The 72,089-nt window shown below is 38.7% G+C and overlaps 1 protein-coding gene across 2 annotated transcripts; it reads left to right on the top strand.

The window, feature by feature from the left end:
* The first annotated feature begins 30,961 nt into the window (after positions 1-30,961).
* Positions 30,962-53,600, top strand: GORAB (golgin, RAB6 interacting). 2 transcript variants are annotated; one of them, XM_027564774.1, is made up of 5 exons: positions 30,962-31,123; positions 38,922-39,261; positions 41,453-41,554; positions 44,093-44,233; positions 51,841-53,600. In XM_027564774.1, exons 1-5 carry the CDS (start codon positions 30,988-30,990, stop codon positions 52,298-52,300), a joined length of 1,179 nt encoding a protein of 392 aa, XP_027420575.1. In that variant the 5' UTR covers positions 30,962-30,987; the 3' UTR covers positions 52,301-53,600. The 2 variants fall into 2 exon arrangements, with proteins under 2 accessions (XP_027420575.1, XP_027420574.1); XM_027564773.1 differs by having other exon boundaries at positions 30,968-31,123; positions 38,922-39,269.
* Positions 53,601-72,089: the final 18,489 nt, after the last annotated feature.

Genomic DNA, 72,089 nt, shown 5'->3' on the forward strand with positions numbered 1-72,089 from the left:
GCCGTCTCCACAGGACATTCACAGAGCACATAAAAGTGACAGCCTCTCTCTCATTTTGGAAGTGGCTGAATTTCAGTGGGTTTATTTTGTAAAATTAAACTAGCTTCTTGTTGGCACTGTCAGGGAAAGAATGGTCCAAATTGCCATACTTGATTTTATATCTCAGCTCTAGAGAATAGCAATGTTAGTTATCGTCACCATCAGAAGGTTCTAGGACCAAATTTTACCAGGTGAAACAGTGTTGCTGCTAAGGGAATAAGATATCTAAGAGAAATAAAGTTGATCCTCAAAGTTGGTTTCCCCCACTAAGAGATTTCCAGAGGGTGTATTTTAACTTACAGAGCCTTCGTTGCCATCAAGACCCTCTTGGGATCTTAACTTTTTGTCAACGAACATCTAAAGTGCTCCCAGAGACAAGGGCATCATCCTCATATCTTGTGATAGCAAAGCCATGGGAAATCCCTACACATTTTGGTGTTTCAAAATGTACTCTTGGGTGTAATTTGCTAACTCACAATATATTTTAATGTCCATTCACAACTTCCTGAATCTTTAAGTTTAGGAAAAACTTATCCCTATTTCACTTACAGGAGAAGTTCTACAAGGGAAAAAAAACTACTTTATAGGATAAAATAAGATATACATACAATTTGAAGCAAACTAAAATAACTTGGACTTAATTAGAAGCAGTCGCTAGATCAGAGTGATGAGGAAACCAGAAAAAAAAAAAAAAAGGAGCATCAACATATGAACTCTATATTGTGCAAGGTGGTATACGGTGGTATTGCCCAAGGAGTGAACTTTTTTTTATCAAAAGTCCAGACAAGACAGCTCAAGTAAAATAACTTCAGAAGGAGTTTGGTGAAGATCCACAGAATGCTGTCAGGGACAAGTATTACCTGTGAAGGCTATATGGGGTCACACTGCAGACCATAGGCTTTAGCGTTAGACAGATTTGAGTTTGAATTCTAGCTTCACCACTTACTAGCTGACTGACTTTCAAAAACCACTTGATCTCTTCAAACCTCAATCTCTTCATCTGGAAAGTGGAGATAAAGCTGACTGCCTCCATGGGCTGCTATGAAGTTAGGTGGGACCTGAGTGTGAAGCTTTACACAGTACCTGGCATATAGCAAGAGACTTTTAAAAAATGGCTACTCCAGGGGATTGGAGATGTTACCCAAAGGTTATGAGGACTAAGCAGAGAGGAGCAGTGGCTTATCATTGCAAGTGAGAAAGCATGACAAGTCCAGAAATCCCATTTAAATCTTCTGATTTTCTAAGTGAAATGGTTGATTATTAGTAGTCATATAAAACAAAGCTGGCTTAAAGCTCAACATTCAAAAAACTAAGATCATGGCATCTGGTCCCATCAGTTCAGTTCAGTCCAATCAGTCATGTCCAACTCTTTGCAACCCCATGGACTGCAGCACACCAGGCCTCCCTGTCCATCACCAACTCCCAGAGTTTACCCAAACTCATGTCCATTGAGTTGGTGATGCCATCCATCCATCTCATCCTCTGTTGTCCCCTTCTCCTCCTTCCCTCAATCTTTCCCAGCATCAGTCTTTTCAAATAAATCAGTTCTTCACATCAGGTGGCCAAAGTATTGGAGTATCAGCTTCAACATCAGTCTTTCCAATAACACCCAGGACTGATCTCCTTTAGGATGGACTGGTTAGATCTCCTTGCAGTCCAGGGGAATCTCAAAAGTCTTCTCCAACACCATAGTTAAAAAGCATCAATTCTTCGGTGCTCAGCTTTCTTTATAGTCCAACTCTCACATGCATGCATGACTACTGGAAAAACCATAGCCTTGACTAGATGGACCTGTGTTGACAAGGTAATGTCTCTGCTTTTTAATATGCTGTCTAGATTGGTCATAACTTTCCTTCCAAGGAGTAAGCGTCTTTTGATTTCATCACTTCATGGCAAATAGATGGGGAAATGATAGAAACAGTGACAGAATTTATTTTCTTGGGCTCCAAAATCACTGCAGATGGTGACTGCAGCCATGAAATTAAAAGACACTTGCTCCTTGGAGGAAAAGCTATGACCAACCTAGACAGCCTATTAAAAAGCAAGAGACATTACTTTGCCGACAAAGGTCCATCTAGTCAAAGCTATGGTTCCAGTAGTTGCATACGGATGTGAGAGTTGGACCATAAAGAAAGCTGAGCTGTCTTTTCACCTTGCTTACAGTTTCCTTCATTGTGCAAAAGCTTTTAAATTTAATTGGGTCCCATTTGTTTATTTTTGCTTTTATTTCCATTACTCTGGGAGGGGGGTCACAGAGAATCTTGCTTGATATGTCAGAGAGTGTTCTGCCTATGTTTTCTTCTAAGAGTTTTATAGTTTCTGGTCTTACATTTATATCTTTAATCCATTTTAAGTTTATTTTTGTGTGTGGTGTTAGAAAGTGTTCTAGTTTCATTCTTTCACAGGTGGTTGACCAGTTTTCCCAGCACCACTTGTTAAAGAAACTGTCTTTTCTCAATTGTATATTTTTGCCTCCTTTGTCAAAGATAAGGTATTTATATGTGCATAAATTTATCTCTGTGCTTTCTATTTTGTTCTATTGATCTATATTTCTGTCTTTGTGCCAGTACCATACTGTCTTGATGACTGTAGCTTTGTAGTATAGGCTGAGGTCAGGAAGGTTGATTCCTCCAGTTCCATTCTTCTTTCTCAAGATTACTTTGGCTATTCGAGGTTTTATTGTGTTTACACACAAATTGTGAAATTATTTGTTCCAGTTCTGTGGTGAAAAATACCACTGGTAGCTTGATAGGGATTGCATTGAATCCATAGATGGGTTTTGGGAGGATGTTCATTTTCACTTAAAAGCTTTTGCACAAGGAAGGTGCAAAAGCAAGGTGAAAAGGCAGCCTTCAGAATGGGAGAAAATTATAGCAGATGAAACGACTGACAAAGAATTAATCTATAAAATATACAAGCAGCTCATGCAGCTCAGAAAAATAAACGACCCAATACAAAAATGAGCCAAAGAACTAAACAGACATTTCTCCAAAGACATACAGGTGGCTAATAAACATGTGAAAAGATGCTCAACATTACTCATTACCAGAGAAATGCAAATCAAAACCACAAATGAGGTACCATCTCATGCTGGTCAGAACGGCTATCATCAAAAAGTCTACAAACAATAATTGCTGGAGAGGGTATGGAGAAAAGGGAACCCTCCTACACTGTTGATGGGAATGCAGTCTAGGTCACTATGGAGAACAGTGTGGAGAACCCTTAAAAAACTGGAAATAGAACTGCCATAAAACCTAGTAATCCCACTGCTGGGCATACATACCAAGGAAACCAGAGTTGAAAGAGACACGTGTACCCCAGTGTTCATTGCAGCCCTGTTTACAATAGCTAGGACATGGAAGCAACCTAGATGTCCACCAGCAGACAAATGGATAAGGAAGCTGTGGTACATATACATGATGGAATATTACTCAGCTGTAAAAAAGAACACATTTGAGTCAGTTCTAATGAGGTGGATGAAACTGGAACCTGTTACACAGAGTGAAGTAAGCCAGAAAGAGAAACACCTATACAGTATATTAGTGAATATATATGGAATTTAGACAGACAGTAATGATGACCCTATATGTAAGACAGCAAAAGAGATACAGATGTGAGGAACAGACTTTTGGACTATGTAGGAGAAGGCAAGGGTGGGATGATATGAGAGAATAGCACTGAAACATATATATTATCATATGTAAAATAGATGACCAGTGCAAATTTGATGTATGAGGCAGGACACTCAAAGCTGGTGCTCTGAGACAACCCAGAGGGATGGGGTGGGGAGGGAGGTGGGTGAGAGTTTCAGGACAGGGGGACACCTGTACCCCCTCAGCTTATTCATGTTGATATATGGCAAAAACCACGACAATATTGTAATTAGCCTCCAATTAAAATAAATAAATTAATTAAAAAAAAACAACAATAACAAGAAAGCTGAGCACCAAAGAATTGATGCTCTTGAATGTGATGTTGGAGAAGATGCTTAAGAGTCCCTTGGACTGCAAGATCAAACCAGTCAATCCTAAAGGAAATCAACCCTGAATATTCATTGGAAGGACTGATGCTGAAGCTAAAACTCCAATACTTTGGCCACCTGATGCAAAGAGCCGACTCATTGGAAAAGACCCTTATGCTGGAAAAGATTCAAAGGCAAGAGGAGAAGGGGATAACAGATGATGAGACGGTTGGATGGCATCATTAACTCAATGGACATGAGTTTGAGCAAGCTTTGGGAGATAGTGAAAGACAGGGAAGCCTGGCATGCTACAGTCCATGGGGGGTCACAAAGAGTTGGACACGACTTACCGACTGAACTGAACTGATATAAAACACATATGCAACTAGAAAGAAAAGATTTCACTAATAATTAGAGATAATTTGAAGGACTATAAAGGTTCAACAGAAGCTGAACCTTGAACTTAACGGATGTTCAAGCTGGTTTTAGGAAAGGCAAAGAAACCAGAGATCAAATTGCCAACATCTCCTGGATCACTGAAAAAGCAAAAGAGTTCCAGAAAAACATCTATTTCTGCTTTATTGACTACACCAAAGAGTTTGAGTGTGGATCACCACAAACTGTGAAAAATTCTTCAAGAGATAGGAATACCAGGCCACCTGACCTGCCTCTTGAGAAATCACTATGCAGGTCAGGAAGCAACAGTTAGAACTGGACATGGAACAACAGACTGGTTCCAAATAGGGAAAGAAGTACAACAAGGCTGTATATTGTCACTCTGCTTATTTAACTTATACGCAAAGCGCATCATGAGAAACGCTGGGCTGGATGAAGCACAAGCTGGAATCAAGATTGCTGGGAGAAATGTCAATAATCTCAGATATGCAGATGACACCACACTTACGGCAGAAAGTGAAGAAGAATTAAAGAGCCTCTCAATGAAAGTGAAAGATGAGAGTAAAAAAGTTGGCTTAAAACTCAACATTCAGAAAACTAAGATCATGGCATCCTGTCCCATCACTTCATGGCAAATAGATGGGAAAAGAGTAGAAACAGTAACAGACTTTATTTTGGGGGGCTCCAAAATCGCTGCAGATGGTGACTGCAGCCATGAAGTTAAAAGACACTTGCTCCTTGGAAGAAAAGTTATGACCAACCTAGATAGCATATTAAAAAGCAGAGACATTACTTTGCCGACAAAGGTCTGTCTAGTCAAGGCTATGGTTTTTCCAGTACTCATGTATGGATGTGAGAGTTGGACTAGTAAGAAAGTTGAGCCCCGAAGAATTGATGCTTTTGAACTGTGGTGTTGAAGAAGACTCTTGAGAGTCCCTTGGACAGCAAAGAGATCCAACCAGTCCATCCTAAAGGAAATCAGCCCTGAATATGCATTGGAAGGACTTATGTTGAAGCTGAAACTCCAATACTTTGGCCACCTGATGCAAAGAACTGACTCATTTGAAAAGACCCTGATGCTGGGAAAGATTGAAGGCAGGAGGAGAAGGGGACGACAGAGGATGAGATGGTTGGATGGCATCACCGACTCAATGGATATGAATTTGGGTAAACTTCGGGAATTGGTGATGGACAGGGAAGCCTGGTGTGCTGCAGTCCATGGGGTCACAAAGAGTTGGACACAACTGAGCAACTGAACTGAACTGATACGGGTAAAGGATATTCTAGACATAGTATCATCAGACAATAGAAAAGGACATTCTAGATATAGTATCATCAGACAATAGAAAAGTACAACAACTAAAGAAAACAAATAGAGCTGAAAGCACAATGGTCTTCAGAATATTACTTGCTGGTGATCACTCATAGTTTCAAGATAACCCCTAGGGATTCCTTCATTTGGCTGGATAAGTGGAAAATGATACAGTAGAGTTTTCATTTACTCTAAATGAAATAGACATTGTTGCCCATCTTGACTTCAAATCATTTGTTTCACTGTTTAAAAGCTAGTTTTAATTTTGGGGTATACATAAGCCAAATTCATATTTTTTATCCCTAAAGAGGTTAGAAACATATCTTTTGCTCTGAAATTTAGTTTATTTTTAACATTTGAGAAACAGTGTTGTTTCCATTTGTCAGAACAAGTTGCTCTTGTCTTCCCTATCAAGAAGTGGGTAAAAGAACCAAATAGTGGAAGGTACATAGCTTGAATCAAACATGTTCAATATAATATTTTTAATATAAAAACAAGTAAACAATAAAAGATTTTTCAAAAACTACAGAAAAAAAAAGCTTGATATAATCTTCTTGGCTCATGAAGCAACTCAAAAAAAAAAAAAAACAAAACAGAAAATAAATGGAGCAATTGTCCCTCCCCTTCTCCTCACTCAACTTGGTCTTCCCCCTTTTGCAGGTGGGGGGTAACATAATTTGCAGAGAAACATGAGATTTTTCTTTATCAAAGAGGGGCAGAGGTTATATAAAGGTTGAGAAACACCTTCAGAAACCCACCAGCTGGAGAACTATTTAAACATCACTAGGGACAACATATTTCCCCCATGAGGCATGCTGCAGGAAAGAGAGGAACTGAAGCCTTTAATCTCTTCTGTGGTAAATGGAGTTTCCCCAAATCAGATTATAAACATTGGAATACTAGCTGGAGTGATCCCACCAAAGATTTTATTGCAGTGACTGTGTCAGACCTTTGCTGTTATCAGTTCTCTTAGGAATAGTCAAAGGAACAAGATCCCTGAGTAAGGATTCCCTTCTTTACACAATGCTAATCCTATACTCATCTTAAAAGAAAAATGAAAAAATAAATATTAATCTTATAAATGCCAGCATTTAATGCAAATTACTCTTTTAAAAATGACCTTTCAATAAAATGAGGTTTGCACTGATATACACAAGTTTTCTATAAGAGCTATGAATTTTTTGCTTCTCCTGAGAGTCTGCCTTCTGCTGTGAAGTGTTGATATATGACTTTAGTACCTTCCATTAGATTTTTATTTCTTTGCCTCATTGAGATTTCTGCTCAAAGTGTTTTCATCCCCCCTTTTTAAAATGTGTTTTCTCACAAAGATTAGATTTTTGAGTTGAAATAATATTTCACACACACACAAAATTGGTCTCTTTGGGCAATAATGACCAATTTAAGATGATCTGTACAACGCTTAAGATCTATGGATATAACAAGTTCTGACTTTTCACCTGCTGCTGAATTTCTGAATGTTTTGGGAAAGTTTGTGTTATTGATAGCAGTTCATGGTTGTAAGCACAGATTTATATGCCAGAATCACCAGCTGACACTCAAGCTTACATTGATAGAATCACTGCAATGTTTACCTTATAAAGGGAATAGACATGCTAGAAACAATTGAATTGCATCAGTGCTAGGCTGTACATGATGGTTAAGTGGGTTGTGACAACCTCAAGTCTTGCTCAAGGCTTGGTTGATAATGCAGTTAGAAAAGGAATGGGCTCAAGGCCAAAAGGATGTTAGGAGCTCAGAATAGCAAACAATAGTAGAGGTTGTTTCTAGAGTTGTTTCTAGAGCTGCCTACACTGCTCAGAGAACATGTTATATCTCCTTCCATGAAGGATACTTTAAAACACTGTTTGGGGATTCCCTGGTGGTTCAGTGGCAAAGAATCTGCCTGCCAATGCAGGAGACACAAGTTCTATCCCTGATCCTGGAAGGTCCCACATGCCTCGGAGCAACTAGGCCCGTGTGCCACAACTACTGAGCCCATGTGCTCTAGAGCCCAGGAGCTGCTGCTACTGAGGCCACATGCTCTAGAGCCTGTACACTGCAACTGGAGAGTAGCCCCAGCTTGCCACAACTGGAGAAAAGCCTGAGCAGCAACAAAGATCCAGCACAGCCAAAAATAAATAAAATGAATAAAATTATATATATATATGCATATGTATAAACCACTGCTTACTTCCATTGATAAAGCCTCATTGTATATGTGGCAAGGCTGGGACTGGCTAAAACCACAGAGCAGAACTGCTATGCAAAGTACTGGACAAGAGAGTTGAGCTCACCAAGAGATGGATTCAAGTAGGCAATAAAATCAGTCATTGGAAACAGAGAGCTTTGGGACCCCATGCTACAGCTGAGTCAATCTTCCCTTCATGTCCAGATAGGTAACTCCAAAATTTTTTGCTCTATGCAGATGGTTTATTCTAGTGGACACCTTGGGCGTGTTTGCTCAGCTGCGTTTGACTCTTTTGTTATTCCATGGACTGTAACCCACCAGGCTCCTCTGTCCATGGAATTTTTCAGGTAAAAATACAGGAGTGGGTTGCCATTACCTCTTTCAGGGTATCTTCCCAACCCAGGGATCCAACTTGTGTCTCCTGCATGGGCAAGCAGGTTTTAACCACTGAGCCAGCTAGGAAGCCGGAATATTTTGACTAGGTAACAATTGCAGGAGGTGGATTCTCCTGAGATGCTTCAGTGGCAGAGGGCCCCTGACATCAAATTCAGAAGACGTCTTTGAAAACTGTCTGTGGATAATTTCTATCAGTCATTGCATTTGCAATACTGACTGCTGGATATTTTCGTGATTTCATTGCCTTGCAAACTAAGGTAGGTTTACGTGAGCCAATTTTTTAGTTGATAAAGAAAACAGACATCAAATATAAGATGGCATTGGTGACTGGATACAGATTAAGGAAAAAATTATGACATAAACTACCACTAGGACTACTTGTAAATGGAGGATTAATTTCAAAGGACTCACTGTATATAGCTTGGTGAAGAAAGTAAGAGTAGAATCTCCTAAGGCTTTGTGTGCTAAAAGTTGCTTCAGTCGTGTTTGACTCATTGTGACCCTATGGACTGTAGTCTGACAGGCTCCTCTGTCCGTGGGATTCTCCAGGCAAGAATACTGGAGTGGGTTGCCATGCCCTCCTCCAGGGATCTTCCCAACCCAGGGATGGAAACTACGTCTTTTACATCTCCTTCATTGGCTGGCAGGTTCTTTACCACTAGCACCACATGGGAAGCCCAGACTAATTCACTCAGGAGAGTGAATTCAGAGAATTACTCTCACACTTAATGATAAGTTCTAGATTTTCTTTGAAACTTAATGAATCACTTCTCCACATGACCTGACAGGGACCGACCCAACAATTTGGAGATGACACAAACATTCTACACATTGATTAGCTCTCAATCAGTATGGGCTGGATAAACTTGAGGGTATTTTCACAACTTTGATGTCAACTTCTAAATCACAGATATAACTAGGACTAAAATTCCATTTTCTCAATCCTTATGATGCTTTAATTTTGAGACTCTAAGTTCTACTTCATATTTGAGTATCTACTATACCCAAAGCACTGATACTCAGGTAAATCTGAAATGTTTTCTGTCTAAGAGGCCGGAATTGCATAAAAATGTAAGTTAACCTCAAAAGGAAATGAAGTTGGGGTACAGTTTCTTACTAACAGATACACAGCTGTGAAAGGATGGAGTCAAAATTTGTTGTTAATATACATTTTATTTTCTGTAAAAGGGAACCATAGTTTTCATCAGACTAAAAATTGATCAAGATTGTTGTTTTGTAGTTTCAATTGTTTTGTTTCCACATAGCACCAGTCTGTTATTTCCAAGATAAGGGTGCTGACAGTTTATTATAATTATACTTTAGAAAGACAGAACACCAGACAAGATCTGAAGTAATCTCTAGTGATTTTAGTTTTAAAAACTGTTTTTCCTGGTGTAACTGGCCATGAATCTGCATTTAGATGGACCTGGTTTATTGTTTTGGAAAGGGAGAGGAAGAAAAGGTAAAAGCCTTAGAAACAAAAGTAAAAAAGATAAAAAAAAGTCTTAAGATATTAAAAAAAAAATCAATTAGAAATGTGAGAACATGAACAGCAAAATATAATCCTTAACAAGCAACTGAAGTAAACTCAAAGTTTAAACAAATTTAGGAATAACAGTTGTTTTAAAGTTACTTTTTGCCAAAGCCAAACTTCTGAAACTAACTGGCCTATTTTTAGGCTAAGAATAGATATAGATAGATGGATAATAGAGATAGACAGATAGATGCAAATAGATCAATCATGGATACCAGATCACCTAAAATTCAAAGCCATGATATAGCCTTATTTTATTAGCAGTTTTTGAACAGCAGAACAGGTAATCTTAGTAATATTAAATATTGTAAATGATCTGAAATAGCTAGAGCCAATATAGAATAAAAGTTATCAAAACAAAAAAGGGAATTAAATGAAGTAAAGTTTGCCTATTTCCAAGCAAACTAGAATCCATTATTTGAAATATTATCAGTGGGACTTCTCAGTTTGTGAAGAAAGGGACTATCTTGTTGAATAGTGTAACCTGAGAGCCTGTTACACAACAGACATTTGATAAATATCTGTTAAATGAGTGGGATCTGAGGTTTCAGAAACTCCCCTACCATCACAAAATCTGTAGCACTTTCAAGTGCTAATGTCTGTGCTCTGAAATGAATCCACCAGCAAGAGAGCACTGAGTAAGATTAAAAATATGGGACTCGTTTTTCAGAGCTGAGTCAGAGGGTGTCAGTGACCTGGGGAGCAAAGGAAAGAGGAGAGCAAGGACTTTGTAAATAAAGTATATGCGTCACATTTATTGTAATACCTAGACCAGCTTATAACTATGACAACTATCTGATTGGTAAAGGAGGGTAGTAGTGTATTCTTTCTTTTAAAGAACCGTAGTGGTTCCTATCATAGATCAGCAAGTCATGCTTGCTGACTTAATAAATGCCTAAATGCGGGTTTTTCTTGCATATATGTGCATACTGGTTAAGGTGCAGCGTACATAAATCAGAATACAAAATTCTACTCATATATGACAGATTTTCACATCTGACCTTAACTTTCAGTTAATATAAAGTGCTTTTGTGTTTGAAATATACCCATTCACAACATATACCTCATTTTATCTTGTTTCCTTATGGATGGGACTGGCAATAGGGGAAACAATGACAAATCTGTCTCAACTTAAAGTGTTCCACCAATCTTCCCTCCTCTCCAATCCATCTCCAGTTCCTTGTCCACCATGACCCACCCCTCAAAAAAAAGTGGCTCCAAGAGAGGAGGAGGATCCTTATGTTACTGGCGGTGATTGCTGTTGACTGCATCTTCAAACTGAGGGACGTGCCTGTCTAGCACTGGAAACAAAGGTCTCTGCAGCTCCACTAGCCGGTGCCCTGCTGCTTGTATCTTCAGCACTTATTACTGAGGAAACATGAAGGCAAAACCTTCTGCTCCTGTCCTCAATCCCCTCCCCCAGCCGAGCATGGGATAGGCATTAAGTAAAGCCTCCTTCTTGGAGAGCCTTTTCCCCACTTGCGCGTTCTCTCACAAGCCCCCTTTGTTCCCTGCCCTCCACCCCATCTATATGCTGCAACAGCAGTCGCCCAGATGTTCTCTATCAAAGCCTGAGCCATGGCAGCAAACTTTGGCACGCATGAAAGTGCACTGAGTACTGGCCCTCCAGAAATACCTCCCCCCTCCCCCTCTGATTTCTGCAAATATTTTTAAATGTTAATGGGTTCCACTCACCCACAACCTAGGGGGAGGTTACAGAACAGGGCTCTGTGTGTCCAGCAAATTAGCAGCCGGAGGATACTGCTTGGCGCCTGGGTTCTGTCCCACCCTCGGGCGTTGGCTGGGGTTCTCCAACCTTGAATTGTTGAGGCCAGTTTGCCAGCACATAGCTTTCTAGTGACAGAGGTTAGATGGATGGTTGACAGGAAAGTTGCTCCAAGCTACAAAACAGAAAGGGCCCTATCTTGCTCTGAACTTTCCAAGAGCAAGAGAACTCCTTTGAGCATCACAGAAATAAGATTCTGAAATGTTTATTTTGCCTCTTACCCATCCTGTCTCTTTTCTTTCTTTTTTGTTAATTTTTCTTTTTTTCCTCCTAGTTCAATACACAGGCATAGAACAATGAGATGTGAGCTCTGGGACTCTGGGTATCATGTCCAATTTGAAGCACTTTAAACACAGAAAATGGCATATTAACAGAAGCTGTGATGCAAATTTTAACAAAATGGAAACTTTATATGGATCATTCATATGTAGGCAGGAAAGTGACATGTATTTGGAGGGAGAAGGATGCACAGGAGAGACTTATTCATCTTTCTTGCACTAAGACAGTATGACAGCTGTTTGAAGGCCCAGCTAGAGGCCTCTAAAAAGCCCAGTTTCAAAAGCTAACTGAAAGCCACCTTTGAAGATTCTTTGTTTCTAATCCTGTCCTGAGAATCTCACCAGTCACTCTGGAAAAAAAAAAAATGCTTCATGTCATCACCTCTAGGCCCTTGTTTTCTGTGGCTAAGGCTCCCTTGATGCACTTGAAGTCACAATGTTTGAGGCAGGTGGCCCATATGCTGTGCCTCTCCCCACGCTAGGGAGCGGAGGACATGGCTCTCATCTTAGGCTTTCTACATTCATGCTTCAAATAATCACACCATGATCCAAAGACTTCGGAACATGCCAGTTACACCATCAGTATTCTGGCTTCCAGGTGAAATTTTATTCTCCTAATGCCGAAGAATTGATGCCTTTGAGCTGTGGTGCTGGAGAAGACTCTTGAGAGTACATTGGACTGCAAGATTAAACCAGTCAATCCTAAAGGAAATCAACCCTGAATATTCACTAGAAGGACTGATGCTGAAGCTGAAGCTCCAATACTTTGGCCAACTGATGTGAAGAACTAACTCATTAGAAAAGACCCTGATGCTGGGAAAGATTGAAGGCAGAAGGAGAAGGGGACGACAGAGGACAAGATGGTTGGATGGCATCACTGACTCAATGGACATGAGTTTGAACAAGCTCTGGGAGATGGTAAAGGACAGGGAAGCCTGGCGTACTGCAGTCCATGGGGTCGCAAAGAGTTGGACACAACTGAGTGACTGAACAACAACTTTTTAGTGAGAAGTAGTTGAAGAATTAGGAAAACTTCAGTGAGATTTGACTGCAAATCTCAAATAAAAGGGTATTCAATCTGGATTCAGCAGAATCTTGAGAAGAAAAACCATCTACCCACACTCTCACTCAGCCTGGGGCACAGAAAAAGAAAACCATACTTGACAGCTTAGATTCAGGTGAATTTGCTATTCCCCTGTCTTCATTAGCATTTAAAGTATCTACCTATCTATCTGGGCTTCCCTGGTGGCTCAGACAGTAAAGAATCCGTCTGCAATGTGAAAGACTTGGGTTCGATCCTTGGGTTGGGAAGATCCCCTGGAGAAGGGCATGGCAACCCACTCCAGTGTTCTCGCCTGGAGAATCCCCATGGACAGAGGAGCCTGGCAGGCTACAGTCCATGGGGGCAAAGAGTCAGACATGACTGAGCGACTAAGCACAAGCACATATCTATTATTAACACTTCCAAGCTGTTCTACCCAAGCAAATGCTTCAATTGTTCACTATGGAAATTTCCCCAAAAACTCAACAACTCTTCAACAGAAAACATTAATAAACAAATGCCCAGATTCTTTGTAATCCATTGCATCAAGACCTTTCCCTTGCACTTTCTACCAATCCTGAAATTCTTACCCAATCCTAATCTAGTCTCCACATTAAGAGAGCAGATTTAAACCAATCCTCAATAAGTTCTGACCTTCCATTTCCCCCCTCCCCCTACCATACACTGCCAAAGCTTTGTGAAGTGGTACTTACTACCTTACCACAGTAAGCAATAAATTCAGCTCTGTCTTACTCACAGATTGTGTTGATATTTAGGGAGCCAACTGTTGATACCCTTTTGTTTATAATCTGAGATGGGATTACATTTTTTAGATTTTGAATTTTATGCTTAAAATTGGGGAGGGGGCAGTTTGTTTTTTTTTTTTTAATTCTGTATCTTCTTTCTCTCAAAATTCTTCTCTATCATTTAAAAAGCTCTGAGATGATTAAAAGATTGGAATTAAGAAGACTTTCCAATGAGTTAATTCGAAAATGAAATTTAAATAATGTTAAGAAGAAAAACCTTAATAAGCTAAAAATATAAGCAGGGGCCATGTCTTTAATCTCCAATTTTAGGTGATCACAAATTAATTAATTTGGTGCAAACCAAAATATCTCTAAATATTTACGTCAGTGTTAAATCACTGGGACTTTTTAGATGTGGGAAAACCGAAGTACAGAATACTACTGTTAGTAGTCTCTGCAAGTATGACTCAGCCAGGGTTCATATTGATAAGGCTCCAACATAGGCACTATCTTGATATCAGGCAAAAGAGTGTAACCAGACAGATAAAGCACACAAGGAATTTCACTAATTTTTTACTTTAATCAGCAACCAAACAAAGCACAATAATAAATGTCAGACACAAGATAGGTGTCTCACCAAAGAATATGATGATAATTAATAGACCACTAAAAACTCTGGAGAGGTGTGCTGAATCCAAGGAAAGAACTGTAAGATAATCACTGCTCTGTTTACAAAGGCCTTAGTTTAAAAAACAGCAGAAGTAGCAACAGAAGAAGAGAAGAAGAAATCCAATAAAGGTTTTACACATAACAGTATTTCTCAAGTTAGTACACTTTAGGAACCTGCAAAAATTTTGGCTTTTCTTTAAAAGAGATCCGCAAGTTTGAGGACCACTGTTTTAACATTCTAAATCCTTACTTAAACCAATATAAAGGAGCTAAGACTTCTGGTTTAAGCTAAACATAATTGCTCATCTGTTTCACCTCTTAAAAATCAGAGAAAGCATAAATAAATAAAATTTTTAAAAGGTGTTAACTAAAAAAATTGCACCCACCAGAACAGGATGCCATGAAAAAGCAGCAGAGTTTTCAGAGATCATCATGATTAATAAAATATGGGCTGAATTGTAGACTGAGTGAGCCTCAAGATCAGTGAGAGGAAGGGTAAACTGAAAGATTCCATCAGAATTCAGTTGAAAAAGACAAGGAGATTAAATAGATGAGAGAAAATGTAAAACCCGTAGAATATATCTAAAAATTCTCCCATGCATTTAGTAGGTGTTGAAGAAAGAGAAGTTAAAAATACAGAAGGAACAATAATCTAACAAATAAAGAAAACACCAGAGAACAACAAGGAGATTTCCCTTGGATGAAGAAAGATTTTTCATAGTGAAAGAATCCATTGGTAACAGGGAAAGACAAACACTTAGGCACATTTTATTAAACTATATGTACTCTCCAACAATAAGTAATGAAAGAAACCAAGAGTATAACTAAATAGAAAGGAAAATTGAAACAGCAATAGCCCTCTTATCTGCAGCAAAGTAAGCTAGAAGATCACAGTACAATACTTTAAATAAGGGACAATTAGAATTTACATACGAAGTATACTATCATTTAAAATCCAAGGCACATAATATGAAAAATCTAAGAGCTGACTACCAATAATCTTCCTGAAAAAATACAAATATGTAATATAACCAAAAATAGAATTTAAGGAAGAAACTAATACAAGGAAAAACTGAGAGCAACTAAAAGATAAAGCTTGTAGTTAAGTTCTTGTAGCAATTGACAACTGACTCTAATGTTAATTCAACTGCCAGGAAATTATTCATCAGCAATCAGAAACACAATGATGGAAAAGGATGCAAATACACTCAAATCAATCGAAAGGTTTCCAAAAAATCTTCAAATGTTAATTGATGATGACTGCAGCCTGTTCTTATGCTAAAGGATTTGTCTGCTCTGGGAGATAAAGGAGACTCAAAGTCTGATTAATTCTAGATGCTGATAAAAGTCAACATCAGTATGCTATTATTAAATGCATAAATAAAAGTATTTATTTTCAAATTAGCATAACATGGACACTGCATATTATTTCTCCCCTCTGCTTTGGCCCTAAAAATGTTCAGAGCCATAACTGTGATGTAGCTCAAGAAAGTATATGAGATCTTGAAACATGGCTTTTGTAAACTACTCTCATTTCTGACTCTATTTTACTTTTTCTGCCCTTTTTCCTTAATTTGGACTTCCAAATAAAGAAAATCAGAAAAAATACATTGGCGAATGTGTGTATTTATGCACCTATTCACTATATACATGTGTTTGTATGTGTGTGCATATCACCTTAAATTCTTTCTGGCCTAGGTAGGGATACAAAAAGCACAAATGTATCATTTTGTGATATATGATTTCCATTGACTAAAGGCAAGGGTACAGTTTAGCCACATGACTATTTAAATTCCATCTTATTAATATAATCCAAAGATTATCTGGCCCAGAAATGTCTTAACTTTAAAACGGTTTACAAACTCTAATCCTCTGAATATCAATAGCAGTTTCATAATCTCTCTCATCCACATATATTGAATCTTATGTAAATTCAAGTATCTAAAAGAAAAACTTTTAATATTCAAATATATTGGCTAACTGTAGTAATCTTTTAAGAAAACAAAAAATCAAACAAAAACAATACTTGAAGCAAAAGAATGTATTAATAGCACAAACTCTTGAGTCAGACTGCCTGGGTTAACCTCAATTACTAGATGTGGCAACTTGGAAGTTATTTAAATTCTTTCTTCCTCAGTTTCCTTATCTGCAAAATGGGGTGGGGGGTGCTGATAAGAATGCTGTTGTAAGGATTCAATAAGATAATCATGAGAAACTCTTAGAGAACGCCAAAATAAATGTTAGCTACAATTATTTTAATAAAATATCTTCATGGAAAACATCTTTCCCAGAAACATTTTAGCATTCTATCACACAAGTGATGATAAGTTTTGAGGGATCCAGAACAAAGTTCATTCAGAACAGAATGAAGATTCTTTAGGAATAACAAGTAACATAAACAAAAAATGACCACTTCAACTTTTTCTATTGCCATTCGTTTTCTAAGCCGCTTATTCAATAGCTACCTAAAGGTTATAAATAAGCATTTGGTCAAAATTCTCCATCTGATAAGGTGACTAAATTTTGTCAAAAATTTCCCGGGAATTATATGCTTAAAGAAACAGTACTAGTACATCTTATCCAGTTAAATCAAAATTTCCCTTTAAACTTAGGCTTTTACAACTGATGGCTTCCAAGCTGTATGTTTTGTTGCTGTCATTCAGTTGCTAAGTCGTGTCTGCAGCCCTGTGGATTACAACACACCAGGCTTCTCTGTTCTCCACTATCTAATTCCTCTTCAGTGGTTTGCTGAAGCAGTCTCCTATCAACTGGTAAGAGGTGACTGTATGCAACTCTTCTTAATTCCACATCTCATATTTACCCTGTGGGAATCAAGAAAGCATGGTGGTGGTATTTTTTTTTTTCTTTTTTCTTTTTTTCATGGAGAGACTTTTGTTAAACCTTACCAGCAAATCATAACTTCTAGTTTCAAAGAACCAGTCTTTGTGAAATCCCAGTTAACAGTGTCCACATGATGTTTTGCAATGCAACTTATTTTAAAAGTAGGTATCAGAAGACACCCTGATTTGAATATACAAAAGAAATACCGTGCAAAAAGAAAGTGTGTATCTATCTGTAATATTCCTACTTATAAACCTAGCTTTCTACTCTGGTTTAAAATTTTGAGCTTAAATATGTTCAGATGAAACAGTAACTTCTGCAGTTATGTGGTTTGATGATTCCACATACTCAGTTAACTTGGAAATATTGATACATGATGTAAGTCCTCTTAGAGGTTCAGTCTGTTTTATTCAAAAAAGTTTAAATGCAGAATATTTTATTCTGCTCTGGAAATTTTATAAAGGTGTTTTGCCAAAAGCATTAAATACTTGATTTTACTTGTTAAGATTTGCAGGAACCGCTTTAAATTTATTATAAAAAATAACAGCAACAGCAACAGATTTTCCCCTTTCATTAAGGTAGTGAAAAAAAAGAACTTTAAGAGCTTTTCCATAAAAATGCTCTAAAATATTCCATTAAAATTAAAAGGCAACTGCCATTTCACACGTGGTCAGATTTAACTATTCAAAGTTATTTTCGGTATATCAGTCCCCAAAGACCAAACTACCTGAGAGTCCAGCTGTGTTCAAAGATCTCTAGAACCTAGCCTCCAGAGTTGGATATGGCTGATACAAAGGGTTATTAGACCAGAGAAGGGAAGAAGAATTTCAGGTGCAATATTAGTAACTTATTCCCTCCAATGTCTCACTTCATTATAGGTTTCTTAATGAAATAATCATCCTGCAATGACAGGGAGAAATCCACAACAGAGAAAGGAGCTTGGAACAAAAGCCCAATTCCAATATTGATAGCATGTGACCCACATGTCGGCAGCGGTGAATTTAGAATCTTAACAGCAAACAATACTTTAAAGGGGTGGAAAATAGTAACATTTCAGTTGTAATTTTATGCTTTCATGATTATCTATTTTTTAAATGCTACAATAACATGCATACTCGTCCTTAAATATTATACTCTTTCTGGTATGGTTCTCCTTGCCTAGTTTTGTTTTATAGCAATACTTCTGCATTTTAAATATGGTTCAAAACATTAGTTGCCACAGAGATACATAGTTTCCTGCATGAATAACTCACTAATGTAGTTTGTAGGGTGGCCCATTATATGTATACTTAATTAGCCCTAGAATCGGATTGTTAAATACTTGTTTCAATGTCCTAAATATCAAGAAATGAATACCATATATTTTTCAGGAATTTATTATTGACTTTTGTATTTAAATCTTAACAGTCCTTGTTAGGGTCTCCCAGAACCCCAACAAACTTTGAAATAACTTACTTTTACTTTAGTACCAGATGCTGATATCTTTAGATTTTCATTTTTGGTAAAAAAAGAGAGCTATATTTTTAAAAAGCTGGGGCAAGTGTGGAGGTGGGGACTAATGACTTATGATTAAAAAACATGGACACAAAAGATACAGTAACTAAATTAAGAAGCCAAAAGATTTGCCAATAACTCTTGATTTCCAGTGTTAGAAAGAAGATATCCAGATGAGAGTTTTTTTGTTTGTTTAGTTTGCTTGATTGTTTAGATTGAAGTGAAAAGTTCAGGGCTGAACACATACATATTTGGGGTATCATTCTGACTTTTCCATTTACTCATTTGCCTGACCCTGAGGAAATCACTCAACTTCAAGTTATTTCTAGATTTCATTAGACTTCCTTTCAGGTCCATCAAAAAATGAGAAAACAAAAATAATGAATGATATTTGAATGATTTTACTTATTAAAAAACGGTGCAAATTCTGAAAAACAATAGACCAATGACAACTTTCAGGTTAGACCACTGCCTTTCCTCAAAATATTTCTATAAGGAGCTTCTCACCCTCTGTGTTAGAATGATTTCTTAAGGTAAAGTATGGCTATAACGCTATTTCAAATGTAGGACTCCTTAGATTTCACACACACCTTGCTGTAGGCCACTGAATTTTCTTCCACAAGAACCAATGAAAGGGCAATTTCTACCCTACTTTCCTACACATTTACTATGAGCTCAACTCCATTTGTTGGAAAGCTGCCATACATTTATGAGAGCCCAAGGGATATTGTCATTTTCCCTTGCTCACTCCCACCACACTAAATGCCCTGGCAAGGTTGCTGCACCTGGACTCTGTATTCCCTACAGAGCACCTTGTTACCAAAATTATGGAAAACTTGGACTAAGTTCAGAGAAGAGCTACTAAAATGATTAAGTGACCGAGGGGACCAATTTATAAGAAACTCAGAAATGTTTGGTTAAGTGGTAATTACCCTAAAAAAAGGTGTGGTGGATCTGGCGTTAAGTTTGAATTCCAAACCATACTTGGCAAAAAGACCTCCTTTCAGGCTTCTACATTCGGAAATGCTCTGAAGAGGGGGCAGAGTCTCCCTCTTGTTTGGCCCTCTGACCACTGTTTGGGTGGTATTCCCATTCAAGGGTAATGAACTCTACAAACACAGAAGGAAACACTACCAAAGCAGACAGCCCACTTAAAAAGGCTGAAGGATGCTTAAAGGAAAGTCTTCTTGGGAATCATGAAGAACAAGCCTGGGCCGTGAAGGGCCAGTTCTTCCATCCCTGTTAAGCACCTATGCACACCCCACAGCCAATCTCTGCTTGATGGGTGGTACTATTTAATAAGAGCTGCTGACTGACTCCAAGTGTGCAAGTCTGCCTAAAATACACTGCTGGGTACATTGACTCCTTTAGGGATGACAGTTTCCACTTAGCCAAAGAGGAAAAAATCTAAGAACACCTGTAACAGTTAAGGAGAGTGAAAGAGATAATTCCTCATAGCAGCATTTCCCAAAATGTCTTCCAGGTGATGTTACTGTGGGTTACATATATTAATAATAAAAAAGAGCTTAAAACTGGGATAAACAAAGTTAAACCTTGTATCTATGTACTTGATGTGTTTGTTAATAGTAACACCTCACAAAGTCATTAATATGTCAGAGTCTATTGTGTCTCACTAAGAGGGGCAGTGTTTATACTAGCTCCCAAATTCAAATTGAGCATGCAATGTTTCACTCCTTAAGTACAGATTCTCTGTATTCACAGCCACTTCCATAATGCCATGTAAAATGTAGCACCCAGTTGGCTTAGTAGTAAGGAATCCACCTGCCAGTGCAAGAAACACAGGAGACATGGGTTCAATCCCTGGGTTGGGAAGGAGGAGGAAATGGCAACCCATTTCAGTATTCTTGCCTGGAAAATTCCATGGACAGAGGAGCCTGGTTGGCTACAGTCCATGGGGTCACAGAGTCAGACACAACTGAGCACACATACTCACTCAGTAAATAAACAATTAAATGAATCAGCCTAGGCTAGAACACAAATCTTAAATCCCAACCCACTCCTCTTTCCACTACACTGATACTCTAGCTACACTTGGCTTACATGAATCTTTTTATCCTATATCAACAAAATGAAATTTGATTACTAGAAGTAGATTGACCACCTGAAGCTATTAAAGCTCAAGCATGAGGGCCTTCCACTTGCTTGAGGCTTCCATGTCCTTGAAAGTAAGTGTGTACTTACAGTATTGTATTCTTTTTACTTAAGGAGGTCCCACACAACTAAATAAGCTTCATGTCTTGCAAAACCTGCTGTTCCATGTAAGATGAAAATGATTCAATAGATTTTCACTAAATAAATTGTGATTGAGATAGCTGAACTTGAATTACTAATGATATGACAGACAAAAATTCACTTCAGCTTACTCTCAGGTCACCTTTGAGAGAGAAGTATTCATCCTTCTGTGTGGGTAAAATGTAGACTCAAATAAGAACTAAATGTAGATTCATTACCTCTAAATGCTTCGCAAATACATTAGCTTAAACCATCTTGCTTTTTAGAATTCCTCTTAGGACATTCATCAAATCTCTACTATTCTTTTTATTTTTTTTTTTAAGCACCTTACCCAATAGTCTTACTTCTGCTCTCCCCACCTCTCAATATTTTAAGACATGCACAGCCACTTTGAAATCATCACATTGTAAATATCACCACGGTTGGAATTCCTTCTGAAGACCATCTGAAGTTTCTGCATCATTTTTTTTCCATGAGTAGGGACTGACATCTTTAAACTTGAATCTGCGGTACTGCAATTTGGCATTCCACTTCAATTCTTGAAAAGCTTCATTTATATTGATCTTGTCTTTTGGAATTTCCTGCAGGCTGCCTCAGATAAAATAATTTCCAGCCCAATCTTCCTCTTGTGTGTTCTCTAGTTTGACATTATGCCTTCAAAATCAAATCTTATTATTTAACACAAAACAAAAACACCTTATTACAGAATATTAAATCAGTAATGTTAACAAACTGACTTTGGTGATTCACTTTTACCATGATTGATAAGCCAGTGTTTGAGCTTTGACTATTGATAGTCAAAGCTTTGCAAATTTCTTCCAGACTATTCATAATTTAGCAAGATACTCCAACAACCACATGCACACAAATCACTCTCCAACCACTTGTGTCTTAGACCAAGTCCATGCTTTACTCTCTCATTTTTTAAGATACAGCCAAAATTACAAAACTAAGCCTGAGCACAAAGGCCAAACATTTTACCTTCCTGTTTTCTTCCCATTATCTTCCTGAACTGGTGACTATGAAAATATGCTAAGCCCGAAATAACTGTTGGGTGCCGCCAGCTCAGTCTCAGTCATTTCCAAGCCAAATGGGACTTGACAGACCTTTATAAGTTGTAGTGTTTGTAAATATCCAAGGAAATTACTTCATTCAGTCAATTATTTCTAGGGAAAGCTGGCAGAATAATGTAGTAATTAAACTGAAGACTAAACAGGAGAGCTATTTTGCTCAGAAGTTCTAGTTAATGCTTTCAATGCATTTTCATTTTGCAAAAATGCTTGCAGTGGTAGTGTAATGAAAAAGAATAGCTTTTTCATTGAGAAACATATTTAAAATATTCCAGTGAAGAGAACATATGGAAAAGGAAGGAGAAATTCAGTTTTCCAGTATCTTATTAGATTCAACATTGATTTCTTATTTTAAGGTAAGGAATTCTGAAATCAAAAAACAGCTGTATTCAAATGCAAATAGAAAAGACATTCCAAAGTCAGGACATCATGTTTTCAAGACTCAACTGCCTTTGTGCTAGGTATTCACTTCATAGTGAATATGTTGTCTGCAACATATTTTTTGCCCTCTGGCCCTTCTTTGGCTCTTCCAATTGGCCACCTGCATGCTTTGATTTGGAGCTTCCCTGGTGGGTCAGTGGTAAAGAATCTGCTTGTAATACAGGAGACGCAGGTTCGATCCCTAGTCCAGGAAGATCTCCTGGAGAAGGAAATGGCTACCTACTCCAGTATTCTTGCCTGAGGAATCCCATGGACAGAAGAGCCAGGCGGGCTACCAGTCCATGGGGTTGCAAAGAGTTGGACTTAGCAACTGAACAACAACAGTAATGTAGCCATAAAAGGATACTTTCCCACATTAGCTCTCCTAGCTGCCTAACCATTATACACTTGGAGAGAGACAACAGTTCTAACACAAAGTAATAATAAGAACCCAAAACCAATGGAAAGAACTCTGAATGCTTCCTAAAGGAAAATGCAAGCCATTAAATTACTTATAGCACTTCATATTTAAGTCTTTTGCATACAGATAACTACCATCTTTCCTAGTACCTGATGCCATGAATACAAAGGTTTAAAAAAAAAAAAAAGGATAGAGAAGCTGTTACGTCATCTGTAACAACTGAAAGAATGAAATGGGAGAAGTTGGCAAAAATCAAGACTGGCTAAGGGAAAGGAAGCCAGAAAATTCCAAGATTGAGTGAAATTGGGAGAGTTAATGACTAAAAAGTGCTTGTTGCACTCCACAAACATTTCTCATTTCTCTTTGTCAGTATACATGATATTTCCTTTACTAAAGATTCCTCTGGATGAATAAGCATATTCTGAAAATGCAAATAACATGGGATTAAGAACTCTCAGTCATTCACATTCTGCTCATATAAGCTACATAACAATTTAATGAGATGTATGCCACAGTTCTTTATAACTGAGGAATACTATAAAATCAGAATGACAAGGTAGGTAAGAAAATAGATTCTAGAGACATATTGTCTGAGTTTAAGTCTTAACTCTATCATCAACAAACCAAGCAAGGCTTCCCAGATGGCCCTCGTGGTTTAGAACCTGCCCGCCAATGCAGGAGACCTCAGAGATGCTGGTTCCATCCCTGAGTCAGAAAGATCCCCTGGGGGAGGGTATGGCAACCCACGCCAGTATTCTTGCCAGGAGGATCTCACGGACAAGAGAAGCCTGGTGAGCGATGGTTCATAGGGTCACAAAGAGTTGAACACGACTGAAGCAACTTAGCACATACACACAAGAAGCTATGCAAGTTTGGGTAAATCACAATCTCTTGGTGCCTCAGCGTTCTCGTCTACAAAACAGGAATAACAGTTGAATGCACTCTACAATGTTGAAAGGTTTAAATTAGTTAATATACATACAGCATTTAAAACACTGCTGAGACTTGCACTGTTGACCAAAATGGAGGAAGAAGGATTGAATTTATGTTCTCTCCTAAGACAACCACAAACAAACAATGTATGAAACAATGACTTTCCAGACACAGGTAATGAAGGGTAGTTATCCCTGAGACATGGCAAACAAGTGAAGCAAGCCCTATGACTGCCCCAATTTAATTCTTTAAGAGAGTTCCCAGGCTACCACATGGGGTAGGGGAGAGAGGAGAATCCAAGCAAAGCCAGCTGGACTCCCTGGGTCGAGAAGATGAAGTTCAGGATACCAGAAGGGAAAGAGCTGAACAGGAAAGGAATGATGGAGATCAGCAAAGGATCCCCTGAAAAATGCAGCAGAGCAGTGATCAGCACATGCATGTGAGGACCCTACGTGAGGCCGGGGAAAGAACTATCCAAAAGCATCAGGGAACACAGTATACAGTACCCCCAAAGGACAAGGATAGGGACTATTGCCCCCAGTCAGACTGCAAAACATTTGTAATTCACAGAGGACTTGGTATTCAAGAGTCTTGCCTCACTAGTAGGAAATTAGTCTTTAGTAAACATTTCTCTGGTCATGTCTAACAAATTTTAAAAGTTATAAGTCTCAAAAAAAATAAAAGTATCTCCAAGTAACTTAACTTCATCTCAGAACAAAGTTCAAAAATATTTACAGGAAAACAAAAACAGGTAACATCCAACATGATAAAATTCACATCTTGAATCAGGTTGAAGATTACCAGGCATACAAAGCCAGAAAATATAAATCATATTTAAGAAAAGAATTAATCAATTGCGACTGATCCAAAACTAATACAGATATTAAAATCAGCAATGACATTAACATTTATCACAGCTGCTAAGTCGCGTCAGTCGTGTCCGACTCTGTGTGACCCCATAGACGGCAGCCCACAAGGCTCCGCCGTCCCTGGGATTCTCCAGGCAAGAACACTGGAGTGGGTTGCCATTTCCTTCTCCAAGGCATTAAAGTGAAAGTGAAGTTGTTCAGTCATGTCCAACTCTTTGCAACCCCATGGACTGCAGCCCACCAGGCTCCTTCATCCATGGGATTTTCCAGGCAAGAGTACTGGAGTGGGTTGCCATTGCTGTATTTCATATGTCCAAAAAGTTAAGGAGATACACCAAAGATATAAAAAACTCCACAGAGAACATCCATAGAAGAAAACTACAATGTCTGTGTTGGAAAAAATATTCTTGATGGGATTAGTAGAAGGCTAGACATTGGAGAAGCAAATATTAGTGAATTTGAAGCACAACAATAAAAACTATACAAAACAAAGCAAAAATGGGGAGAAACCCATGTTAAAAAATAAAAAGAGTATCAGGTGAACTGTAGGAAGACTTCAACTGGCTAACAAATGTGTAATAGAAGCCCCAAAAGAACAGAGCTGGGAGGACAGAAAATATATTTGAAGACATAATAGTAGTCTATTCTTTTTTATTACCAACTAGTATTCCACCACATAAATATGAAACAGCTTGTTTACCCAGTCATCAAGCAACAGACATTGGGATTGTTCCCAGTATTTGGCCTAATGTGAATGGAAATTTTTTGTATATTCAAGTACAAAAAAAAGGCAAAATACTTACTTATATATGCAAAAGCTTAAAGAATTCATCAAGAGTAGTCCTATACTGTTATAGTAGGCAGAAGGAAAACTATGCCTGATGCAATTATGGATCTGCATACAGGAATGAAGAGTACAGAAAAGTTGTATCTATATGAATAAACATAAGACTTTCTTATTTAAATCTTCTAAAGAAATAATTTTTAAACAAAAATAACAATAATACATCGTGAGGTTTATAACATGTATTAGTTAAATGCTTGAAAATAACAGCAAAGGCCAGAAGAGAAGGAGAATAAATATTTGGAAGTTTCTTTTATATAAAGTGGTATAATACTACATGAATGTCGACTGTGACGAGTTAAAGATATATACTCTGATTTTAAAGCAATCACTGAAAAAATAAAGCAGAATTATAGCTAGTAACTCTCACATCCATATATGACCACCAGAAAAACCATAGCCTTGACTAGACGGACCTTTGTTGGCAAAGTAATATCTCAGATATGCATATGACACCACCCTTACGGCAGAAAGTGAAGAGGAACTAAAAAGCCTCTTGATGAAACTGAAAGGGGAGAGTCAAAAAGTTAGCTTAAAGCTCAACATTCGGAAAACGAAGATCATGGCATCTGGTTCCATCACTTCATGGGAAATAGATGGGGAAACAGTGTCAGACTTCATTTTGGGGGGCTCCAAAGTCACTGCAGATGGTGATTGCAGTCATGAAATTAAAAGATGCTTACTCCTTGGAAGGAAAGTTATGACCAACCTAGATAGCATATTGAAAAGCAGAGACATTACTTTGCCAACAAAGGTCCATCTAGTCAAGGCTATGGTTTTTCCAGTGGTCATGTATGGCTGGAGAGTTGGACTGTGAAGAAAGCTGAGTGCCGAAGAACTGATGCTTTTGAACTGTGTTGTTGGAAAAGACTCTTGAGAGTCCCTTAGACTGCAAGGAGATCCATTCCGAAGGAGATCAGTCCTGGGTGTTCACTGGAAGGACTGATGCTAAAGCTGAAACTCCAATACTTTGGCCACCTCATGCAAAGAGTTGACTCATTGGAAAAGACTCTGATGCTGGGAGGGATTGGGGAAAGGAGGAGAAGGGGACGGCAGAGGATGAGATGGCTGGATGGCATCACTGACTCGATGGACATGAGTTTGAGTGAACTTCGGGAGTTGGTGATGGACAGGGAGGCCTGGTGCTGCAATTCATGGGGTCTCCAAGAGTCGGACACGATTGAGTGACTGAACTGAACTGAAGTAGAATTTATAACAGGATGCAAGATTGGTATAACATTGGTTAACTGCTCAAGGCAATACACCATATTAAAAATCTAATACAGAAAATTCATATTATCATGTCAATAGGCCCAGAAAATGCATGCAAGAAAATCCGTTATCCATTTCTGATAAAAGCTCCTGGAAAACTAGGAACATAAAGGAATCTCATCAACCTGCTAACGCGCACCTACGAAAAAACCTAAAGTTAGCATCATTCTAAATGGTGAGAGACTTTACATTTTTTCCCTAAGATCAGAAACAACCCAATTTCATTCTTTCATTCAACATTATATTGGGTCTAGCCAGTGCAATAAGGCAAGAAAAGAAAAAAAGGCATGCAGACTAGAAAGAAGTTAAATTTCAGACAACATGATCATCCAGGCAGAAAATCCAATGGAATCTATTTTTTTAAATCTGCTATAACTATGGCCAGTGTAAAAATTAATAGTTATAGCAACATTTTTTAAAGTAGAATCCATTGGATTTTCTACCTGGATGATCATGTTGTCTGAAAGTTTTACTTCTTTCTAGTCTGTATGCCTACAGAGAAGAGGGTGTCAAAGGATGAGATGGCTGAATGACATCACCAACACAAAGGACATGAACTTGGGCAAACTTTGGGATATGATGAGGCACAGGGAGGCCTGGCGTGCTGAAATCCATGGGGACACAGAGTCGGACATGACTGGACAACTCAACAACTACTATTAAGTGCATTAATCATGGCTGATCAACAAACATTTCTATGTAGTAGACACACAAAAAAGGAAAAAAGAATGCTATTTATTAATAGCATCATGTTATTTATACTGAAAACTATGGAGTATTGCTGAAATGCTATTTTAAGGCCTTATAAAAAACAAAATGACATCTTGATTCTTTTCAGCTTATTTTTAATGTCTTTTATTTACTAACCCACAAGTCCATGGCTGCAACTAGCAATAAGAAACAAACGAGGTTCACAGAAATTCATACTAGAAAGGAATCTCAGAATATATAAGATGTGGAAATGTTTCAACTCAATACTTTGAAAAGTATCTTCTTTCAATATTTATGTGAGTACTCAGTAGGCCTCAAACACTGTTATACACTGACTGAGTAAATAAAAGATGAATCCCCTGAAATTGTGGAGATACTATTGAGTAAAGAGAAAGAGAAAATAAACAAATGCCGATAATTTAGGAGTTATAACGGTGCTATGAAAATAATAAAGAACACAAAAAAGTAGGAGGAAATCTGGGGTGCTATTTGTATAGGATAGGGTGGTCACCTAAGGGGACATTCAGGTCAAAACCTGAAGCAGAAAGAGCCAGTCAGACAAGGCAAAGATCGTTACAGCCAAATGGAACAGCATTTGGGAAAGCCTTGGGTAGTGCGGTACAGGAATGGGAGGAGAGACTGGGATTTTCTAAAACTCCAAAAAAAGCCAATCTGGCTGGAGTGTAGGGAATGTGGAATAAAAGGAAAGATAGCTTAATGGTCAGGTAAGAGGTAAGCAGGGTTCAGATCCATGTAGGCTCATGTAGAAACAGCGATTTTATTCAAAGTGCAACAGGAAGCTGTTTTACAGTTTTAACCAGACTACAGACATTAGATTTTTCTTTTTTAGAAGATTATTCTAGTTGCTATGGCAGAGAATCAACTGAAGCCAATGTAACAGTCTAAGTTGTCACAGATGGTCTCCTTTAGTCATAAACACAAAAATGCTGTATATGATACAACATGTTTTTATTTAACACAGAACTTAGAAGAAAGCAAAATGAGATGTAGAAAGCAAATCCAAAAGGCACTCTACCTGTATATGTGCTGGTGACTCGGATTTCTAAACACTTTTGAAAGCAAAATCAACGAAATAAAGTTCAGAGCGTGGAAAGGATGGTCCACATGGTAACAGAGGATTAAGAAAAATACAAAACTCAGCCTACTGCTTTGTAAAAGCAGCAAGGAATGTGGTTGTATATTTTTTAAGGGCACCTAAAGATATCTGGAGCCCCTGTTGGCTCAGACCGTAAAGAGTCTGCCTGCAATGTGCGAGACCTGGGTTTGATTCCTGTGTCAGGAAAACCCCCCGGAGAAGGAAATGGCAACCCACTCCAGTATTCTTGCCTGGAGAATCCCATGGACGGAGGAGCCTAGCAGGCTACAGTCCAAGAGGTCGCAAAGAGCTGGACATGACTGAGCGACCTCACTTTCAAAGATATCCGAGGCCTGTATCATACCTGGGGTAAAAACTTAATTTATGTTACAAGCTGAAAAAATTACTTCAAATCTGGTTTTAAAATTATCTTAAAATCTACTATAAAATGAAACTTCTAGGAACCAGTAAAACCAATTTGTAGTCTCTCAATCCAAGATATAAAGGGCTCTCAACAGAAAGAACTTTGAAGATAAACTCCAAGGAAAATATTCATTATTTTACATTATATGAAGAAACGAGGCATCAAGAAAAGTGAAAGTCGCTCAGTTGTGTCTGGCTCTTTGAGACCCCAAGGACTGTAGCCCAACTCTGTCCATGGAATTCTCCAGGCAAGAAAACCAGAGTGGATAGCCATTCCCTTCTCCAGGGGATCTTCCCCTCCCAGGGATGGAACACAAGTCTCTTGCATCGCAGGCAGATTCTTTACCATTTGAGCCACCAGGGAAATAACCATGAGGGAGAGCCAAAAGAAACAACAAACAGTACATTTTGAAGTTTGCAAATTGGAAATTATAACTTTATACAGAATGTCTTTTACCATAATCTCACTCAAGCTTTGGTTCTCATTCAAGGTTAATGCAAAACTTTCTAAATACCTTACTTTCCATCTCTATTAAGATTACTGACAATTCTCGAAATTATCATACAAGGTGGTTCATTTTATTAGATGGCACTAGATGGCTGATGCTGTAAACAGCAAACTGAACTATCAGAATGTACTGATCCCCAACTACTATTTTGGAGCTACATAATCTTTAACTGCATTTTAACATATTTAGTCTATCTTCAAAAACTGTATCAATCTGACTCCTCCAATCTTTTTGGATGGCCTTTTAATTTCCAAATGTTAGAAAATCTGTCCATGTTTTAAAAGAAGCGTTTGTACACACCTAAATTTAAGAAATCGTTTTTAAAGTTTAAAAGCTTAGAGGTTACAAGAATTCCAAACACCCTTCACCTTCTAATCACCTTGATTAATTAATTAATTAAGCTTGAAATACTCATTCCAACTCTTTTCCTGGGGGAGTATTTTTAGTCTACTCCTTAATTTCAATTTGTTTAAAAATAGTGACACATTAAACCCAAAAGCCATACATGTAATTTTAATATGTAAGCTAAAATAACTGGTTTTAAAAAGGCAAAGCAATGAAAAGAGAAATAGGAAAAATTAAATGTGGTATTATTTAAATCATTCTGATCTACATGTACTTAGACAACGTTTGCATCTTTTAATCTCTGAAATCTTGCTTAAAACGAGAAACGGTGACCCAGAGTGGTTAACTGTTTAAGGTAGTACCAGGACATTGAGATCGGGACTCCAGGTAGGAGACGCCTAGGAAACATTTTCCCATCCCCCCTCATCCACGTTTTACATTGCCTTCCCTGAACATAAACAGAGAGGAAAGACCGTTTTTAAGAGGCGGGACTTAGACATCCCTTAGGAGAAAGGTGACAGATTAGCGAGAATCATTCACACATCAAAAAACCGATCCGCAATCAACAGAAATCTGGGAGTCGCAACGGCCTCTGGGAGACCTAACCATGTTACATGTGTCCGTTCCTTTACCACTATTACACCCCATTCTTCTGAAATGATTATAATTAAAAGCTTAAACCTGGACATTCTTGAGTCAACCTGCAGGATAAAGTCAGTGCCGTTTTAAAGGAACCCTCTACAAATCACGCAGTGAAACCCTGGATAACCGCCACGCAGAGGGCTCCGCTCCAGTAAATTTACAAGGGGCCCCTAGAGGCAGGGTCTGTCCTCCCTTCTCCGCCACCGACTCGTAGCCACTTTCTCACTGCCTGTTTATCTCCAGCCTACTCGCATCGGTATTTCCTCTTTTTCCTCTTGAACCGATAATCCAACAAGCACAGGAGACAGGGAGAAAGAGAAAAGCCAGGTCAAGGGGAACGAATGTCTGCGAAACCAAGATTTCCTTATGCACTTTATCAGGCACTGCCGGAGACAACCTGAAAGAGATCCGGGTCCTGCTGCAAGGGAGAAGGGGGCCTTGCGTCCAGAGTTCGATGCGCTGATTGGTTGGTCCGCCGCGGCAGGGGAAGAACCCGGATGTGCCTGGGTAGTCGTGTTGGCAGTCGGGGCTCAGAGGTTTGGGGTACTAGGCGTGCTGGCAAGCCAAGGCGGATGGCGCAGGGTTGGGCCGGCTTCTCTGAGGAGGAGCTGAGGCGACTAAAGCAGACTAAAGGTAAAGGGACGGGTCTACAGAGCTTTAATTCTTCGATCTGTTAAGGAAAGGGGCGGGGCTGCAGTTTTTGAGCGAAAGGGGGCGGGGAAAAGGGTTACCTGTGTTAGGGACAAGGAGCTGTAAGTAGGAGGACAGGATTGAGGGGGGCTCGGGAGCTGGATGCACTTGGAACCACGGCTGAGGTGGCGGTGGGGGTGTGTGGCAGACCCACGAGACTGAGATCTACTTTTTAAAAAGAGAGTTAAGGCATCTATTTCAGGGATTTGACTTTTTCCTGGGAAAGAAATGGGACTTGGGGAGGAAGTGACCTGTAGGAAGCTTGCTGCACAGATCAGTGGTTGGAGGGTTGGGGTCAGAGTAAAGGAAGGAGGGGCACACATCGTATTAGAGTTAAATTGTGGTGTATTTATAGAAGCAGACTGTGATTGGGAAAAGGAAGCACAGGGATCTGAATAAATGCAGAAAGTTTCAGTTTGTCATGATACATCTGGAGTCTCGCATTCACTTCTGGTTGCCAGATGATTTTTGCAGTTCCTTCCAACTCTTGAGAGGCAGCAAACCAAAAGGGTCTTTGAGAGATTAGGTGTGAAATGTATAGCTATCTATCTACCTATCAATCTATAGACATGCATATCTACTGACTTCAGTGTAAGCTAAATTTTTGTGCTTGCTTCTCCATCTTTATAGTGTAATCACTAAATGGACTTTCACTGTTTTGTTATTTTTTAATGAGGGAATTAGGTTTGCTGATATTTGGTGAGAAACTTGTAATATAACCTGTGCTTTGTGATTGAAATTTTATAAAGTTGTATATAGTGATCTTGCTAGTACATGGTACTTCTGTGAGTTACACCATTCTTGGTCCCATAACTTACACATTCTGGGGGAAAATTAATAATCCCTTCTATTCCTTTTATTAGAGTGTGTGAGAAAAAGCTGGATGTTGCTCAGGTCAGCTTGTTTGTTTTTAGTATGGTGGTGAAGATAATCTAGGCCTGAGGAGTGGAAAAGGAAGTAAATTTGTAATGTGATAGCAGTGTAGATTATACGGATCGGGAAAATTTTGACTGATCCAGAGACCTTTAAAAGCTGAATCATAAAAGTTACACTAAAGTTTGTAATTAACTGACATTCCTGGTACTAGTACCCTGCCTCTGATCTGACCCAAAGTTAAGGGAGGCAGCCTCTGCATTAGGGATGCTGATATAATCAGAGTTTCATCCCTGCCTTCAAAGAGCTTATAGTCTGCTGAGGAGACAAACTATAATATAATGTAATAGTAGATGTTGTACCAGAGCTTGCTATAGAATTAACAGAAATGTTACTCTGCTGGTGGTTGGATGGAGCTTGGCAGTATTTCAGAGAGATTGTGTGTTAGTAGAGGGGAGTTTGCCCAGGGAAGGAAGACTTAATGCTAAATTGAACACTGCTGCTGCTAAGTCACTTCAGTTGTGTCCGACTCCGTGCTACCCCATAGATGGCAGCCCACCAGGCTCCCCCATCCCTGGGATTCTCCAGGCAAGAGTACTGGAGTGGGTTGCCATTGCCTTCTCCGAATTGACATTGGATTTATTATTTGAAAGTACATTTCTAAATATCTCCATAATTTGGGATAGAGAGGGGATGAAGGACCTTAACTTTACGACCTATCATTTACTGAGATGTTAGAGCATAGACAACAGCTAGTCTTTGACTATCTTAAGAAAACATTTCAACATTTTGTATACTCAGCCAACCACAGTGATTGAAAATAGTAGATCTCACAGCTCTGCCTCTAAATCTTTTTGTCTTGGATTTCTCATTTATAAAACTAAAAGAGCTGAATCTTTTATTTTAATGCTCCTTCCAGCTGTTCTCTAGCCTTAAAAATGTATTTAAATAATCTATGAAGATAGAGTTGGTTGCCAGCAAAAATAAAGACAGCAATAGTCTAGAGAAGCCCATAGGGCATCTGGGAAAGTCAAAAATGTTCCTCATACTCTTGTATATATTGTTTATAATATTAAAAAGCTAGAAGCAACCTAGTGTTCATTAACAAGGGAACGGATAAATAAATTGTGGTATAATCATCCACTGGGCTACTATACAGCTAGTGGGAATTGAACTACAAGCTGCGTGTATTAGCATATATAAATTTCATCGACTTAACATGTGAAAAGAGCAAATTGCAGAAGAATATATACAGTCTGCTACCATTAGTAGAAGCTCAAAATCATACAAAGCAGGTATATTCATTTAGGAATATAGGAAATATATTAAAAAATTAAAAGAATAAAACACAAAATTTGGGATGGTGGGAAGGCAAGGGAATATGATCAAGAAGGGGCAAATGCAGTTTCAAAACTATTGATAATAGTGAAGTCAGGTTAAGCCAGGTTAAGCTGCAGTAACATATAGCCCTGAAATATCAGTTGTTTGAAATAGTAAAGGTTATTTTTCACTCTAGTTTCATGTCTAACATGGGCTAAGAGGTGATTGTTCCATATAGCCACTACATACCATGATTTGGTGCTGTTATAGTTCATTATCACTATAGCGGGAGAAGATTGTGAAGTGAGCATTGGCAATAAATGCTTCCATCAGTAGAAGATCAATAGACTCTTAGAGAATATTCTCAATAGAGTATTATACAGCATTAAAATTAAATGGCTACAGCGACATGAACAACATGGATGAATAATGGCAATATCGTATTAAGTTAAGATTATATCCTGCATGACACCCTTTATGTAAAGTTAAAATAACTAAATAATATAACATTTAAAAGAAGTATTTGTAGACACAGTATGACATAAAAAGGAAAGGAAGGGAATGATCAACATATGATTCAAATGATGATTATCTTGGGTGGGGAAAGCAGGGCTTGATTAAAGGATGTATAGCAAAGATCACAAACTCAGCCCACTGGCTTGATTTAAGCCAAAAATGTTCATTTTTTCGACCCCTCCCCCCTTTTTGGATTATCTAATCTTAAAACTTCTTTTAAATTAATACCGGGGAAATTATTTCTGGTTCACTTCTCTTCCCAGTATATTCCTGTTGCCCTTGTTTTTGTATCAGACCTAGTGCTAGTTCAGCATTGAATTGTAAGCGTAAGTGTTATGTCACTCCTGGGTCAGAGCAATTAATTGCTAAACCAAGTCCTCCCTAAGCTCTTTTCTCACCTGCCCTGGGGGCTAGCAAACTCTGACTGGATAGTCAGCCTGGAGCCCTGAGAGGCTGATCAGCAGGAAGCCCCTGCTGGCCTTCAGTTGGCACGTGGCGTTAATAAGAAATAAACCTTTGTTGTTTAAAACCATAAAGTTTCCAGGGTTCTTTGCCCCTATAGCATAACCTAGATTTTCTTGATTGATACAGTTCTCTATATTTTACATAAAAATCTGAATTTTTCTAGTGAAAAATCCAAATGTCTGGTAACATGGACCTAAATTTTTTAGTGACAGCTGCCGTATTTAAGGGCTTCCCTGGTGGCTCAGCTCGTAATTAATCTGCCTGCAATGCGGGAGACCTGGGTTTGATCCCTGGGTTGGGAAGAGCTGGAGAAGGGAAAGGCTACCCACTCCAGTATTCTGGCTTGGAGAATTCCATGGACTGTATAGTCCACGGTGTCGGTTAGAGGTGGCTAATGGATTGTCCCCTTTAAACTATACGTGTGCTCCCAGTTGGCCACAGCCTCCTTGGTACTTGCAGCCCCCCCAAAAAGTATGCAAAAGAGTATGTTCCTATTTTTTTCCCCCTAATTCTTCCTAAAGACTGAATTTTTTAAGAGCAGTTTTAGGTTGATGGCAAAATTGACAGGTAGATACAGAGGTTTCCCAGATAGTCCCTGCCCCAGCAGGTACATAGCCATCCCCAGTATCAACGTCTTCCGCCAGACTGACATATTTGTTATAACTTTCATTGACCCATCATAGTCACCCGAGTCTGTAGTTTACATTAGGGTTCAGTCTTGGTGTTACACATTCCACAAGTTTGGACAAATGCATGATGTCATGTATCTGTCATTATAGTATACAGAGTATTTTCACTGCCCTAAACATCCTCTTTTCTCTGCCTGTTCGTTCTCTTCTCTCCTTAAACCTTAGCAGTTACTGATCCTTTTACTGTCTGCGTAGTTTTACCTTTTCCAAAATGTCATATAGTTGGAATCATACAGTATATAGCCTTTTCAGATTGTTTTCTCTCTCTTAGTAGTATGCAGTTAAGGTTCCCCCATGCTCTGTGTGGCTTGATAGCTGATATCTTTTATTTTTAGCTTTGAATAATATTCCATTGGTCTGTATGTACCACAGTTTATCCATTCACCTACTGAAGGACATCTTGGTTGATTCCAGGTTTTGGCAGTTATGAATTAGGCTTCTATAAACGTCCGTGTTCAGGTTTTTGTGCGGATGAGTTTTTATCTCATTAAAAATACCAAAGAACACAATTGCTAAATCATATGTTAAGAAATGTTTAGTTCTATGAGAAACCACCAAACCGTCTTACAAAGTGACTACCATTTTGCATTCCCACCAACAATGAAAGAGTTCAGGTTGCTCCACATCCTCACCCACATTTAATGTTCTCTGTGTTACAGATTTTTGGCCATTTTAATGGTTGTGTAGTGGTTCAGTTCAGTTAAGTCTCTCAGTCGTGTCCGATTCTTTGTGACCCCATGAACTGCAGCATGCCAGGCTTCCCTGTCCATCACCATCTCCCAGAGTTTACTTAAATGCATGTCCATTGAGTCAGTGATGCCATCCAACCATCTCACCCTCTGTCATCCCCTTCTCCTGCCTTTAATCTTTCCCAGCATCAGAGTCTTTTCAAATGAGTCAGTTCCTCACACCAGGTGGCCAGAGTATTGGAGTATCAGCTTCAGCATCAGTCCTTCCAATGAATATTCAGGACTGATCTCCTTTAGAATGGACTGGTTGGATCTCCTTGCAGTCCAAGGGACTCTCAAGAGTCTTCTCCAACACCACAGTTCAAAAGCATCAATTCTTCGGCGCTCAGCTTTCTTTATAGTCCAACTCTCACATCCGTACATGACCACTGGAAAAACCATAGCTTTAACTAGATGGAGCTTTGTTGGCAAAGTAATGTCTCTGCTTTTTAATATGCTATCTAGGTTGGTCATAACTTTTCTTCCAAAGAGCAAGCATCTTTTAATTTCATGGCTGCAGTCACCATGTGCAGTGATTTTGGAGCTCAAGAAAATGAAGTCTCATTGTTTCCATTGGATCCCCATCTATTTGCCATTTGCTATTTGTGTAGTGGTATCTCATTTTAATCTGCATTTCCCTGTGGTATATGGTTTAGATTCTTTTCATATGCATAGTTGTTATGTGTATATCTTCTTTGGTGACAAGGTATCTGTTAAAGTTTCTGACCCATTTTTTAATGAGGTTGTTTTCTTATTGTTGAGTTTCAGGAATTCTGTGTATATTTTAGATAGCAGTCTTTTATTAGATGTGTCAGTTGCAAATGTTTTCTTCCAGTTTGTGGCTTGTCTTCTCTTCCTTTGACATTGTCTTCCACAGAGCAGAAGTTTTTAATTTTCATCAAGTATAGTTTATCAGTTATCTCTTTTGGTATTATATCTGAAATTCACTGCTACACCTGACATCTCTAGATTTTCTCCTGTGTTGTCTTTTAGGAGTTTTATAGTTGAGTTTTGCATTAGGTCTATGATCCATTTTGAGTGAAAGGTATAAGTCTAGATGTATTTTTGTGCCATTTGTTGAATATTTTTGTTCTATTGTATTGCCTTTGCACCCTTGTCAAAGATCAGTTGACTGTATTAAAATAGGCCTATTGCTGGGCTCTCTATTCTGTTCCATTGATCTTTATTCTATTCTTCTGCTAATTCCCACTGTCATGATTACTATAGTTTTATAGTAAGTGTTAAAGTCAAGTAGTGCCAGTGCAACTTTGTTCTTCAATATTTTATTGGTTATTCTGGATCTTTTGCCTCTCTGTATAAACTTGAGAATCAGTTTGTTAGTATCCACAAAATAACTTGCTGGGATTTTAATTCGTATTGCTCTGAATCTATAGATGAGTTTAGGATGAACTGATTGACATCTTGACAATGTTGAATCTTCTTATTCATGAATATGGAATATCTCTCCATTTGTTTAGTTCCATGATTTCATTTGAATTTTGTAGTTTTCCTCTTAGATCTTGTACATATTTTGTTAGATTTATATCTAAGTAATTCTTTTTTTTGAATGCTAACATAAATGTAACTGTGGTTTTTTATATCAAATTCCACTTGTTCATTGCTGCTATGAAAGTCATTGGTTTTTGTATATTAATCTTATATTCTGCAACCTTGCTATAATGACTTACTAGTTCCAAAAGGTTTTTTTTGTCATTTGTTTAATTGTTAAGTGACCTGATTTGTTGTTTGGGAGTTTAAAAATTAGCATTTTTAATCTCATAGGTAGGTTCTGTGAAAATGCAAAATAAAATGGAAGCTGCATTACTGACTTTCAGAGAGATATTAATAATTCAACTAACAAGTATAACTGAAAGGTAAGCAGGCTCAATGACATTTTCTGATGGTGTGAATAAAGATCAGTAGCCTAGAATAGGTTTCTGTTGCAAGATATAGTACACTACTTGTGATTCTGGCTAAAGTCAATAGCAATAACATTTTACTTTTGATTATATGTCTTTTGAAAATATTTTCTTCCCATATTTCATTTAATTCTTACATCAACTCCTTGAGTTAAGTAAAGCAAGTAAATTTTCAACCAGTTTGACAGATGAAGAAACTGAGGTGTAGAATATTAATAATCAGTTGACTTGCCTAAGGTTACTGAGTTGGAGAAAAGCAACAATGGAAATTTGACTCTCAAGCTTTAACTCTCCTTTGGGAAATGTAAATAATAAGCTTATGTTGTTTCAGAGGTCATTATTAGGTTTTACAAACCCCATTTAGTTCATTTACAAAAACTTATCAGTTTCATTTCTTGGGCACTTATTGGAATATATCACTTATTGATCTTAAGTATAGTGTGAATGTGAGTCAGAGTCTTCAATTGTCTGACCTACAAGGTTAATACTGGTATGGACAGTCCAAAAAGTACATTTAATTACTTTCTTATCATTTAATTCATAATACTTTTTTAAAAAGACTTCTCCCGATTATTTTGTCTTCCTCTATTGCTTTGCTCAGGCTGCTATTAAAATTAGCTTGCATACATTGATTAAAGGCTAACTGCACTTTGGGGAACGTAGGCCCAGGCTGTTTGGAAGATGAAAGGAAACAATTTAGGATTAACTAGCATCCCTAAAATTAAAAGACTTCATTTGGTAATACTTTGTGTATTGTGTCTACCTATGTATCAAATTACCCTAAGATCTGTTAAAATTTAAGAAAGGTGAAGCCCATTTGAAAAAAGCCACCATTTTATTTCAGAAGTACAGACAGAACCATCAATCAAACTTAAGACATATCAGTGAATTCATTTGTCTGCCAACTTCGGTCATACTAGATTCTTCTGACAGCAAATCAGGATGAAACCTTGCTTTGTATTCTAAGGCCTAACTCACAAAGAAATGGACTTCCTTAAAGATTAATTGAGAAGTAGGATAGTTTTTGTTAAATATTAGCAGTATGATCAGAGAACTGTCAAATTCTGCAGGAAGATGGCAGGTTTTCCCCTGGAATTTTAAGGAAGACAAGGGAAGAAAAACCCTGCAGAATTACTAGAGTTTAATGTTAATGCTTTATTTTCTTAGAGAAGTTATAATTATTTGCTGCTCACACAAAGGAATTTTTCTCTGTTCTTTTTTTTATGTATAGATCCGTTTGAACCACAGCGGCGTCTCCCTGGGAAGAAAAGTCGACAACAACTTCAGCGAGAAAGAGCCCTTCAAGAGCAAAGTCAAAAATTTGGACTTCAAGATGGGTCAACCTCATTACCTCCAGAGCAGCTGCTTTCTGCACCAAAACAAAGATTTAATACTCAGAGACCATATTCTTCTCCTCCTACTCCCCTTACACTCACCTCTCCTGTTGGTGATGGAAAACCACAGGGTACTGAAAGTCAACAAAAGGAACTGGGACTTAAGAATTCCCATGAAGTTCACAAAAATGCTGAGGTTCTGCCTCTAAAAGCAGATTGCCAATTGGAAAAAAGAAAGTGGAATTGTTAGTAAGTCTATATTATCCATGAGACTTTCTTTCCATTTTACTTTTTTTTTTCCCCATTGAACTTTGAAGAACTACAGTTTTAATATTTTGTTTGTTTGATAGTCTAACCTAGAAATGTGATGAATAAACTGTTGAAAAATAGCTATGACCTAAATATAAGTACCAGTGTTAAGCATTTTGTATGTTTTATGTTATTTAGTCTTCTCAACAGTCTTAGGATGCATGTTCATTGTTTTCACTTTACAGATGTGATATCTTAGAAAAGATACTGTATTCCCAAAGTGAATACCCTGCTAATAAGTAATAGAGTTGGGGTTCACATGCAAGTCTCTGGATCCAAAGTCTGTGCCCTTTACCCTCACCAGAACCAGTTCTTATATGTATGATACTCCTCCCCAGATTGAACCCATTCTTTGAACTTTCGGATACCATCTTCACTTACCCAGAAAAGGGTGCTTGTGCAGAGACATGAAGATCAAAGGAAAGAGTATAGGGAATTGAGAGGACAAATTAAATAATTAGTCATTAGATTTCTTTATTTGTTGTATTGGTATTAGAAACCACTTCCTGAATTTAGTTTAGCCACATTCTTGTGGTGATTGCCATTCTGTGACTTGTGAATTCTTATAATCAGTTTTTTTCTATTATATAACTTATGTATGAATAGCCCTTCTTTGTTTCTCCTGATTTATCACTCACAGGGAAGAAAGAATAGTCTCTGTTTCTGTTTTCCATTTTCTGAGTCACTCTTTTTCAAAGTGTTGTATGTTTTATCTAATCTCGGCTCTTTTTCTAATCTCTGCTGATCCAGATTCTCTACTAAGTTTAAAGTGTTTCCTGCCCACCAGGGTTTACAGCCAAGAAATCATTTTGACAAGAGATATAAAGCCATATGAATTATGAAACCAAAATTAAATGTGCCTACATTTAATGTTTTAAATATAATCTACTCTCATAGTTCTGAAACAAGTTGCGGGGGGTGGTTTAAATTGGAAAATTGAGATTGAATGTCATTAGGAAAATTATTATTATCATTTTAGGTACTTGAGAAAATTTTCGTAGAAGAAATGTCATCTCAGGAATGGTTGTTGAAAAGGAGAAATTCTGAGGCTATAAGAGAGGAAAAGGAAAGCTATATATTAGAGAATGTTCAGAGATGACATCTCACTTTTCTGAAAGAGGCACACGATAGCCCAGAAAATTGTAGAGAATTAAAGAAGTATGAAGAAGGGCTTGGAAGCTGAAGATGCCTATCTAGTGAGTTCCTTGACCCCAAAGGGGAGATGATGCTCTGATAAAACTAACCAAGAACATCCAGGTGTCAGTACTGCGGATCATTTGACAGAGTGTACTGGTTTGAGCTGCAACTAAGATCTGGGGAGGAGAAGCCTGCAAACAGTAAAAATGAGCAAGGACCAATGGCAGCCCTAAGGTGGAGATTGTAGGAATAAAGACAAAAGGATAATTTTGCAAGCAGTCACTAGGTCTCAGAAGGGAGATTTTTGATACAATGGCTATGAGAAATGACAGTAATAGGGACAGAAGGCTTTATCATTACCTTGTTTAATTTGCATTGACATTAAGTATGTGAATTTACAGAAAATTTTAATGTATTTCAGAATTGGATAGATTGGAAGACAATTCATGTTTGTAGATCTTTGGAGTTTTTTTTGAGCCCAGCATTCAAGTCTTATTTCGTAGTGTTTCATTCTTTAAAAACGAGAGCTAGAAAGAAGTGAACAAATTGAAAGAAAAATGTATGAAATAAACATTGGTTATTGTTTGTTATAGAAAACTCTTAAAAGATTTGACATTAGCTATAGGACAATTTATTTTGCTATCTATTTTGCATATAATACATGATTAACTTAAACGAGTTTCTTTGTACTCCTAAAAAATGCCATAGTACTCTGGCTTCAAGTTTGTGGGTTTCCAGCTTATATACGTATAGTGGATTTCAAAGGGCCAATTTATCTAAGCCTTTACATCAAATTATAGTCTTTGTTCCTATTAGAACAAAATAATGAACTGCAGATGGCTTCCTTTTAAGAGAACTTTTTTTGGGGGAGAAAAATATATATATATATAAAATCTGGTTGATTGAATTTTATACTTAGAAACTGAGACTGGCAAGGTGTGGAAAAGTACAAAAAGCTCATTTTTGTACATTTGCTCCCAAGGCAAGAAAAGTCTCGTTGGGAAGTCCTCCAGCAAGAACAGCGGCTAATGGAAGAGAAAAATAAACGTAAGAAAGCTCTTTTGGCTAAAGCTATTGCAGAAAGGTGAGGCACCTGAACCAGGAGAGGTTGTTTGTAACCTGTAATCAGTTTTGTCTGTTCTGTATTTATTTTCCTATGTCTGTTCTAATAAATGACATTTTCTCTACAGTCATTACTTTTAAGACCTATTAAACAAATTATGCTTTACAAGTGATACAGAGATTCCAGTCTTAATTTATTAAGGCTTTTAGAGCATAGATTATAATGTATTTATGAATATAGATGCAGTTAAAACTTAAGATCATCATCAGTGTTTTTTAGTTTTAACCAACTACATACTCATAAGGGAGCAGTAAATAGCTGTCGATATAAGTAAATTGGGCTTCCCTGGTGGCTCAGATGGTGAAGAATCTGCTTGCAGTGTAGGAGACCTGGGTTTGATTCCTGGGTTGGGAAGATCCCCTGGAGAAGGGAATGACAACCCACTCCAGTAATCTTGTCTGGAGAATTCACATGGACAGAGGAGTCTGGCAGGCAATAGTCCATTGGGTCGCAAAGAGTCGGACACGACTGAGCAACTAACACTTTCACTTTCTTTCTTCATAAGTAAGTTAGCAACAAATGCAGGTTTTAATTTTGACCTAAGCCTTAATCATCTGACATGTAGAGGAATAAGATTATTCCGAGTAAGTGACTTATACTCCCACAAATCTTAATTGTATTTTTTATGGCCATTTTTCTTAAAATTTTATCCTGCCCCCACTGATAAAAGATACATGATATAACTTAACTTTATCCATGACTCTAGGTCACCCTTAAGAGCGCTGTTTTATATTGCGTGTGATTCTGCTTTTCTCTCCCCTTCAGAACCAGTTTGTCAGCAGTCCCTTTTCCCTTGCTGCCTTGCACAGGCCTGGAACAGCATCAGTCCCGTTTGAGCCGCTTTCCCATCCCTTACCCACTCTTCCCTTTTAGTTTGTAGTTTCTGGTATGCTGTGGCCTTAGGAAACCAAGCTCAGTCAATAAAGTAGTGTTTGAGAATAGTGAGAACTAAATGCCAACAAGTATTCAGTGGCATTTTTTTTTTTTAGATCTCCAGAAAAGTCTAGCAGAACTGTTTCTCATTAAAGCTAGGGTATGTGTCAGGGGGAGAGGAAGGCATAGGGCTGGAGAGAACGGTAAGTAGGTATCAGAGTAATTCAGGATTTTATCTGCCAAAGGGATATATGTATTTAAAACTAATGATTTTTTTTTCTCTTACTGTACATCTTGATCTTTCATGAAGCATAGAAAATTTCAATTTGACTTACATTTCAAGAAGGAAACAGTGTGATTATTGAAATGCATTTTAGTAGTCTTCAATTTGGAAGAGGTTAGGGAAGCTGTTTACTGGAGATTTTACAAAAAGATTTACAGGCTCAGTACTTGTTTTTCTTTATATGATTTTGATTTAAGACAGCACTGCTATAGACAGACATGTAAGGAAATGCAGCCTGGTTAGATTATTAATAAACGGACAGTGGGTTATTAAAGCACGTGTGCTCAGTTGTATCCCACTCTGTGACCCCATGGCCTGTAGCCCACCAGGCTCCTATGTTCCTGAGATTTCCCAGGCATGAATGCTGGAGTGGATTGCCATTTCCTTCTCCAGGGGATCTTCCCAACCCAGGGATCAAACCTGTGTCTGTTGCCTCTCCTGTTTGGCAGACAGGTTCTTTACCACTGAGCCACCTGGGAAGCCTGAATCATTAATATTTGAAATAAAAAAATCACTTGGTTAACTTCTGTAGACAGTAAACAAGAGTAAATGCATAATGGAGTAGAAATCAAGTCACAGTATGGTGGTTTTGTTGAGAGTTTTATTTTCCTTTGAGAATGTGTATGACATTTTGAAACAAGTAAAATCGTGATTAAAGGTTGGCTTTGTATTTGTTTATTGTTTCTGAGGTAGATGATGTACTTGGGAGTGATGAGAGGGCTGAGGTTGCCCTTAAACAAGGAGGCAAATAGAGTGTTTGGTTTTGAGCCCTGGAAAAAATTTTGAGGACCTGTAGTTTTGCCTACAGAAGAGGAGTCAAAACAATAAAAGTTTGAAGAAATGGGTCTTCAAAATTAAAACCACATAGACATTCTCAGACATACAAAGAAATGATGTTTAATGCTGGCATCTCTTCTCGGTGTCCATTGAAATGAAAATGGGCTTTGCAAGAAGAGTTTAAAGAATTTGAAAAGCTGTGTTCAATACTCTAATGTATCCAGTTCTCTATACAGGTACATCCTTTTAGTGCTTAGGGAATGAGTATAGACCTATGAGTGAATGATTTATTGTTATTTTTTAAGTATTACTTTTTCTCTTGTGTCTAAAAACAATATAGTAATAAAATTTGGAATCATAAGAGGAAAAAGTGCAAATGCTGCTTTGGAGATATACTAAAATATTACTAGCATTAGTTTTATTTCAGTTTTTCTGGTTTTTTTCTAGTTTTTAAAATTGTATACTATAATCATATTGTATATACAGTAGATTGGTTTTTTCAGTTGTATGTGGACATGTGATTTTAAAATGTTGTAATTTTTCCACTCATGTTCCTCATTTTATAGATCTAAAAGAACCCAGGCAGAAACCATGAAACTGAAGAGGATCCAGAAGGAGTTACAGGCTTTAGATGACATGGTGTCAGCTGACATTGGAATCCTCAGGAACCGGATTGATCAGGCCAGCCTCGACTATTCATATGCTCGGTGAGTTGCTGCTGCTGCTGCCAAGTTGCTTCAGTCGTGTCCGACTCTGTGTGACCCCATAGACGGCAGCCCACCAGGCTCCCCCGTCCCTGGGATTCTCCAGGCAAAAACACTGGAGTAGGTTGCCATTTCCTTCTCCAATACATGAAAGTGAAAAGTGAAAGTGAGGTTGCTCAGTTGTGTCTGACTCTTAGCGACCCCATGGACTGCAGCCTACCAGGCTCCTCTGTCCATGGGACTTTCCAGGCAAGAGTACTGGAGTGGGGTGCCATTGCCTTCTCCTTCAGTGAGTTAGGAGTCTGATTTAGTTAATGTATATTGTTAGCTGGGCCAGAGGCATTTATGTATATCATCGTTAAGCCTCACAACGATAGTATTAGGTGCTGTACCTACTCCGGTTTTCAGTCAGTTCAGTCACTCAGTTGTGTCCAACTCCTGGAGCTTGCTCAAACTCATGTCCATCAAGTTGGTGATACCATCCAACCATTTCATCCTCTGTCATCCCCTTCTCCTGCTTTCAGTCCCAGCATCAGGGTCTTTTCCAGTGAGTCAACTCTTTGTATCAGGTGGCCAAAGTATGGGAGCATCAGCTTCAGCATCAGTCCTCCTAATGAATATTCAGGACTAACTTCCTTTACAACTGACTGGTTTTTTCTCCTTGCAGTCCAAGGGACTCTCAAGAGTCTTCGCCAACACCAGAGTTCAAAAGCATCAATTCTTCAGCGCTCAGCTTTATTTAAGGTCCAACTCTCACATCCATACATGACTACTGGAAAACCATAGCTTTGACTCTATGGACCTTTGTTGGCAAAGTAATGTTTCACTTTTTAATATGCTGTCTAATCAAAGTATCTCCTTCTTGAAGTCTTCATTAACTCTTAAATCTGCCCTATACATTAACCTTGTTATATCCCTGTTAGAGGATTTCTTGCTTTATTTATTAACATTTTGGTCTTTCCTGCTAAGCCATCAGCTGTTTAACATTTGAGACTCTTTAAAAGTCTGAATGACTTCCTCCAGAACTCTATATTATTCTAACACCAAGTCTGTGCTCTTTCTTTAAGAAATTTTGATTATCTGAGATGGTCTAAGGATTAGCCTAGTTCTCATTTCAGTTTTCATCAAAGAAAGATCTAGTTTATTTTTTAAAAGCCTTTGAGTATTTTAAGGAAAATACCACTCTGTATTGAAAGCTTGAAGTTTTTTTCTTTTCTCTTTTTCAATTATGCTCTGTGTAAAATGGTTTGCTATCACATGTTTCCTTGGTTTCAATGACTGGCATTTTTTTTAAGAGAAAAAATCATCATTGCATGTTCTCAAAACAAACACATGTAAAGAATTACATGAACTTTAAACAGATAAAAGAGCAAAAAAATTAAGTCCAATTTCAGGGTTTTCAGTCTTTTCAACATCGCTTTAATCATCCTGGTTTGTCTTTTTTCACAAGGGAATGCTGTGTTAATGACTCAGTTTTGCATCTTTCTCTGTAACAGTAGAAATCAATCAGAATGCCTCATTAGTCCAGAGTAAACCACAGCATCAGAATGTTTATATAACAATTTAATAAAGCGGAAATGCTTGATTGTGGTTTTTAATTCACTGTTTATTGTTTAAAAAAGAGGTTTGTGGTGTCCTTGTGATTTTTGTAATTGTTGTTTGACCATATGCTATTAGACCTAATGGGTTGCTTTTATTAATTAACTGCATAAATTAATGCCATCAGTAGCTGATAACTGGTGGTTCCATTTCTATTAATAAGGTCATTAAGGAGGTAACCAAGATTTTATTAAGATTAGACTAAGCCCAGATTTTTATCACATTTTTCCTCTGTAACAAGTTTGCCAGAGGAATGTTTTTATGCCTTTTTAGCTCTTTAAATGAATAATTCTGATTATTCTGGATGTCTCAACAGAAAAATCATTTGATCATGTTTTAATTCTGTCCTAGGGGAGGGCTGGAGAAGGATGCCTTTGTACAGTGAACATTATATAAGAAATGCCATTGTTTTAGCCTTCAGAGAACCACAAAGAAGGTGGGCTTGCTGGTTAAAGGAGACAATATCCCAATATATGAATATTTTTTCATGACATTTTTGTACACTTTATATAGTAAAAAGATTTTACATGATAAATTGTTGCATCTCTTAACAAGCTAAAGATGACAGTTTGTCATGGTACTAACACTGATATAGATGTTTGTGAATATCCTTATTGTATGTGTGACATTATTTTTAAAAAAATAAGCTCTTGAATTAAGTCAAAGAGAGCCATAGACAATTTAGCCTAGAACCAGGGTTGTATTTAGCCTAGAACTAGGGTCAAGCAGAAGATTAAGACAACATTTTCTAAATTTACAGCTGTGGTTGTTAGGCAGTTATAGATTGGTGGTAATGGTATTATGGTCTAGACTTCTACTGAAGGTAATCCCCAGGGTAGTCTGTTTCATTGGTTCTGTGGGAGATTTCCTTGACTTTGTTTAAGTAAAAATACTGTTGTTCTGCCCACAAAAGGTTCTTCTATACAAATAGGCCAGAATTCACCTTAAAACTGGTTCCTGTAGAGCAGTGTCAGGGTGAACACCTCTGAGAAGATGACACTTGGAGTGAGCCAGCTGGAGAGGGTTGTCACGGCTGCTGCTGTTCGCAGCTGTGATTACAGTGCTGCCCTGTGCTGCGCAGACCAGCTTGTAAAACTGAGAGTGGCTCCCTGTAGAACTTTTCTTTAACCCTCAGTATACTGGGAAAGATTGAAGGCAGGAGGAGAAGGTGACCTCAGAAGATGAGATGGTTGGATGGCATCACCAATTCAATGAACTTCAGTTTGAGCAAATTCCAGGAGATGGTGAAAGACAGGGAGGCCTAGTGTGCTGCAGTCCATGGGGTCGCAAAGAGTTGGACACAACTGAGCAACTGAACAACAAAATACCAGGAAAAACAATGTTCGCTATTTGCCTTCCATGTTTAATAGACTCTGCCATGTGTATGTCCACACATGCACACACACACACACACACACACATATATAAATGTTCTCAGTTGCTCAGTAGTGTCTGACGCTTCGGCAGCCCCAAGGACTGTAGCCCACCAGGCTCCTCTGTCCATGGAATTCCCCAGGCAAAAATACTGGAGTGGGTTGCCATTCCCTTCTCCAGGGGACCTTCCTGACCCAGGGATCAAATCCAGGTCTCCCACATTGCAGGTGAATTTTTTACCGCTGAGCTACCAGGGAAGCCATATTGATCTGATAGGACTGCCATAACAAATTATGGAAAAGTCAGTGGCTTAAAACAATGAAAATTTATTCTCTTGTGCTTCTAGAAACCAGAAGTCTGAAATCAGATGTTAGCAGGGTTGCCATTCTGTCAGAGACTCTAGGGAAGAATATAGTCCTTGTCTCTTCTGGTGTCTTGTGGCTGAAGACATACCTTGGCTTGTGGCTGAACTACTCAGTTCTGGGCCTCCAAGGTCACATTGCTTCCTCCTGTTTTCTCTCAAAACTTTCTCTGCCTCTTTCTCAAAAGGAAACATGCAGTTGCATTTAGTACCCAGCTGGATAATCCAAAATAAATTCTTCTTAATATCTTAAACTTTGTCACATCTTTTGCCATTTGAGGTAATGTTCATAGATTCTTGGGAATAGGAAGCGAATATCTTTGGGGGGTCATTTTTTAGCCTGCCACAACATGCATCTTTTGATTTGTCTAATAACTGCAAAATGGGCTTCCCTGGTGGCTCAGATGGTAAAGAATCTGCCTGCAATCCAGGAGACCCAGGTTCAAACCCTGGATCAGGAAGATCCCCTGGAGAAGGGAATGGCTACCCACTCCAGTATTCTTGCCTGGAGAAGTCCATGGACAGAGGAGCCTGGAGGGTTACAGCCCATGGGGTTGCAAACAGTGGGACAACCAAGTGACTAACACTTTCACGTTCAATAACTGCAAATGTCTCCTCTGTAAATTTTCTGTGCTCTTCTGGGCAGAAAATGAAAAATAATCCTCACTTGTGTTTAGTGAAAGCTAAGAGCAGATTATAAGTATGATGTTTCCAGTCTAATTTTATACTTTATTAAAAGGTGATGTAATACTTTGGCAAAACAGTAAGGAAACTAAGCAGTTCATTATTGTATCATCCTTTTAGGTCATTCCATCATTCTCTATTTTCTTATTATTTTAATTTTTCAGCATACATGGGAATAATAGATGAGTAATGAGGAAGTAATTCCTAGGGTGAGGAAATGACAAATGTTTCAAAAAACAGGAAAAACTGTATTTCAACAATCCGATAATGTAGCTTAGATTTCTAAAAGGGCCCAGTGGACTGATAAAGTAACTGTAAAATATAGTCTATTTTTCAAAATATTATAAGTAAATTTTCTCTTTGTTCTCTGGAAAACTTCTAAGAAAGAATAAGCATTATGATATATTGATACTTACAAGTAGTTAGAACTGTTCAGAAAAGAAACTAAAGAACTAAAAGGTCTAAGAACACTTTTAGTTTCATCGGGACCTAATGCATGCCAAGGGTTAATGGTGTTTTAAAAAATTTTCAGGGATACTGAAACCAAGAGATAGTTTCTAGAATCCTTTAAATAACATTCATTAAATCATTCAAGATCCCTTTAAAATAACAAAATGATTCTATAATTACATTTCCAGTTCAATTTGTCTTACTGTATTATGTATAATGCTCTTATTATTCTGTTCCAAAGTATGTCTTCATAGTCTGATTTGGAATTATCCACCTGACCCCCAGACTTGTAGTGCAGCTTGTGAAACTAATCAATATTTTTTGAACATAAATCACTGTTAAAAAAAAAAATATATATATATATATATGCATGTTTCTGGCCAGAGGACTTTAAATAAATAAACAAAATGCTGAATCTTCAATGATTTATTCAGAGTGAAAGATCAATGGAAACTAGGGACCGATTAGCAAATTTTATTTCAATTCAGCATTCATGAGCCTAGTCGGTAAATCTTTACTGACTGACTTTGACTTTGACTGAGGCTGACCACAGACTTGCAGAGAAGGAGGGCTTGAGTCAAGGGGAGGGACAAGATACATATACCTCTAGAGAATGTTGTCAGCTCTCAAGCTTGATGAAAGAACATTCATAGCTAGGATATTATAAAATATGGGAATAAGGGATCCATATACCCAGCATACCCTCCTTTGTAACAATTCTTTTAACATAAGGGTAGTTGAAAAACAGCTCGTTCTTATTCTTATATTTACAAGATGACAGTAAAAAAAATTAGATGTGAGAAATGAACATTATGTAAAAGTTTTCAAATATAAACCCTAAGTTCTTAAATTGTACATAAGTTTAATTGTAAATATTTGTTTGTGTGCTTAGTTGCTCAGTCATGATCCCATGGACTGTAGCCCGCCAGGCTCCTTTGTCCATGGGATTCTTCAAGCAAGAATACTGGAGTGGGTTGCCATGCCCTTCTCTAGGGAATCTTCCCCACCCATGGATCAAACCCAGGTTTCCTGCATTGTAGGCAAATTCTTTACCATCTGAGCCACCAGGGAAGCCCAGATACATGTTTAGTGATATACTAACAGTACTGTTTAATTCTGGTGCTCTGAAGAGGAAGTTCTGTTTCTTGAATGCCTACCAGGCACTGGGCTAGACACTTGCCCTATTTTTTCTATTTAATGCTTAGTTAACACTACTATGAGGTATTACTATCATCACCATTTTATAGACAAACCAAGACTTAGTTCACGAAACTACCCCTGCTCACCATACTGGAATCTTTAGTCACTGCATGCCTTTTTTTCAGCCTCTTCCACTGGAACGTGGCTGTGTTTTGTTTTCATGATGTCAACATGTGCCTGGGGCACACTTGATAACAAAAATGGGAACCCCAGAACATTTAATCCATAAACTGAACTGAGGAGCTTAGCATGACCAGGCACTAAGGGTTCTGTTCAATCTGATATAAGTCAAGCCAAGCCAACCCAGCCAGAAGGAATTTTGGAACATGGAGGCTTTGATTGAAGAGAATTTGATATCATACAGCTGGTGGCCATATTGGGCTGTGAATATGATAGGAAAGCCTAAAGGAAAGAAACTCTGGTTTCTGACCATTGAAGAGAAGAGCCCTTTATTCTGATGACATGCCTGTGAGATTGCCTCTTATATCCTGCAGTAAAACCCCCTCTGTACTTGAGCTAGTATGACTCAGTCTCTATTCATCACATCCAGAAAAGGCTTTTGCCAAAACACGTACACACATTGTAAATGGCAAAGGTAGGTTTTGAACCCTGGATTCTCTAAAAGCAAGGCCTTTTATTTATTTATTTTTCACTGTATTTCCTTCTGAGAGACTCTCGCATAAGGAGATCATACCTATTTCTTTTTTGCCATAACTCTCATACTGGAAATTACTATTACATTGAGTAAGGTAAGGCAGGGCTTCCCTGGTGGCTCAGCAGTAAAGAATCCGCCTGTAATGCAGGGGACTCAGGTTCGATCCCTGAGTCAGAAGGATCCCCTGGAAGAGGGCATGGCAACCCACTCCAGTACTCTTGCCTGGAGAATCTCATGGACTGAGGAGCCTGGCAGGCTACAGTCCATAGGATCGCAAAGAGTTGGACATGACTGAAGCGACTGAGCATGCACGCACTCAAGGTAAGGCAGTCAACAGGTAAGACAGCATAGCCTTCACAACTGTTGGTAGTAACTAAATAGAATAATTAGTTGGTAGGAGGAATCAACCTCTTCTAGACAAAAAGAAAAGCGACACATTATATGGAAAGGCAAGTTAAAAAAAAGGGAGATCGTAAATTGACCTCCTCAGTAGAATTACCCTGCATCAAGTAAGACTGGCATATCTACCTATGGAGTTTCTATATATGTAAAAATAATTGACTTTTCTTAGTAAAAGTCTCACAGTAGTCTGTTGCAGAGTGGACAGGGTGAAAACAACCTGGGGCTTCTCAACTGGGGGCAGTTTTGCCCCTGAGGAGACGTTTGGTAATATCTGGAGACATTTTTGGTTCTCCCAAGCAATAGGTGCTACTGTCCATGTCTTTCTCCACCAAAAGGTTTCTCCCTTTTCTAATCCATGGAGTCAAGAGATACAGATTTCTCTGCTTTCTCCATCCACTGTTTTACCTCTCATAAATTTAACTGGCTATATGCTAGAGCTGGCTTGCCCTGCTTCATAAGAGAGTTTGTGTATCTCTTCCCAGTTCTGCATTCAGGGATATCACATCAGTAGCTTGAAACTGGCCGTAGTAATCATAGGTTTACTACAGAAATTGACAAACACTGCATATTAGGGCTTTCCCCTACTGGAGCTAGCATGCCACTGAATTAACTTTTCAGCCCGGTTTCATTCACGCACAGCCTTGGAAAGAGAAAATGGGCACAGGAAAATGTGTTTAGGTTAGGAGAGTCCAGATGTGCATTTTGTGGAAGTTTCAGCAGCAGTACCCTACTTGGTCTAACATGTAGACAGCTGTTTGTAAAGTATTAATAGCCATATTTTCTTCATACATCATTTTTTCTGGTGTTGGAGTTACTATGTCTAGCCCTCTGACTGTCTCCTTCAGTAGCTGACTAATAGACCAGTGTTTCTATCTGCTCCTGCAGGAAGCGGTTTGACAGGGCTGAAGCAGAGTATGTGACAGCAAAGCTAGAGCTGCAGCGCAAGACTGAGCTTAAAGAGCAGCTCACTGAACACCTTTGTACGATCATCCAGCAGAACGAGCTCCGCAAGGCCAAGAAGTTGGAGGAGTTGATGCAACAACTGGATGTGCACGCTGACGAGGAGACTTTGGAGCTCAAGGTGGAGGTGGAGAGGCTGCTGTGTGAACAAGAAGCAGAAGCAAGGAAACAAGTGGTTCATTTAGAGAGGTCATTTCAGCCTTCTGGAGAGAGCGTGACCCTAGAGTTGGCTAAAGAGAACAAAAAGCCTCAAGACCAGGCTGCTTCCCCAAAGGTAGACGAACAGGGGAAAAACTCCAATAGCATTGCCCTTCTCGATCCAGAACGGCCAAATCAAGAGGTTGAAACTGCTGTAAAAGACATTTCAGCTTCTCTTATCACGTGAAATGGCTGTGTTTGTTCTTTACAATTAAATAGGGTATTCAGTAGACTTTCTGTTGTATATTATGCCATGACCTCTGATAAATGCCCCTTCAAAACAATATTAATTTTTAAATCCATTAGTTTTAGTATAACATGTTTGGAGGTTCTAGAAAAATCTCAGATTATGATAGTTTTTTATATGTGGGCATAGTTCACCTTGATTTTAATCCAGGTCTTCCATTGTATCCTTATCACTGGGTGAAAACAAGTGATTTTAAAGGATGGAAGAAAAACTACATGGTTAATTGTTTTTGCAGACCAGGTGAATACCGAAATGTAAAAGTGAAAAATGATAATCGGTATCTACTGGAACTTATTTAACTTCTCCTGGGAGAAATGTTGGAAATGAGAGTTCTATTTCATGTAATCTATAAAGAGACACGAAAGCTAACGTGGAAAAGAGAATGAGAGACAAAACTTCAAAAGTACTAGGTTGAATTATCTATTCAGATCTCACTCGTGTAAAATACAACTTGGAAGTTATAGTTTACAAAAAGAACCAGACACCTTAAGTTGCTGTTGATATACATGTACACACATACAAACATAGATATGTATAAATATACCACGGTATATATAATTGTACTATTACTATATTGTCTCTTTTCTAATCAGCACATTGCTTAAATTTAGGCAGTGAAAACCCTTCTATAGGCTGAAAATAATACAGAAAATCTTGTTGCTACTTTTGATTATTTAAAGTTGATATATTTTTTTCCTTAAAGTTACCTGTATGTGTTTTATATGTTGGATATAAATTATCCTGTCGTGGAACATTAAAATTGTTAAAATGATGGTTTTTTTATTACTTCAATAATTTGTTAATTACCATCACTAATACTTGACCACTACATTGTACTATATGTGAATGTGTAACTATCACGTGAAATTATGATCTATTTATCAGAAATTCTGAAAGTACAAATATTACATTTTAAGGCTTAGAGAACTATTATAAAAGAAGATAAAGACAAATGTAATATTGTATCCATTATAAGTTCTGAAAAAGTTGGGGATATCCTATTTTAAAATGAGTTTGTTTAAAGATACTACCTTCTAGGAATGCAGGTGAGCTTTTTATATTATGTAATTTGAGTTGAATTTATAGCTTTCCATTACTGACTTCTCTGAACAGAAACACTTAGATAGTTGTTTTTTATTTATGAATTACGTACATAAAAACTGAAAGCTTCATTGTTCAAAACACTTATTTTTCTAATGAATAAATGATTCTGATGCATTTATAATGTGACAAGTTTAAACACTTGAGTGTGTATTCTTAAGCACTTTGTGGCAATAATGCATCCTGTTTGTTCATGTGGTAGGGGCTTCCCAGGTGGCTCAATAGTAAAGAATCCACCTGCCCACACTGGGGACGCAAGAGATGTGGGTTCAGTCCCTGGGTTGGGAAGATCCCCTGGAGGAGGAGATGACAACCCGCTCCAGTATTCTTGCCTGGAGAATTCCTTGGACAGAGGAGCTTGGCGGCCTATTCCATGGGATTGCAAAGAGTTGGACATGGCTGAGCAACTGGGCATACAGTCTGGTTCTCAGTTTATACTTTTACTTAAAAGTACAAGGAGGAAGGAGAACCGTGAAGTAAATGAATTGGATGGGACCTCAGAGATGACTCAGTTTAATCGTCTTATTTTACAGTTGAGGAATTTGAGAGTCAGAGCTTTTGCTTATGGAATGCTGGCCAACTTGCTCATATTAAAGTGCTGGTAAAGTTGCAGTTTTAAACTCGTGATATATCTCTTACGTATGTAAGGCCATGAAGCTCACTGCATTCTTCCACTTGAAAAGTTTGCTCTCTAACATATTCAGGATTTGTGTTTGTACATGTGAAATGCTTTCAAATATGTCTATGAAAGTCCCCGAAACCATTATTTTACCTTGCTTGACTTTCCCAGGGCGGTATCCAAGTGCTCAGGTGATGATATAAGTGACAAAGTTATATCGCATCAGTTTTGTACAAGGCAGCTGTCTCCCATGTGTGAGAGGAACAGAGCAAATGAATGAGAATGGGGGCTCATTGGTATGAGGACCACATGCACTGGCTTTTCCAGGATAGCTCTAGTATCTTTTAAAATCATAAAATACATTTGAAAGGCTTTTGATATATGAATTCAGAAATCCACAATAATTGTTATTCTCTATGAATGAAACTATTGGCTCAAAATTCCTGCCATGAGTTTACTGGGGTGCTTCGTAGAACTGTTCCTCTGGTGGTGAACTCCTTTTCCTTCCACTGCTCCAGCTGTTATCAAGGCTCTTAATATAAATGTGATATGTAATTTCAGAGTTAATTGCTTTGTTATCTCACTTGTTCTATTTAAAAGATAGTGTTTAGAAAATTGTAGTGATTTTCACTCATTATCTTTAAAAAGCATACTTTGAAGAGTAGTAAACTTGAATTCCTGAATTTAAAGGTTCTTGCAACTTGAGGCCCTACTTTCTTTATATACGAGCCATTTTTATAGGTTTCTGAGAATCCAACTTCCCTAAAGCATGGTTTTTTAAATTGCATTTAAAAATGAAGAGTTTTTTCAAGTGTTTCACATCTGCATAATTCTCCTAAATTATAGCAATTGCAGGTGGTAAATCTTCGTACTCACTGAGAACACAGCTGGTTTCCAAGTCAGATGTTAAAAATCTCTGATTGGAATTCCTAGAACGTATTTCATTGCTGGATTGCCATTTGAATTACAGAGTGAAAAACTCAGCTGTAAACTTCTCTCATTCTTTGTTTAGATTTGGCAACACTGTACTCTCAAGGAGTTTTAAGTATTCAGCAACTTCCTCTTCTGAGGCACTGGCACAAAACGAACTCAAGTTATTCTGACCCAGGCCATTCCCTGTGACCTTTATAAATGTTATGGGGTTTGTATTTCTAAGGAGCTAAGTCAGCATTTCCAAAGGCCTTGATAGATATAACTCAGTCTGCCAGACAAGACCTGGGGCCACTCTGGACCAGGGTAATTATACCCCTTCTCAACATATATCTATCCCAGGCCAGACTTGAACTACTCTCTGGGGGGATGAAGCAGGACAGTGTTTTCCAGTCTGCCTTTACCGTAATGTGAGGCCACTTTTGCGAGCTCCTAATCCCAAACAGTTTTTCGTGAAAATACAACATCATCTCTCATGTAGCTGATCAAAAAACAACTGTGTAAGATACATGTAGAACTATATAAATGGTATGCATAATGTATAATTTTGGGGAAGCAAAATAAATGACCAGTGATGCATCCTCCAGAAGTCCCCAATTTTTAGAGTACTTCTAATTTTAAATAGTCTGTCCAGATCTGCAATCTCTGAATATATTTAGAACCTACCATATCTTAGTTTGTCTTTAGGACCAAAGAACAACATATATACAACAGAAAAAACAAAAACCCTCTGCTAGACAACATGTCCAGATTTTGAGTTAAAAAATTGTAGTCGCTAGAGCAAAAGTGAATTGGAAAAAGGGGAAGTTTTTGCATGACATGATTTAAAACAGGGCCCCACTGAGATTTATCAGTTAAGAAAAAATCAAAATTGGAAAAATGAAATTTAAGCACATATCTTTCTGACAAAGGGTTGGTAGTATCTTATATGGAGAAGAACATACATATAATAGCTCATTACAATAATTCAAGGTGTTACTGAACCAGGGGGCAATAATTATTGCCCAAGCCAGAACAAGATGGAAATGGAATGATCATGTAAACTCAAGGATAACAGCATGGATGTACATTCAAAGATTACACATAAGAGAAGTCTTTTCAAGCCAAATGACCCCGGGCGTCTAAAATAGAGCCATAATTAAGCAATAAGACGTGACAGGGAGCACATTTCTCAGTGATTATAGCATGCCTCAAGGGATAAGTCACTAGGCCAAAGGTTCGTATGAGGAGTGAAATAATAACCTTGCAATGTATAGTGTCAAGCTCATAGAGGGAAAAGGAGAAGGAAATGAGTAAGGGGCGTTAGAGGAGTCATTTCATGAGCTGTGATTTCAGTTGTTGGATAATACTGCCATGTGTACTTTACATGTAGCCATTAGCCGTACCCAGCATCCTGAAACTATTTACACCAGAGCCCTCATCTAATTTAAAACCCTGCAGAATTGTCCATTTCTCATATTCTTGGCCAAGCAGAAACAAGCAGTTAAGTCACAGACTTGAAAGTTCATAGCCATATGTAAGAAATCCTAGTCTGGTAGAACTTACAGTTGCTTAGACCCGGCTTTTATAACAAGAATAATTGAAGCAACCACAAGTTATTTTTGTTATCTTGGCTCATTTATCTCATGTACATTTCCCTCAGAAACTACCAATAGCCATGGCCCCAGGTGTCACATAGATCCAGAAATATGTCCAGCCTTCTAATCTGAGCTTTCCCTTCCCTATGCTGTGCTGCTAATGGGAGAGAGGGAGAATTCTAGAGCTAGTGACCAACTGAAACCCACAATATGAAAGAGGCAGCCCTCTCCCCGGGATGAGAAGTATTCCATCATCAGTAGCCATAAGGTGGGGTAAACAATTTCTAAACTGGCATCCCCTGAAAAGCCCAGCAGACAAAGGTAGGTATCTTATTGCCAGATGTCTCTCCATGTTTCTATGATTCTTTATCACTTTAGAAGATAGCCACAAATCTGAACCAAAGTCAGAGGATAAGATTTTTTGTATGTATGAATCTCAGCATCTCCCAATACCAGTAAATTTTGTCTCAGGCTTATACCCTGGACAAAATTCTAGGCAAGCAATCGTTTATCTTAGATATCTTAGGCCCTCTTTCTGGTGACCAGTATTCTCATTCTTTCTCTCAAAATCTATTCTTGGGGAAAAATCTGAATACAGTTCCTCCAAGATTCTTATGTTGAAATCTAACCCCCAGTGTGATAGGAGGTAAGGCCTTCGGGAAGTGATTAGGTGATGAGGGTAGAGTCCTCATGAATGGTATTTGAGCCCTTGTAAGAGATGGCAGAGAAAGGGGAGAAGGGGATGACAGAGGATGAGATGGTTGGATGGCATCACCAACTCGACAAACATGAGTTTGTGCAAGTTCTGGGAGTTGGTGATAGGGAAGCCTGGTGTGCTGTAGTCTGTGTGGTCGCAAAGAGTCGGACACGACTGAGCAACTGAACTGAACTGAACTAAAGAGACAACAGAAACGTCTCTAATTGCTTGCACTATGTGTGGACACAGGAAATCATCTTCGAACCAGGAAGTGGGTCCTCATTAGACCTCAGATCTGCCAACACCTTGGTCTTGGACTTCCCAGCCTCTGGAATTTGAGAAGTAAATTTCTATTAAGTTACCCCATCTATATACTATTCTGTTAGGCTTTCAGACATTTGGTCCTGTCCAAAGCTTCTGTGAGCATTATTTGGTCCATGCCAAATGGTTTTGGATGGAACCAAATATCAAGGACCTTTTGGCATGAACCAAATGTCTTATGAACCAAGTATCGTATGGGCATTCTGGACAGGACCAAATGTCCTGTAATTTTCTGTTATAGCAGCCCTAACGGACTAAGAGAAAGTTACTTACATCTTGGGAAAACTTTAAGTTGGTAGGTTAGTTTTCCCCAGGGTGTCTGCATTTTAATGAATGGAATATTGTAAAGTAATGTACTTTAATTTGTGTAGTGGAAGTCTTAACCCCCAACCAAAGGAATTTCAAGCAGCAGAGAGCAGGTGTGAGAATAGTGCTGCTGTCTGGAGAGGACTTGAGGAAATTCTGGAATCAAACCCTACTGTATGAGCTGAGGAATGAGTCCCCAAAGCCTGTATTGCTCATGCTGGAATAATCCTTAGATGAGGAAAATTACCCCAACCTGTTCTCCCGCAACTTCCTATTGCTAATGCAACATTCTATTCAAGAAGAGAAACTAAGGCTGTCATTCAGGCCACATACATCAGTTATCTACATATATCAGCCAAAACAGTGTATTAAAACAGCAATTGCTTCTCTTTGCTCATGGAATTCTGTGTGTCAGTACTTTGATTTAGGCTGTGCAGAGAAGTTTACAGCTATTGCTGGGGAACACTCATCTGGTTGCAGCATTTTGATGGCTTTCCTACGGCTAGATAGTCTAAGAATGCCTCACTCACATTCTGGCTATTGGTGATGCCTAAAACCTGGGCTTTTTTGTCTCCATTTAGCCTCCTATCCTCAAGAGGGATAGCTTGAAATTATATTCATGAAGGTGCCAGGGTTCCACGATAGCAAGAGCAGAAGCTGCAATACTTCTCGAGACCTACCCTTAGAAGTCACATTCATCACATCTGCTGCATTCCACTGATCAAAGCAAGTCACTAAATTAGCCCAGATTCAAGTGGTGGCAAAACTGACTCTACATCTTGAAGGGAAGAACAGAAAAGGGATGTTGCACAGGGTCAATCAAATAGGAATGGGAGGAACTGTTGTGACCATCTTTGCAAACTATGTAACACAGTCTGTTCCCCTCATCCCGCATTACTATAATTTTCAATCATTCCACCTGCAAAATGTACTCACCTCCTCCCCCAAACATCCTTTCCCATTCTGGTTTCAGGCATGGAGTTCAGGATCTTATCATTTGATCAAATGCAGATATGAATGAATATGGGAAGGCTGATACATTGAATAATATCCTCCAAACTAAGAAACTTTGAGATCAAGAAATGAAGCAGGTGACTCCACTACGTGCAAGTATCAAGTTTATTGTGAATATCTTCCACACAATCAGGATCAGGAGGATGGCGATCCAGAGGCATTCACAGCTGTCCTCCGCACCAGCAAAAAGGATACAGGGGACTTTAAAGGGGTCAAAGCCAAAAATAGAATCTGACTACTAGGGAGAAGTATGTCTGTGTTGGCAGGAACCAGGAGGTTTTCCTCCTCCCCAACCCCTGGGGGTCTCATGACCACTAACCATCTGTGTTAGCAAAATGCATTCTTTCAGGTTTTGTATTAGATGAAGGCAAGAATAAAAGTTGATAGAGAACTTATCTAACTTGGGTGCATTCCTTTTGAGTTGGCTAAAGCTCAGTCATGCAGAAAGAGGAGAGGGCAGGACTGCAGGTCTAAGATGGAGCTGACAAAATGCAGTCAGTGTGGTTCAGCCATGCAGGTGAGGCTCCTCAGGTGTATCCCCCCAGTGTGGCGCCTCACAATCTAAAGACCTATAAACTAAAATGAAAAGTTACCTGTCCTGACTACATATCAACGTACAATGGGGAAACAAGAAGGATAGCTTCAGGAGAAGGCAAGGGTGGGATGATTTGAGAGAATAGCATTGAAACATGTATATTATCATATGCGAAACAGATCTCAGGTCCAGGTTCGATGCATGATTTGAGAGAATAGCATTGAAACATGTATATTTATTATCATATGTGAAACAGATCTCAGGTCCAGGTTTGATGCATGAGACAGGGTGCTCAGGGCTGGTTCACTGGGATGACCCAGAGGGATGTGATGGGAAGGGAGGTGGGAGGGGGGTTCAGGATGGGGAACACATGTACACCCATGGCTGATTCATGTCAATGTATGGCAAAACCACTACAGTATTGTAAAGTAATTATCCTCCAATTTAAATAAATAAGAAAAAGAAGAACATGAGGCAAATAAAAGGCATTCTGAAACAGAAGGCAAGCAGAAGCCTAGGATATGTTGTCAGGTCTTCCTCATCTGGGACCAGGGAATGTAATGAGAGCCTGGTTCTACTGTCTGGGAGTGGCTCCCTAGTTCACATTGTCAGCTCCACACTCTAAGATCTCTTTACCTTTTCCATAAGAAATGACCCATATTTGCAAATGAGTAGCTTTCTCAGCCTGCTTCCTGTTCATAGAAACTTAAGGGTCCAGAGGTCTCTTTTCATTTCAGAAAGTCTTAGTCTCTTTTCCTTCCAACTGGTGGTGATTTTGTCAATTCAATTCTCTTAAACCTTTGTAGGTTTCTTTGAATCTTAGTGGTGATCACTTATAACTCCACAGTCACATTTAAAATTATTTTTTTTATGAAAACCTCTTTTGAGGTTTATAAAACCTCTTATATATGTTAGGGAGCCAACATAAGCCTCCCAATGCCTCATATGACCCAATGCCTCCACTGAGAACTGAACTGTGTCCTTCTGAAATAAGTTATGTTGAAACTCTAACCTCTGATGTAACTGTATTTGGAGACAGGGCTTATTAGGTGGTTCAGTTCAGTTCAGTTCAGTTGCTCAGTCATGTCCGACTCTTTGCGACCTCATGAATTGCAGCATGCCAGGCCTCCCTGTCCATCACCAACTCCTGGAGTTCACTCAGACTCACGTCCATCGAGTCGGTGATGCCATCCAGCCATCTCATCCTCTGTCGTCCCCTTTTCCTCCTGCCCCCAATCCCTCCCAGCATCAGAGTCTTTTCCAATGAGTCAACTCTTCGCATGAGGTGGCCAAAGTACTGGAGTTTCAGCTTTAGCATCATTCCTTCCAAAGAACACCCAGGGCTGGATCTCCTCTAGAATGGACTGGTTGGATCTCCTTGCAGTCCAAGGGACTCTCAAGAGTCTTCTCCAACACCACAGTTCAAAAGCATCAATTCTTCAGCGCTCAGCCTTTTCACAGTCCAACTCTCGTATCCATACGTGACTACTCGATTATTAGGTGGTAGCTAAGGTTAAATGAAATCAGAAGCATGGGACCCTGATCTGAGCAGAAACAACAGAAAGCCCGCATATTCTCGCTTTCTCTCTCCCTTATGTCCTCTCCTCCATATGAGGACACAGCAGGAAGATGGCCATCTGCAAGCCAGGAAGAGAATGCTCACTAGAAATCATATCAGCTGGTACCTTGATCTTGGTATTCCAGCCTCCAGGGCTATGAGAAATACATTTTTGATGTTTGAACCATCTAGCCTGTGGTATTTTGTTATGGCAACCCAAGCTGACTAATACACATTTTGACAGCAAGTAGTGGGATGCTGTTATAACAAATTCCATTCCAATATCTCCAAAACTCTTAACTCATTCCAGCATCTAAAGTCTAAATCCAGTCTTATCTAAATATCATCTAAATCAGGTATGGCTTTTAAAACTAAGCATTTAAAAAGGATGAATTTCACTCTATATAAACATGACTCAATAAGCAAGACTTTGAGGAAAAATAGTGACTTAAAACAATTGTGTTATTTGTTTTGACCCCTTTCCGTGGTTCATCAATTTGGATGAGGATCAGAGGGCTAGTCCTTATGTTCTATACATAGAATCAGAAGCAAATAAAATTATTATTGTTTTAAATGGATTAACTTTTAGGGATGGTTCTTTATGCAACAATAAACAATTTAGGAACTTCCCCAGTGGTCCAGAGGCTAAGATTCTGAGCTCCCAATGCAGGGGACCTGGGTTTGATCCCTGGTTAGGGAACTAGATTCCACATGCTGCAACTAAGTTTTCATGCAGCAACTAAAAAAAGATCCCACATGCCAGAACGAAGATCAAAGATCCCACGTGCCACAGTGAAGACCCAGCACAGCCAAATAAACAAATATTTTTATAAATAAATAAGTAATTGATATGGTGCAATAGTAGATTGAATCAGAAACTCTTGCTTTTATATGGTGACTTAGTCGCTAAGTTGTGTCTGGCTCTTGTGAACCCATGGACTGTAGTCCACCAGGGTCCTATGTCCCTGCAATTTCCCAGGCAAGAATACTGGAGTGAGTTGCCATTTCCTTCTCCAGGGGATCTTCCCAACCCAGATATTACCTTTACCAACCCAGATCTCCTGCATTGCAAGCAGCTTCTTTATCACTGAGCCACCAGGGAAGCCTTGCTTTTATATGAGGCAACAAAATAGAAGTTGGCCATGAGGAAGGTCAGCATCCCTTAGGGTGATTAGTATGCCATATCTAAATGACGCCTAAACCACTTGAGCATTTCCTTCATTTGGGAAAGCATGCAGTGCAGAGGGCAAAGAAAGAATTGTGGGTCAAGTTCAGATTGTTATCTGAAGGGAAGCTGAGCTACTTTTCCAGAGTTGACTTTACATGTTTCAGGGTCTGGTTGTTACATGTCCAGGTTGGTATCCTCTAAATTGTATATGGTGCCACCTGTCCTTCAAACTCAATCCATGTGGATTACATCTTCAATATCCCTTGGCCCAGACTGTGGAATTCTTCCCTGTCTGGCTCCCTCTTGACTACTTCTATACCTTTCTCAGGATCTAAGAAAATATTAGGCTCACAGTGTCTTTGCCACTCTAGGGCCATGGAAAATTCTCTGAGGCGACCCATACTCTTTTGCTCTAGATGTTCCAGGTAGTGTCTCTGGTACAATGCTGTGTAGAGGGGATCTTGGAAGTTTGCCACCAGTTGGCTTGCAACATGGAAATACGGCATAAGCCTCTTTGTTCTCAGAACCTCATGCTCAAGTCAGGGTTCAGCCTGACTGTGGAGGATGTAAGAATAGAGCAAGATTCCCTTTCCGGGACTCACCAGCATCTCACCCTTTAGAAAAGCTTTAGAAAAGCTTGTCTCCCAGCCAGGGGAATTTTTATTTTACGTGGGCAGAAAAAAATTGGCTCAAGTTGATCAAATATTCTTCCAAATCTTGTTTGTCTGAAGCCTGAAGCTCAGCTTTTTAAACTCAAAAGCCAAGCATTTGGCTCTTTTGTTCTCTGGTTCTGCTGTGACAACCCTCCCTTGAGGCAAGGAATGACTCACAGTCTAGCTGCCCCAGTGGGGGAGGGTCAAGGGTAACAGGAAATCATGGGGAAAAACACATTTGTTAATACATAAAAATATTATCCCGCTACACTGAGATTCCTATTCTCTCTCTCATTCTTTGTTAAATGACGAACCCATCTTTCGTCTTTCTCCTTTCTTAGTCTTTTGCATTAGAGAGGGTTCTTTTGGATGTAAGTAATACAGATCAACCCATTCTTGCCCACTGGCTCCCTGAAAATGAAATGCAGGTGCTGGGAGGAATGGAGAAGGGGTGAAGACTGAGACAGAAATGTAATCACACTCCACAAATGCACCAAGGACCTAGATTTCTATTATAAGCCATCTTTCTCTGTTTTCACATTGCCTCTGTTTACTCCATGGCTTTCTTTGGCCCCGAATCTGAATTCTTCCCTGCTACTGCGCTGAGACTGAAATCTTCTTGTTCTAATATATGAATTCTAAGGGAACTGACTGATCAGTGTGGTCAATGATCAAGCAACAATAGCTGGGAGAGTGCTTGTAGGGAAGAATAAAATCTCATTTTACGAAAAGACAGCCAAAGTGCCCACTTCCAGTGGAAGAAAGGAAAATTCTTGAAAAAGAGGAGGTTGGACAGATAACTCCTCAGATGTCTAGTTTACTGCTCCCTGGGTGGAAGTGACTTCGCGTTTATCTTGGCAGCTTCTGTATCTATCATGTAGTACCTACCAGACTGCTTATTTCATAGCCATTTAGGGATATGCCTAGCTTCTATCTGGGGGCTTCCCAGGCGATGCAGCGGTAAAGAATCCACCTGCCAATGCAGGAGATGCTAGAGATTCGGGTTCGATGTCTGGGTTGGGAACATCCACTGGGGTAGGAAATAGCAACTCACTCTAGTATTCTCGTCTGGAAAATCCCACAGATAGAGGAGCCTGGAGGGTTACAGTCCATGAGCTCCCGAACAGTCGGACACAACTGCACGTGCGCACGCGTACACACACACACACACATACAGAGTCTCTCTCTCTTCTATTGGGACCAGCAACTGTGGGCAAGAATTTGGTTTCTCTTCCCAGGCAAACATCGTGTCCTACAGAATATAGGATTCCAAAGCATCCACTGAAGAATCAAATGAATCAATGAATGGGAACAAAGGAAAGAGTTAATTGAATCAATAAGCTCCCTCCTTCCCAAATCAATAGATACAAGAGAAATATAAGGCATTTACATGACAGGCATAATTTTGAAAAGAAAAATCCAGATACCTTCTATTACATGCTACAATTTTCTTCGGGCAGGGAAAGAGTTAAGCAGTTTTGCACCGTGTTCATGGACTTCTGACATGATATAAAACACTACAATTTTGGCTTTTCCATTTTAGCTGACATAGTTTAAGTTGATGAATATTTTGATTTGTGCCAGTCTCAGGCAGTTTTAAATGCTATCCCTGCAGGAGTCAAGAAGTCCAGTCATAATCATAACAATATGCCTGTCAGTCAAAAGCACCGGAAGATTGTTGAGGTGCAAAGAAAGCGTTTTCCCCTGAAAGGAAACAGGGCAATTGAAATCACCTACTTTTCAAGGCATTGAAGTCAAAACTGTTACCAGCTTCATGGTGTGAAAATCCAGGTCTCGGCACCCCCTTGGTCAGACTCCAGTATGTCCTGGGGCTATCCAGCCAAAAACAAGTTACAGTCTAAAGTTCAGAAGAAATTAGACGAAAGGGAAAGCACGGCGATCAAGGTTGATTTCCGCATCATTATTTGCAGGTCACCATTTCAGCAGGGAGTATATAATGAATTCCCTTCCATCTCTGCAGTCAATGCACCTTGGGATAGATTTGCAGAGCCAACTAAATAACTAAATCAGAGAATTCATGCAATTACATGAAATCTGGGCAGAAGAAAGTGATTTTTTTTTCCCTGAGCTGACCAAGCACATAATAACTTGATAAAATTGACCTAAAGTTTATACCATAGGAACTGTTTGCATTAGAGCAGGTAAAATTAAAACATCCACATAGTATTGGATTCATTAGGAAAAGGGGGAAAGCCAGAAACCAGTGTGGGAGAAAGAAAGGGAGAAACGAACAGCCTGAAGAAAAGGATTTCAGAATTGGAGGCAGCCCAGGATTATTCAGATCTTTGGGTATGTTGATGTCAGGACCTTCTTTTTTCAAAGTTAGTGTGACCTTAGCCATTCCAGCTGCTCAACAAATTTGCTCAGCAACTTTGCCCCACCAGAGGAAAATTAAAAAGCAAATCTGATATGCCCCTTCTAATTTTATTGTATCCATAGCAGCTTTTACATGGAACTGAACTGGTTAAATAAAAAGTTACTATAATAGAAAGAACACCTTTCACCCCCAAAGAATTCCATATACCCCATGCTGATATCAAAAGAATCTCCTCATGGGAAAGAGCAATGTGGAAAGCAGAGGGGAATGAAAATCTGGTGTTCAGAGTCCACTGGGAGCTTCAGACAAATATGAAACAATGACTTCATGTAGTAGATAAATTTCTCACATTCTTCAACCAGTTTTATTGGCTAAATACTCGTGTATCCAGTTATATGAACACCAAGCCCTCTCAAGGAAGAATCTGAGTGGGTATTAAAAAATATGTCCTGGATAGGAGTCTAATCATGGGCTTACCCTTTGTCCAGCAATTAACCAATGTTCCTATTAGTTGGTCATTGTTGAAGTCACCTAAAAAACTGTCTATGATTTCCCCCTGTCTCACTGACAAGGAAATGATAACTTTGAAAAGGTAAAAAAGTCTTTTAGCAATAATGGAGCTAGAGGACATATACTGTGGCTCTGTCTCTTTAGTTTTGTTTCCAAACTTTTTCCTATGAGACTCTTTCATTTCATTTAGGCCGTTTCGACTCTTCTGAAACCAGGTCATGCACACATGTGCCTCTGTAACTTCATGCCCTCTGTTTCCCCTTTTTTCTCTCATCTAAGCTCTGTCTTCCCATCCTTCAGACTGGATGCTTCTATGAAACGCTCATGGGCTGCTCCAGGCTTTCCCAGGTCTCTCTCACCTAGATTATTCTCAGTTGGTGCTTAGCCTAGTTGGTACTAACCCTGTTATATCTCATATGATTTCATTAGCCTCTGAAGGCCAAGACGGAACAAAGAAAGTGCACAGGCCTTGGAATCAAATAGATTTAGTTGAAGATTTGGGATCTTTCCCTAATAAACTGGTAATATAACCTCTCTGAAGTTTTGTGTACTCATGTGTAATCTGGAAATAATCTCTCTTACAGAGTTCTTAGGAACATCCGATAGAGTCACATATACGGAGTGAAAGTGAAAGTCACTCAGACATGTCTGACTTTTTGCAATGTCATGGACTGTAGCCTGCCAGACTCCTCTGTCCATGGAATTCTCCAGGCAAGCATACTGAGTGGGTAGCCATTCCCTTCTCCAGCCGATCCCTTCCCCTGACCCAGGGATCAAACCTGGGTTTCTTGCATTGAACAGATATATTCTTTACCATCTGAGCCACCAGGGAAGCCCAACTGGTCCCTTATACTACAAAGTAAGTCAGAACTTTGTCTCTTTTGTTCCTTGCTTTGTCTTTGGTACCCAGAAGACGTCCAAGCACAGACACAGTGCTCAAATAATGTGATGAATAATCAGTGTGCAATAAGCATTGGTTCTCAACTATTTTTGAGAATTGGAAAAAGTGGAATTGGTTCTCTATTCCACTAGCCTGGAGGACACGGCTTGTGAATGTATCTCTTGGTATATTCACTGAAGGAGCTCTACCGAGTGTTTGCTTCTCAGTCCTTGGTCTCTCTATTTATTAGATGACTCTGAATGGCCCATAATGATCCATTTGTAATGGTGGTTAACCCATTTGTATATGGACTTCAGTGTTACTCCCCACTGATGGAAGCAGTAACAAATTAAAAATAATAACCATCTTGGAAAAAATCATGAGAGCCAGAAGACATTTGACAAATATGTACATGTATTAACCTTTTCCACCTGCCCAGCATGCCAAGAAATATACCATGAAAGTCAAACAAACAATAACGAAAGTATTCTAGGAGGAAAGAAGGAAGGGAAGGAGAGAAGGAAAGAGGAAGGTAGAGAGGAAGGAAAATAAAGAAAGAGAGAAAAAAACTGTGTGTGTTGGGGGAAATGCCATGAGCATTTTGCTGTTGCCTCAAGGCTGAGTGTCTTTTGTTTGTTCCCAGGCTTCTCGTGATCATTCTGGCTCAGGCTGGGAACAGCCTCAGAAGAGTTTTAAAGTCCCAAAAGGCTAGTGGTATTTAGAGTCCAAAATCTCATAGTACACTCTCTTCTTCAGAGAGCATGCCAAGCCACCATACATACATCAGAGACACTCCCTGTGTCTCTCAGAATAAGAACCTAGATCTATGATCCTAGAAGATCCTTTCCTGATTTTAACCCAAGGACTTCTCCAGTTTTTAAAATCAGCCTGGGCTCTGAAGTCATACACTGGAGAGACAGTTTAGAACAGTTAAGACAGGCTTTCCCTTGGCATAATGGAAACCACATGCACTATTATGGATTTCTAATGCGCCATTGAGGTGGGTACACGTTGCTTTGAAGAAAAGGAAGCCATTTCCAACTACATTTCTCCTGATTTATGCCTGAGCCCCAGAAGGTCCAGACAGGTTGGAAAAGATCTGGTAACTAGAGAACTGACAGGGGGTGAGAAAGTATACTTTGTAGAAGACTGCAAACTTGACTCTCACTTTAAATCCTTGCCTTGGGCAATGTGTGCATTTCAGAGTTTAAATCATGTTAGTAGTTTAAGTCCAATTGAGGGTGAAGGACTACATAGCCCTATGAATTAGGACTGGATTGTGTTGGTAAAAACATTTTCTAAGTTGGCCAAACATAAATCAGTCCTAACAAGGCACCTGTGATTACAAGTAGGTCTAATGCCCTTCCACATTATCCACCCATTCTTATTTCTCTTCTATTCACATTTTTTTTTCCAATCAGGAAAGTGGAAAGAAAAAAAACAGGCTGTACTCAGACTCAAAAGAGAATAGAAGAGTCTAGAATGACTCAAGTCCAGAGTACGGGTCACAGATGACTGCACGTGTCTTAACAAGGGGGGCCAGGACCAGGCAGAAAAGGATACAGGAAAGTTTTTCTTCAGACAGTGGGGCATGGAAGTCCTAGATTTCAGCATTGTGTCCAAGAGCTGACATCAGCTGTCACCTAGCAGCTGGCGCCCCACACTGCTGTTCTGGGAGGGCTTCCAAGACGGGACACACAAGACTCATCTTTCTCCTTCTCTTCTCACTGCTAGTCTTGTGGTCCAGGAGATTCTAGCTGCCCATCCTTTCAGGTGACTCTTGTTTATCCATGGATCCTTATATTTGTTTTCCTATTACATCATGAGTTTCTACCTTAGTATATTTTCCCATGATTTTTCTTTTATTGCTAACTGATTAACAATGGTCTCACTATTAAATGAATGCTTTATTTCCATTAACGAATGACTTTCTTCTTCAAGTTGCATCAGGAACAGAACAATAACACTGAAAAAAAAGGCAACAGGGTTATTTTGTCCTCTTTCCTACACGGTAAACTGGTCAAATAGGTTTGAAAGTTTTTGTTCATTAAATCCAGTGGTCTTGGGAGTATGTGTGTCTATTTCCAGTCTTTCATCTATTTTTAAAATTTACTTAAATTATCTCCCCATATATTATATGCCATTCATAAACATTTTTATAAGTAAAATCTTACTTTTATTGTTTATAACTCATCACAGGTAATTCATTTTTCCAGTTGACTGATGTTATTTTAGTATTCCATAGCAACTCCTGCTCAAGTTAGTTACTGAGTTCAAGATCTGATGGAAAACAATTATTTTGTTTGTGAGCATCATATGATCAAGGTAGTTAATTGGTTGAAATTTCTTGAGTTCTCCTGAGTCACATCACCAGTAGGAAAACAGATTATGGCCTCATCTTCAGGAAATTAATTTAGTCTGCACTATATATTTTATATCAGTCAGTTCAGTCGCTCAGTCATGTCCAACTCTTTGAGACCCCATGGACTGCAGTACACCAGGCTTCCCTGTCCATCACCAACTCCTGGAGCTTGCTCAAACTCATGTCCATTGAGTCGGTGATTCCATTCAACCATCTCATCCTCTGTCATCCCCTTCTCCTCCTGCCTTAAATCTTTCCCAGCATCAGGGTCTTTTCCAATGAGTCAGTTCTTTGCATCAGGTGGCCAAAGTATTGGAGCTTCAGCATCAGTTCAATTCAGTTCAGTTCAGTCGCTCAGTCATGTCCAACTCTTTGCAACCACTTGGACTGTAGCACACCAGGCTTCCCTGTCCATCACCAACTCCCGGAGCTTATTCAAACTCATGTCCATCAAGTCAGTGATGCCATCCAACCATCTCATCCTCTGTCATACCCTTCTCCTCCCACCTTCAATCCTTCCCAGCAACAGGGTCTTTTCTAGTAAGTCAGTTCTTCACATCAGGTGGCCGAAGTATTGGAGTTTCAGCTTCCAGTCAATATTCAGGACTGATTTCCTTTACTATTGACTGGTTTCATCTCCTTGCAGTCCAAGGGACTCTCAAGAGTCTTCGCCAACACCAGAGTTCAAAAGCATCAATTCTTCAGCGCTCAGCTTTATTTAAGGTCCAACTCTCACATCCATACATGACTACTGGAAAAACCATAGCTTTGACTAGATGGACCTTTGTTGGCAAAGTAATGTCTCTGCTTTTTAATATGCTGTCCAAGTTGATCATAGCTTTTCTTCCAAGGAGCAAGCGTCTTTTAATTTCATGGCTGCAGTCACCATCTGCAGTGATTTTGGAGCCCAAGAAAATGAAGTCTGCCACTATTTCTGTTGTTTCCCCAACAATTTGCCATGAAGTGATGGGACCGGATGCCATGATCTTAGTTTTTTAAATGTTGAGCTTTAAGCCAACTTTTTCACTTTCCTCTTTTACTTTCATCGAGAGGTTCTTCAGTTCCTCTTCACTTTCTGCCATAAGGGTGGTGTCATCTGCATATATGAGGTTATTGATATTTCTCCTGGCAATCCTGATTCCAGCTTGTGCCTCATCCAGCTCAGCATTTTGCATGATATATTTTATATAGTTCACCAAAGTTTCTATTTATTTACTAAATAAATGACAAGATCTAATTTGTCAAACTCTTGAAATCCTCCACATATATATGTTCATTTAAAATGATCACATTTAAAAATCAAGCTTACATGAACAAGGTACCCAAGTGCTATGTCTAGCACATGGCAGTTAATTTATTGTTATGTCCATCCTAATATTATCCACATTGAAAAAAATGAAAAGAAGTTCAGAAAAATGAAGTAACCCATCCAAAATCATATCGTTCTGGTATAAAGGACTCAGGATTTAAACTTATGTCTGTCTGATTCTAATGCCCTGCTATCTCTTAAATAGATTGTTACATGAAAAATTATAGCTCTTTATAGCCATATAGAACTTCAGAGGTCTCAGATACTGATTTCCTTGGATAATCCTAACAACCAGTTAAGATTTACAAATCAAATGTGATTTCTGTTTTATAGCTGAGGAAATGGAGGATTAAGAGGTTATGGAATTTATAAAAGACCCCAGTCTCCTAATTCCTACTCTGGTGCTTTTTTAAGGACATGCTACTGTCTCCTGAAGTTTTCTTCTGGGCATTCCCTTTGCCTCTGTCCCTACTTTTCTCTGCAGTGTTTGTGAGCCCACAGTGGATGATGAAGATGGGGATAATCACATTGATGAGGAGGAGGAATAATGCCGTGCTACACACTCACAGAAGCTGTACATTTTTTTTTTCCTATGGAAAGTTATATAATTGCCCCCACCTTATGATTATATATGGTTTCTATTTTTGCCTGATTAAGAGATGTACTCTTCAGGGTAAATGAACAAAGATGAATAAATGCTAGGTCTCAAAATTATGTGCTTCATATAGTTTAGGATGTGGTGGAAGACTAAAGCCTGTTTAGATGTCTCAGAAGAGGAGATGATTTCAAGAGGTTTAATCAAGATTTAAATTAAGAGATTTAAATCACTAGATTGATCTCCTTTGAGAGATTTCATTCTTTGAACATATAATTCATGAATACCTACCATATAACAAGGGCTATGATACTGGAGATATATCAACAAAATTTGATCTCCAGATTGAATAAAAGAAAGTGTACTGATAGGTGGTGAAGGGATGGGTGAAAGAAGGGACAATAAATAAACAGCAATGCACAATATCCAATTTTTACTTTTGCATATCCATAATAATATATATATAAATATCTTTCACAGTTGATTATCAACTAGAATAAAGAAATAGTAATTGCTTTACTGACAACATACATGTTGAAGCTTAAACCTTGTGTAATGTGGATATTCTGAAATTGTTTTGTTATTATTCATTATTTTTTATCTTAAAATAATCATCCTTACTCTATCTACTCAAAGAAAGAATTAAAGGGGAAAAAAATCATAAGATCCCAAAACAGAAATTGGATGAGTATAGCTGGTATGGACTTTTGAGCTCTTTTAACTACGTTATGAGGAATATGTTTATAATGACAATTATAGTTATATTGCCCTTTTTGGTGACATTTATGCTAATCAACTGGGCAGGCCCTTCAGTTGTTCCCGGACTTAGAAATTGTGACATAGATAATTAAAGTTTTAAGGTAAATAGTCATTGGTTCTGCCCTATGTCTTACTTATTGATTTTTTCTTTCCTGTAGTCACTTTTTTTCTTAAGCTTAATAATTACTAATAATTTCCCAAGCATAATTTGAGAGTATCTGGAAGCTGCCTTTCATTATAAGTAAAGGACTAATAATAAGGAGCTTTATACTTAGAACCTAGTATCTTTTCAAGGGCCAAGTTCTCTATCTCTTTTTGCCCAGAGATATATTCTGAGGAGCATTTAGCTTTGAGTATATAATTGTAAAACTGAGACAAGAAAGCTTGATGTCATGTTGTTGTCTGGTCACTTCTAAGGGCTAATATGAATAGAGTTTTAATTGAATACTATTTTTCTGGGACTTGTTACATACTTTCTTTAAAGATGAAGAAAAGAA

This window comes from Bos indicus x Bos taurus, chromosome 16 (genome assembly GCF_003369695.1).
Source record: "Bos indicus x Bos taurus breed Angus x Brahman F1 hybrid chromosome 16, Bos_hybrid_MaternalHap_v2.0, whole genome shotgun sequence".
NCBI classification, from domain to species: Eukaryota; Metazoa; Chordata; class Mammalia; order Artiodactyla; family Bovidae; genus Bos; species Bos indicus x Bos taurus.

Excerpts from the sequence above, each read along its gene's own strand:
- GORAB (XM_027564774.1), top strand. The coding sequence starts at position 30,988 with ATGTGCCTGGGTAGTCGTGTTGGCAGTCGGGGCTCAGAGGTTTGGGGT. Across the intron at positions 41,555-44,092 it reads GCTAAAGCTATTGCAGAAAG|ATCTAAAAGAACCCAGGCAG; the intron begins GTGAGGCACCTG and ends CTCATTTTATAG. Across the intron at positions 44,234-51,840 it reads CTCGACTATTCATATGCTCG|GAAGCGGTTTGACAGGGCTG; the intron begins GTGAGTTGCTGC and ends CTGCTCCTGCAG.